The 60,948-nt window shown below is 44.3% G+C and overlaps 1 protein-coding gene and 1 long non-coding RNA gene across 3 annotated transcripts in view; both read right to left on the bottom strand.

Moving 5' to 3' along the window:
* Positions 1-461: 461 nt before the first annotated feature.
* On the bottom strand, positions 462-42,058 carry Gna13 (G protein subunit alpha 13). Of its 2 annotated transcripts, none has more exons than XM_036195783.1 (4): positions 41,606-42,058; positions 39,114-39,340; positions 9,409-9,459; positions 462-5,791 (listed from the first exon to the last, which is right to left on the bottom strand). In XM_036195783.1, exons 1-4 carry the CDS (start codon positions 41,886-41,888, stop codon positions 5,219-5,221), a joined length of 1,134 nt encoding a protein of 377 aa, XP_036051676.1. In that variant the 5' UTR covers positions 41,889-42,058; the 3' UTR covers positions 462-5,218. The 2 variants fall into 2 exon arrangements, with proteins under 2 accessions (XP_036051676.1, XP_036051675.1); XM_036195782.1 differs by lacking the exon at positions 41,606-42,058 and adding an exon at positions 40,079-40,190.
* Positions 42,059-59,162: 17,104 nt separating this feature from the next.
* Positions 59,163-60,948, bottom strand: part of LOC118589392 — a 23,666-nt gene continuing 21,880 nt past the window's right edge. Inside the window, exons 2-3 of the long non-coding RNA XR_004945667.1 lie at positions 59,665-59,949; positions 59,163-59,563 (exon numbers count right to left, since the gene is read on the bottom strand). This is a non-coding gene — a long non-coding RNA (uncharacterized LOC118589392). The remainder of the gene's footprint in view (positions 59,564-59,664; positions 59,950-60,948) is intronic.

Below are 60,948 nucleotides of genomic sequence, written 5' to 3'. Positions count from 1 at the left end.
TGTTTAAGAAGCAGGCAGAGTCATCTCCTCAGCCAGAGAATGCTTGTCTCCTATCATCTACTATGGCCTCTGGGCTGGCCATCTATTTTTATAAATAGATTTATGGAAATAGACAACACAAAAAGGAGACTTTGTGGTTCTAAACCTCATACTGCTGTCTAGTGAGAACGAGTCAGACCAGTCCTAAAAGCACATTCTACAAAAATCCCTGGCTGGCATTCCTCCAAACTGCCAGTATTGGCATAAACAAGAAAGGCTGGAGAACAAGGGGCGTCCACCAGCTGCTGGGAACTCAAGGAGATGTGATTAATGTAATGGAGGGTCCTGCATGGCCTGCAGATGAGAACTTCACGGGAAACGGCAATCACCTGAGGCTTTCATATATATTCTTTCTGTACTGGCTCTGTGAGTCTCGCTTCACACTCAAGTGTCAAGAGTTAAAACAACATCATGCTCTCAAATCATTTATAAATGTTTATTAAATGTCAGTAATTTTTACAAAGCAAATATTAATAGTAAAGAGACAAATTTTGCAAAATATGTACAAAAGTAAAAAGCCTTAATGAATAGCAACTCGTTTAATAAACTGAAACCATTCCTCCCATTCTTAGACCTCCTGTAGAAATAATTTACTGCTAGCCTGGAACCAAAGCACTGGCCAAGAAAAAATTTACAACAGTATCAGATAATGTGCTTAGTTCCTGGAAAGTTATAAAAAGATGTATGTAAAAAAAAAAAAAATCTAAGCCACAAATACTTATACAGGGTAATATAAACCATGTCTCATTAGGGACAGTATCTGTGAGGGTGCACTGAGTGCTTCGGATAAGGCTTCTTGTGCCCTGTGAGCTCACACCTAATAGAGAAAAGACATCTAGAATATTTTGCGATTCTGCTTTCAAGTAAAAGACGTAAAGAGAGGGTACACAGTACAGTCTGCTTCATTGCTATACGCACCCAACAAGACACATTGCCTCCTTCCTCCTTGTCACTCCTAGTACCATGCAACCGGCATGGTTAATATCAAAATCACCACCCATTTTAGCAGTGTTGTTTCTGTAAATCAGAATTACATACCAAGAGGGTGGTTTATTCCGATTAGTGATTGTCAAGGATTGAAAATTTATGCTTCCTGGATTCAGGTACATTCAATCCATCTGGAAATTCAACACTATTAACATAGCAAAGGTCACAAAAGTCACTTTACAGCCCACAAAACACCATTACAGGCAAGCGGCAGTGTCTGCAGTGGGGAAGCTGAGCCATGAGGATCTCAAATGCCAGAGGCCCAGGATCCACAGGGGGCCACATCTCAAAAGCACACAACTCTACAAACAAATGCAAAACAATGCTCTGTGCTATCCCTGGCACTCAAAGTGATGGTCAGACCTGAATGCTACATTCAGGGATGAACAGGTCCGTTCAAGTGCTCATCTGCATTCAGGCGGGCGGAAGAATGCTAGTGGACAAACACTGCTCTGATGAATCTGGCAAGCACCTGCCGGGCAAAGCTAGCAGTATCTAGCTGACGGTATCCGAAAAGCCATCATCAGGTTTTAATACGGAATTCCGTCTCTAGTGTAAACTGAGTAAGCCTTAACCTCGTACCATAAGAAAATAGGCATCTTGTGCCTCCTGCTTTCTAGACTGAAAAGCCACCCCAGCTTTAAAGAAAAAGACCAGAAAGTAGAAAGTGCTTTCATTTGAGCAGCGTAACACAAAGAACACTTGGCTCATGGAATTTAATGTGCTGAAACCACAGAAAGGAGACGTACAACCAGAGGCCGATTTCCAAATGAAAGGATCTGCAAAACTTTACTCTCTCTCTTTCAAAGAAAATCCAAAGAAATGAAAAGGTAACAGAGCGGCTTTCTCTAGGTTTATTTGGAAATTTGTTACAAATATTTGACTGGGCTTTACAGGTAGGGTGCGTGGGTTCATACAGGAAATTCAGATGAACACTGACACTTGGTCTTCTCAAATGAGAAAAATAACATCATTACAAATTGCAACTCAGAGTCACGTTTCAAATGGTTTGTTTGGGGTTTTGCCGAAATGTATCATTAAATAATGAAAGCACCAATTTGAGGGATTTCCAAATAGCTTGAGTTTCAGGATATAACCGCGTAACTTGGGCATTTTATTCTTCATATAAATGAGGTACAACCGGATGTGAATACCAATGCTGAGAAATACATCCTATCAGAACAGTAGCCCAAGCGTTTGGGCCTACACTGGAAGGTGGTTTACTTAGAGGGCACATTCTTTTTGCTGCATCTAACAACACTTCTTCTGGTCACTTCTGGCACCAATGTGGATACTTTCTCTAATTCAAAGCGGCCACCAACTGAACAAGCATTTATTTCCCTGTAGAGCCCAGGCTTGAGAACTTCCCAGAGGCCCCTCAGGGTGTGAAGTACCCACCAATTCGCTGCTGGGATAGGCTCCTCTTCAGGAGGCCCTGTCTGGTTTGGCTGCGGCTGCCCTCTGGCTATCAAGTACCCTTCCCAGACAGAAAAACTGAAACGGAGGTTTCAATTTAATACAGACAGCATTTGGCAGAAAGCAACATTTCAGGACATTAAAATATTTAAGTGGCAGAAACACACCTTGAAATAAGATCATAAGAAACCATGGAACAAAGCCCTTTCCTATTTAAAAAAAAAAAAAAAAATTAAGGTCTAAATTTGTGGTGTTCTTTCATTTAATAAGGCAACACTGTAAAATATAAAAAACTTCAAAGTCAACCAGGACACTTGTGTGATCATTTGTTGGTATGTAGCAAGGATGCAGGATTTCAGAACAGAGAAATCTGGAGTTAGGCACCGGTCATTCTACTCACCCCAAGACTCGCAAAGTCTGATGCCCCAGAGAGCCTCAACTCCAGTTACACTCTAGGGACTGGGGAGCCAGCACAGGCAGGGGAGAGCACCTTTGCAATTGATTCTGTGGGCTACATTTCACCTTCCTCTTCACACAACATTATTTCAATTCACAAAAGGACATGACTTTCAGGATGCAGGTGTAAGATTCCTTCCAAATATGGACTAGAACTTTTTGGCTGAGCCTCACAATTCTTTGAATTCTAACCAATCCTGTATAAACTGCAAGTAAATACTCCATCGCTTCAGAATATAACTAGACTGCATTTGTTTCTGAGATTCTGCAGGCATCAGAAGGAGCTGCAGATGCCCAGAAGGATGCTGTGTCTAGGTGGGTGCTCTTGTCATTTCTTGGTAATAGTCACAATGGAGGAAGTCAGGGATTCTGCTCCGCCAGGCAATGTTTCTGTTCTCACCACAGAGCTTAAGTGTAACTGGACATAAACTGCTTTCTCAAGGGACTGACTTCTATTTTCACTGTAGTCGGTTTTGGCCAATATACAGAAATGTTTGCTAAATGAACACAGAGCAAAACAAGTGTTACTGTGCACATGTTCAAATGCTCATCAGTACTGGAGTTATGCTAACCCCATACATTTGAACAACTTATTCTTTTTCACAAAAAGGACTAGATGTAGAACCATTCAAATATACATAAATTATGGTAACAACACCTGCACTGTGATACTGGACTACATGTCTTAAGCTCATATATTACCAAAGGCAAGAAAACACTGGAAAACACTGGAATTTAGAAACATAAAGACAATGAAAAGTCAAATCCAAGTCAGGTCTCTGAAGAACACACCTCTCGTGAGCATACTAAGAGGCTCAGCTATCATACCTGCCAGCAAGGAATAAGGAACACCACTGCCTGTGAGCCACAAAGCTGGCCCACCTTTTGGAGCCCAATTTCTTGCCTGAGAACAATCACACAGTAAAATGATAGGCATCACAGTCCTCATGCATTCTCCATGGAAAGCAGGGGAGTGCTCAGGCTCTGCAAACTCTCACAGGCCAGCGGGAACATGACAAATGTTTTAGTACACCAGTCACTATGGGTATAGCTAATCACAAAGCTACTTTATGGGCATGGATTAACCTAGCAGTGGTGTGTGTGTGTGTGTGTGTGTGTGTGTGTGTGTGTGTGTGTGTAAGGCAAACCTCCTAAGTATGGACCAAAAGAACGACTTATCCTTAGATGCATTCTTTAGACATTCAACTGTCCCTCAATAAAGCTGTCATCTCACACACAACTACAGCAACAACACATACAAACTGTGTCTGTGTCTACAGGGACACTAAGCATGAACAGGATACTCAAAGGATGCCTTTTTGAATATTTCACAGGAAAATACTGCCCGCCAAGCTCTTGGTGACAAAAGAGCCCCCTAAATGCTAGAGTTCAGAGTTGCTGAGATTAAGACAGGAGAGCAGAAGAAAGAATACTCAACAGTGACTCCCTCCAGGAGGCACGACACCAACTGAGACAGGACCAACAAGTCACACACGTGGCACTCAGGAACAGCCATGGTGACTGCTGTTACCACGGTGATCGCCCTTTCTAGCTGTTGTTATGGCCAAAATGTTTCTAACAGGGCACATTAAGTTCTGATGCTTAAATATGGAAAAAGCAAACTGTACACCACTGGGTATTTTAGATCAACACAGTACATGTACCATTTGTGAACACAGCAACATTAGGCCAAAATCCATACTGTAAACTTAAACACTAAGACATGATCTTCAGAAACTAAAGAAACTGAGAAGAAAACTACTCTGTGTGTGTAAGCAATTACAAACACAGGAAGGCTAAGCCTCTGAAGATCTAGACTGCTGATCCTTAGACTGAACTTTCTCTAACAGCCCTTTTAGAACAGGGGCTCACTCTAGCTAGGCATGACACTGCTGTGTAAGGCACTCTCTCTTGGGTCTCATCTTAGAGCTGAACATTCCTAATCTCGTCCCTACAAGTAGTTAAGGATACTGCCTATTCTTGGCACTGCAGGAGAATTCAGTTTGCAAGCAGGAGAATTCAAAGCCTGAAATATACCTAGTGTGAGGCTGGTCAGGAAATTACAACCGGACTTGAATGGAAGCCATGGTAAAACCGATCAAAGCCTGAATTCCAGCAGATATTGGCAATGTGTTAATTTGGCAGCTTTCAGCCACAAACTAAAGGCCATAGAAGGACTAAGATTTCCAAGAAGTTAGACAGAGAATTGAGATTTCTCTAACTGCTGTTGTAAACTGCTATTTTAAAAAAGAAACAAAAACCAAGACAAACAGAAAACAATCAAAACCACAACAAGGTATTAAAATAGCAAGTCTTGTCATCACTGGAGCATGAGCTGCTTGAGGTTGTCGTGGAGGATTGTGTCCTTCACGTCTCGGAACACGAGTCGGATGTTCTCTGTGTTGATGGCGGTGGTGAAGTGGTGGTACAATGGCCTCTGCTGCTGGTCCCGGCGTTTGCCCCGGAAGCATTCCACCAGAAACTTTTGGACGTCTCTTAAGCAGTGTGGGTCCCCTTCAAATTCTAGGAAGTAGTCTTTGATGCTCACAACTTGCACTTTCTCTTCAAGCAAGTCTGTCTTGTTTAAGAAGAGGATTATAGACACATTGCTGAAAACCCGGTTATTGACAATTGTTTCAAAAATGTTCAGAGATTCTGTAAGGCGATTGGTCAGGCGATCCTCCATAAGCACCTGGTCAAATTCACTTGAAGACACAAGGAAAAGTATTGATGTCACACTGTCAAAACATTCAAACCAACGTTTCCGTTCTGATCTCTGGCCGCCTACATCAACCATTTTGAAAGGAACATTTTTAATTTCAAAGTCATACTCATGGATGCCTTTGGTGGGTCTCCTGGCAAGCAGAATATCTTGTTGTGATGGAATGTAATCCTGGAAGAGAAAAGGGTTTATACTTAGGAGTCCACAAGTAGCAATAATGGATGTGCAAATCAAATGATTAAAAAAAAAATAAAAAAAAGACAAGTTCTCACTAGTAGCTCAGGCTGGCCTCTAGCTTGAGATCCTTCTATTCTCCTGCCCCAGCCTCCCAGGTGACAGAATTACAGGTGTGAGACTCTACAACTGGCACACTTCTCACATGTAAGTGGAACTCCCAGCTGACTTCACTCTCCTGCACTGCCAACTGGCACCTACTCCTAGGTCAAGCCAGAATAATTTCAATGCCCCATGCACCTCTATGCTATTCCTTACCCTCTAAAAATAGGAGGGTCTGAGAATGTAATTCATGAGGCTAACTTCCCAGGCTTGGTTCTGACATACTCTCATTACAAACACGCCTCCTTCATGATGCTGAATAAGCTCCATGATGCATGCATGTGGAAAAATACTTTACCTAGCACAAGTGATTAGCAGTCATATGCTCTACCACTGAACTATACCCCCAAGTGATTAACAATATGCATTTTGAACCATAGGCTAATTTGTTCAAGCAGCTCTTACTGATGAAGAATGAACTCTGAGCGTCAGTACCTCTACTGAGGAACAGGGCATTCACACCTGGAGGACATTCACACCTGGAGGACATTCACACCTGGAGGACATTCACACCTGGCACACTTGTCTTGGAAGAGCTTCACTGCCAAGCCTGTTAGCTCTTCCTGAACTCTTCACGTGGCCACTAAGTGACTAGGCTGGCGTTGTACTTGCAATGATCTTCCTGCTTCTGTCTCCTTAGTGCTAGGATTACACATTTACACACACTCTCATGTTTAAGGCAGAGTCTTGCTATGTTGTCCTGGCTGATCTGGAATTTGTTGACAACTCTTCTGCCTTAGTCTTACAAATGCTGGGACTGCAGGTCCTGCCACCATGGAGGGCTTTCCAGACCTCGTGAGCATGGAAACAAGATCTTGAACAAAGGCAGCTGCTAGCTGAGAGCAACTGCACCCAGTGGCACACTTCCTTACATGCCCTGGGTGGTTCTTCTCTCAGGCTAGTACTTTTCCACAAGTCATGTGCCTTTTTGGCAATACTCAAACAGGAGCAGGTTTAATACCTATCTTCATGGTCAAAACATTTCAAAGTCAAGGAGGATGGAAAACTGTGACTTTACAAGCTGAATGAATTTTATGCCTTTCCAAGGACTCAACACAGAGTAGGGTTTCTGCAGCTTTAACAGGAGAGAAGCGAATGGGATTCTATGACTTGTCCTAAGTTCACAGAACGGGATAAAATGCAGCACAGCCAGCTTTATCTCCTCCTTTCCTTCACAACAATGTGCTGACTACATAGCTCTCCTCTGTACTCTAGACGGCTGCAGAACTCCTCTTAGCCCAGCTGTTTCAACACCTGCGATACACAGCCAGGCCTGGCTAGACTATTATTTACAAGCTATTTGTTGGTTGCATACTTGGTGGAGCACTGCCACTAGGACCAGGGACTTAACTCTTACAATCAAGACAGGAAGACCTGGTCCCCATGACAGAACAGAAAAAGACAAAGTAACTCTCAACTGTGACACATGTAATGAAGAGGCAAGACCTGATAGAGACAGGAAGAGGATGACAGCTGGGCTAGCCAAGCCTGCAGAACCAGCACTGAGGCCAAGGTCAGGAAGAGTTCAAGGTTATCTTTGATTACATAGTAAGTTCACATCTAGCCTCAGCTACAAGAGATCTTGTCTCAAAATACCACCCAACAAACAACAACAAAGCCCCAGCAACCATGAAATGAGGATGTGTATGAATGGTGTGCTTAGAGAAAAACTTAACTGAAAAACAGAAAAAAGCAGATCAAATTAGCTCTGTTTAGAATGTAAGAAAGCACTCTTAAAAAAAAAAAAAAATCATTTGCCAGGCGTGTTAGTGCATGCCTTTAATTCCAGTGGGAGGCAGACCCAGGCAGATCTCAGTGAGTTTGAGGCCAGTCTGGTCTACAAATCAGGTTCCAGGGCTACATAATGAGACCTAGTCTCAAAAAAAACAAACAACAACAAATCAGAGCCTGGTCTAGGGTCTGGAGAGGCTGCTCTTGAAGAGGACATGGCTTTAGTGTCCAACATCCACATAGCAGATGCAACTCCAGTTCCAGGGAAACTAACATCCTTTTCTGGGCTCCTGGGGCACCAGGTAGGCCTGGTAGTGCACATACATACCCACGTGCAGATAAGCACTCATACACAAAAAAATAAAAATAAATCAATTTTTAAAGAAATGTTTAGGGCTGAGGAGGTGAGCTCAGTTGGTAAAATGTATGCATGCAGCACATGCCTAAGGTCCTGAGTTTGGATCCCTAGCACCTACATCAAAAAGGTGGGTGTTAGCAGAGCACCACCTATATCTTAGAGCTGGAGAGGTAGAGACAGGATGATCCCTGGGCTGTTCATCAGCCAGTCTAGACAAATGGAGAGACCGTGTCTCAAACAAGGTAAGAAACAACCAAGGAAGACACATAGCACCAAGCTCAGGCACCCCACTAGCATACATACACGTGGGTATGTATCCCCGCTTACATACACTATTCCCTAATGCTTCTCTCCAGTTATATGCATTATGTGTACAAAGTAAGTTATAAAGAACTCAAGTTCTGGGAGATACTATGGGGGAAAGCAGGTAAAAAAAAAAAAAAATACTCCTTTAAAGGCAAACAAATGCAATTAAAAATTTAGTTTTGTTTTTTAAAATGGGCTGGCCTTAAACTCATGATCCTCCTGCCTCAGCTTCCTGAGTGCTAGAATTATAGATGTGTGCCATCACACCCAGCAGGCACATTCAACTAGAAAAATATAAGGGAAATGTGAAAATGAACCTTCTAGGGGAAAAACCACAGTCCTCTGTGCCCTAAGTACTCGGAATGTTACTTTCCTACTCCAGCAGGTCAGTTCTGTGCTTTTCATTAGCATCTAACATGAAGCCTCAGAACCCAGAAGCTCATTCAACATACCAGAAATCTAAGAGGAAGAAAGGCCAGCTGCCCTAGATTTGGTGACTAACAAACTACCCCTAGGGCAATAGCTCTAAGCACTGCAAACCTTAATTCCAACGATTCTTGGGTGTTTGCCAATACAGGGAGCCGACAGTAGCGTCCTCTGCCTGCCTTGGGTACAGGAAAGCCATGAGTAGGCCTCAACCCAGCTGAGTCACAGGCTCTGGGGTAACCACTGGGAAGATACCAGACAGAGTCTCCTTCCAAGGGTGACACTCTCACCTCAGTCTTTTCAGCAGGCCTCAAGAAGAGAGCCCCATTTCCCTGACTCCAATACAAAAGAGCCCTGCTCTCTTTCTGTTACAGAAACCCAACAAGACTGAAAATTAACAGATAATGTGTAATCTCATTTTCAAACACCAATCTCTTCCATGTTGAAAAAAAATTCAGAAATGTGTCAGTGTCTGTAGCTATTCATCAGGCCACTGCCACTAGAAGAAAAGGAAAAGGCAGGCTTAGTATTTTCTCTAACTTTCCTAACAAGCTGCCCCCAGATAAAAGCAATGCTATCCCCATTACTGTTTCCAAGTATCAATGACCAGAAATGTAGCTTTGAAACTTACTGGTACTCCAAGTTTATCCAAGTTGTCCAGGAAATACTTCACAGACTCACCCTGAAAACAAGAAGAAAACAAAGTTACAAGGGCTTAGGTGCTGCTCCACAGCTGGTGTTGTGTTGTGGGGCTGTGCACTTGGTCCAAACGTCCTTTGTCTGGTCACCCCGGAAGCTGAAACAGGAGGACTAGCAAGTGTAGGGCCAGGCCAGGCTACATGAGGGAGACTTTGGTCTCCAACAAAAAAAAGGACAGCAAACACGAAACGAAGAAACTTTGGTAAATACTAACTGTAAAGCACTTCTAATGGGCTGAAGGTAGAGCTGAGTCAGCACAAGGCCCTGGGTCAGTCCTCAGCACTACGGTAAAGAATGCACAAACAGCTGATAAGAAGCCCACCAGAGGCTACTTACTACATGTGGTATTGCTTAGTGGATGACAGCAAGACATGTGCTCCTGTGCTTGACCTGTGGCAATGGATTAGCCTGACTGAAGGAAAGGAAAACAATGTTTAGCACTACAAAAACTGTCATTGCGTAAGTTTTCAGGTCACTGTAGGGACTTTTGTTATGACACCAAATTTGGTAGGCCTGGATTTTTGAAGGCTGGGTCCCTGTGGGCCTGGAAACCCTACCAAAGAGCTTCTCAGTCCTGCACTCTGAATAGGTCTTCACCTGACCACAGTTCAGTAGCACCTGACACTGGACATTTGGAACACAACAGATCACTAAGCTATGCAAAGCTATCAAACATTGGCATGTTTTATTATATAGTATTTAAAACCATATTTGCCAACAACTGCATCAATCCTACCACAAGTTTATGGGAGGCTGTTGCACTCACAGTGGTGGACAGATTCGGGCTTCCTATATTCTTATACTCAGCTTAATGCTTGAGCTTTGTACGACTAGCAACAAAAACCCATTTTCCTGAAATGGTGGGGTGGCCAGGTATCCAAATGCCAGTCACTCCTTTAGGCAAAAGTAGCATGGTCTGAGATGGGTGGCTGGAGCAGCTCGGAAGAAGCCTGGTCGTCCTTGAGTTTCTTCAGACATATTCATCAGAAGGACACTCCAAGTGAAGACTGAGCACAAGTCTTTTGACTGTTCAACCTAGGGTGGTCTTCAGGGAAACTAGTCATGGTTTGGGGGCTGTGTGTCACATCCACAAACACTTCTGGCCACAAAAACAGGCTGATGAAGACCACGACCAGTATGGATTGGGGCTTACACACTGATCTGCTGCTCTTTCCCTGAGGTACAGATGGTTGTGAGCTGCCTGATGGGGTGCCAGCAATTGAGCCTGGGTCCTCTGGAAGAGCAGCCAGTGTTGAGCCATCTCTTTAGCCCCAGGTTTTCCCTTTTCAAACTGGGTAGCATCTGTCCCCTCGAGCAACCTGTGTTGTTTGCAGGGTCAGAATCCACTCCACCCCTCAAAACACACAGCAAAGCAACTAAGCATCACTGTAGGTGGAGCAGTTGGAAGTGCCTGAATTATTTGCTTCAAGACAGAATCCTCCAGAAGGTACCTTTCAGTTTTAAGGAAATTTCTACAGATGAACTGAACACAAGTGTGGGGAATTGAACATACATATAGATGTGTCATTTGTAACTGTTATTTACTGTTTCTTCTATTTCTAAATGGGAACACATAGCAACTTGTATTCAAGGACCTAGGAAGGGTAAAACGGAAGGGCTATAAAACTGATACTTCAGAGTATAAATGAGGACTGTGCCACTGGCTCCTGACCTGCAGGAACTAAGCACACCTACAGATATAATACACAACACACACACACACACACACACACACACACACACACACACACACACACACACTATATATGTATCACACTCACACATACATATATGCACTAAATAGAAAAAAGTTTGTATAGTCTATGTGAGTGTATGTGCACATGTGTGTACAGGTGCTTATGCTGTGCCCCGTGCTGGTGTCCTCTATCACTCTATCTAGTCCTTTCTAAGGCTTGAATTTTCTAAGCTAGCGTGGAAGCCAGCAAGCCTCAGAGATCCTCCTGTCTCTGCCCTGCTCAGAGCTGGGACACCTTGTCACACGGGTGCTGGAAAACAAACTGCTCCCTGTGACTGTGCAGTGAGCACCTTAACTGCTGAGCCAGCTCTCCAGCCCTGAGAACTTTTTTCTTCTTTTTCTTTTGTTTTTTTGTTTTTGTTTTTGATACAGGGTTTCTCTGTGTAGCCCTGGCTGTCCTCAAACTCAGAGGTCCACTGGCTCTGCCTAGTGCTGGGATTAAGGTGTGTGCACCACCGTCTGGTGGCGCAGACAGTACTTCTAAGTGCTATCTTTTAACCAATAGTTCTCGTCTTCCTTCCTTCTTTCCTCCCTCCCGCTCTACCCCCTCCTTCCACCCTTCCTCTTCTTGAGGCGGGGCTTCACTTTTTCGAGGCGGGGCTTCACTTTTTAACCAAGTTTTCATATTCCCTCCCCCCCCTCTCCCCTCTCTCCCTCTCCCCACCCCCCCCTCAGGCAGAATTTCACTGAGGTTCGTTCACTGGCTTTGAAGTCACAGCAGAACTTCTCAGCCTCCTGACTTCTGACATCACAGGGATGGCTACTGGCTGGCAGTTTTAGTAACAATGTTAGATAAACATCTCTCTGGACCTTTGCAATGATATCCACGGTCACCTTTTGGGCAGAGTTAAACATTTTTACTGCTAAGTTCTCCTGGTTTCCCACAGGTGAGAAACACTGCGTTCATTCTTCAGCAGAGAATCTGGACAAAGATCAAAGCACAGCCTGTGATCCTGGCCCTTGGGGATGGAGGCAGCCTGAGGACCAGTTCAAGGTGATCCTCAGTCACATCACAGTTCAAGGTCAGCCTGGGTTATGTGAGCCCTGCCCCAAAGAACAAATAAAACCAAACAAAGAAAGAAAAAGAAAAGATCTCCACACCCAACAGTGAAAACTCACCTACATAAAAAGCATTAGGGCTACTAATCTTTCGGAGGTAAGACACATGAAAGTCAGAATACCCTCCCCACAAGTACTTGAGTATTATCTGAAGCAGCATCCTTCCTGCCCTTCCAAGTAAATACTCACACCACTCTATTGTTTGAGAGGGTTTACAGAAAACAGTACACATCCTAGTGGCATTACAAATCCATACAAAACTCTTAGAAAGTCAGGAACATTTTGCCCCATAAAACCTTTAATGGCCTTTGGTCTGTCCCCAGGAATTTACTCAGCACAGACAAAAAGACGCACATAAAGGACACTTAAGCTGGGATGATGGCCCACACTGGAGAGTCGGCAGTCCACAATAGCCAACGGCTTTGGAGTCAGTTTGATGCAAGTCCGGGATACTTGAGACCCTGTCTCAAACACCCAAAAGGAATAAATTATTGTAAAATGTCATTTATTCAGTGACAATTACAACAATAAAACTGGAACATTATCTTTCCACAGAGAATTAGGAAAGAAACGTAATGGATCTAGGTATACGTAAACCTAAAATGTTGCGTTATCAAATATAATTATTTGCTATCACTGCCACATAGGAAATACTTGTGCTAGTAAATGCTGAACTGAAGCAGCAGACTATAAAGTCAAAGCCTACAACCTTGAGCTTCAAGGCATTCTTTAACTTTTGGTCTTCCAAATGTGGTACTATACTCACACAGTGGCAAAGCCCAACCCCTGTTAATGTCAGGGTTTTGAGTCACTTATCATCTATGGTTAAATTATTTAAATGTTTTCATAAACAAAAGCTGTCGTTGTTATCAGTATCTTGGTCTTACCTTGCTGTCACTGAAAAGATCTGAATTCTCTAGCACATCTTGATTCAAAGGTCCAGGAGACTTAGCTCAGCTGTATATTACCTCCTTAAAATGGGCAAAGGTGATGGCAGCAGTGAGGGTCTAGAGCCTATAACCTACCGCTAGGAAGGCCGAGGCTGGAGAAGTTCCGAGCAAGCAGGGATATCCAGTGAGACCCAGAGGAAGAAGAGAAGGGGAGAAGGAAGGAGGGAAGAGGAGGAGGAGGAGGAGGAAGAGGAGGAGGAAGAAGAGGAAGAGAAGAAATAATCATGCTATTTTTAGAACTACAAATACTTTAAACAGTTCAGAGTGCATACTGCTCTTCCAGAGGCCTACACTTGATTCCCAGCACCTATGTGCAACAGTCAACAGCCACATCCAGTGGCTCACACCACTTGTAACTCCAGCTTCAGGGGATCTGACACCCTCTTCTAGCCTCTTGCTGTATTCATATGCATATACCCACACGCATAATTAAAAATAAATCTTACAAAAGATTTATCTTTATTTTCTGTGTACAAGTGTTTGCCTGGTATGTTAGTGCACCATGTGCACGCAGTACCCACAGAAGTCAGAAGTGTCAAATGCCCTGGAACTGGAATCATATATGGTTGTCAGCTATCATGTGAGTGCTGGAAACTGACTATGTGGGTACTGGTAACTGAACCTGGGTCCTCTGAAAAGCAGCAAGGGCTCTTAACCTGTGAGACATCTGTCTAGCCCCAATGAAAAGAAATCTTAAAAACAACTACACACACACTTTCCACCACCTTCCCACCTCTGTCTCAGTGCGGGGATTTCAGTAGAGTGCTTCCACATCTGACTAAAGAGACTCATCTGAAATCTTGTGGGTCAAATTAGTTTAGAATATTAGAAATTCAAAATCCCATGAAAACCAAGTGATAACCATCACAGAAAAGGCAGGTACCACAGACAAAACCAGGTCAGCCAGGGCTATGTAGTGAGATCCTATTTCAAAACTAAGAAGGGAAAAGAAAAGTCATGTGCACTGTTATCAAACCTCAGCTTCTCCAGGTTCTATTTCCACTCTTCCCATCTCAGCCACATCTACTCAAGGACATAATACACTCGCTGTGATTCCTGTGGAAAGCGTATTTTGGCTAAAATTGTCTCCAATCAAAAAGAATATGCTGGGGCTGGAGAGGTGGGGCAGTTTGCCCTCCACTCTTCCTTGACAAGGTCTTGCCACTGAATTCAAGATACTTTTGTTGACACCTCTTGAGTTGTAGAAATTTTTATCAGTAGCTTTTAAATTTTGAGGAGAAAAACCACAGAGAAAACCCTTCTTATGATCTCAAAAATAAACGAAAACAAAAATAAAATAAAACATAAAACTAAAGAATATGCAATGGTCATCGTTGGCAGTTTATCCATGAAGGCCATGGACACACAGCAGTGGCTGTGTACCGGGGCCCGGGGCTTCTGATGGTCCCTGCTGTTTGTGTCCAGTGCTGGGGGCCTGACATCTGGCACCCTCCCCTTCAAGAACATGTGTGAACCAAGAATAAAGGGCTGGGAGAAGGCTGCCCCTAACTACTTTTTCTTAACAACCTCAGAAGTGCTCATGTCTTCTAGTTTCTAATGCTGGTGTGAAGGAAAAGAAGGGAATCGGAGTTCTTTCTTTACCCCTGAGTGAGTGATCTGGCCAAGTTTCCAAACTTCCCTAGGTCCCTATTTCCCCAGTAGTGGAAAGAGTTCAGTGGCTCAATAATCATTCCTTTGCTGCACAAAGTACACTTCAAGTTAGATTCTCATGCCAGGCTGTGGTGGCCACCACCTTCAATCCCAGCATGTGGGAGGCAGAGGCAGGCGACTCTCTGTAAGCTCAAGGCCAGCCTGGTCTATAGATAAAGTCCCAAGACAGCCAGGACTACACAAAGAAACCTTGTCTTGAACACCCTCACCCCTTTCAAAAAAGGAGGAGGAGGAAGATGAAGAAGAGGAAGAGGAGGAGGAGGAGGAAGAAGAAGAAAATGACGACAAAGAAAGAAACAGAAGCAGGCAGGCAGATCTCTATGAGTTCAAGGGCAGCCTGATCTACACACAGAGAGTTCCAGGCTAGCCAGAGAAACAATGAGAGCAGTCTTAAAGTTAGACTCTCCTTCCAGTACAGGTCCTGTTATTAACCTGAACTTTGCTTCTATGTCTCATTACCTGAGTCACACAGCTTAGTCTCTCTACAAATACAATATAGGATTTCATGGAATACACAAAAAACACTACAAGTTAAGACTTGTTGGTCCTAACCTGAAATTGGGTTAGCTTCTCTTGGTCCATTCTCTACTACTGAAAGAAATAAAATCAAAATTCACATAGAAATCAATTTCCTCGTTCAGACTTGAATCTCACAGTGTCACCTCAAATTCTTTTTCCTCTGCAGAGCAGTGAGGTAACTTTCTGTGGTAGACTCTTCAGTCCAAAGCAGCACGGCATGCAAGTCTAGTATTTTTTGGCTTGTGAACATTTAGGATCCATGTAAAACAATGGCACTGTGGCTTGTAGACCTGATTCTAACCCCACACATCCTGTTGGCAAATTCAATGTACATCAGTGAGCTTCAGTTACATTTTGAAATCTCAAATCCTGAGAGGCGCTACAAACTTTATTTTGTATCAGTTTTATCAAGTTGTACCTAAGCTGGAAATAGCTACACTGTTTCCCATTCCCAAGAATCATTTGTTATAAATGTACTGTCTTTGCTTGTAAAGACATTATGGGCCAGGAGTCCTAGGTTTAAAGTTAATTCAAAAGCTGAGAGCCTAAGTTAGAAAGTAATTTCTATAAAGCAAATATACTGAGAGACCCAGTTCACTTGACACCTACTGCCCAAGAGAAAGATGTTAATTCCAAGTGCTCTTCTACACACATGAAACAGCCAAAGGACAAGCCTTAGTGTGTGCTGTTCTCTGAAGACACCAATTTCAGCTGGAGAAGAAATCATCTATTCTTTGAGAAAAACATACTAAAATTACTGACAGCTTTATTCCAATAGGGAAAAGACAACTTTACTTAAAGTAGTTGAGAGATAGAGGGTTTAAAGCCTTAGCCAGGGTTCAGTGGTTCAGAGCACTTGTTGCTCTTCCAGGGACCCAAGTTTGGATCCCAGAACCCAAGTTAGGAGGTTCACAACCACCTTTAATTCTAGCTTCAGGGAATCCAATGCCTCTTCCGGCTCTTCCACATACATGATGCCAGTACACACAAATATTTGACTCTAGAATGCATTTGGCAATATGTAGCAAGGCCTTTAGCAAAGACTCATTAGAGTAATACTACAAAGAACGTGGAGCCGGGAGGTGGTGGCGCACGCCTGTAATCCCAGTACTCGGGAGGCAGAGCCTGGCGGATCTCTGTGAGTTCAAGGCCAGCCTGGTCTACCAAGTGAGTTCCAGGAAAGGCGCAAAGCTACATAGAGAAATCCTGTCTCGACTTAAAAAAAAAAAAAAAAAAAAGAATGTGTGCAACAACTCAGCCACAATAGCTTTTGATAGAGAACTATTGGATTATTTTTATTTTTCTAGACTGAAGATCAGATGTCTACTCACAAACGATTGTAGCCCACAGGCCAAATCCAGCCCATTGCTTGTTTTAGGGTTCATTTCTAAATGATTGGGGAAAACATGAAGAGTATTTTTAACATGTGGAATGGTATGAAATCAAATTTCAGGGTCTAAAAATAAAACTACAGTGGTGCACAGCCACACTCATTACTCATCTAGCATCTCTGTTTGTTTCCACACCCTGCAGCAGCGGAGGCAGCCTATGTGCAACACTCTCATATCTTTGTACCACTGCGCAGGGCGCTGCAGGTTACAGTGAGCAAGTCTGAAGTTGAGAATGCTTCAAATGGCACCAATATTGCCCCTCTACTCCACCTCCCCTTTTCCTCTCGCACAAACACACTAGTAAGTTCATATGCACCATAAAAAGAAAAACGAGGATTTTGAATGCCATGCTTTAATATACATCAAAATATCAGTATTTGTGCTGTTATTACGTTAGATGATGAAGTACTGTGTTTACTATGTAATGACACTGTAGCTAACTAAAAGAATACACGTATTCTTTATGCACTTGCAGACTAAACACTCCTCCTATTTCCAAAGTTTCCATGTGGCTGGCTCACTGTTATTCAAGCAAGGAATGTCATCTACTGCTAGAGAGTTGATTAAGTCATGTTTGATTGCAGCAGCCAACAAGACTGTCCAGAGAAGACAGACTGCTATCCTTTCTGTGAGAACAGTCGCTCAGAGTTGAATCAGAACAACCTAAACACTAGATGGGTCTCTGTGAATTCAAGGCCATTCTGGTCTATATATCAAGTTCCACACCAGCCAGGGCTACATAGCAGGACCCTGCCTCAAAAGAAAATTAATAACAGACAGACTAATGATTTCTAGGACTTTCCTCCATTCTTGCTGAATTTACTACCAATAGTGCTCAGTCAGCTGTCTGTCAAGTTTCAGTACCCAAAGAACTGAGACAACACTCAATCAGTGCAACTGCCAGTGGACCCTGATGGTGGGAAAAGTCTGAGTGGGACAGCAAAGGGGTAAATACACAAAGCCACGGAACAGTTAGCACTGAATTCCTTGTCAACAGGTACCTTGTGGGAAACACATTAACAGTGCCAACGAGGAATTTAATTTAGTCCTATGAACTTGGCCATCACTGTGCCTGGGAATTTTGTCAGAAATAAGAGTCAGTATTCATCTGGGACTGTAGCTCCGTTGGTAGAATACTGCCTAGCATGCATGAAACCATGGGTCTGACCCTCAGCACCAAGATACAGTAGCACACACCTGTAATCTCAGCACTTGGAAGGAGGCAGGAGAATCAGGAGTTCAAGATCATCCTCTGCAGGTTTGAGGCCAAAATGAACAAATGAGACCCAGTGTCAACAAAGAAAGGATGGATGGATGGATGGATGGATGGATGGATGGATGGATGGATGGATGGAGAAGGAAATGAGTATTCTGATGTGCCCTTTAAAAGTTCAGTGCCTTGGGCTGAGAGATGGCTCAGCCACTAAGGGCTAGGCTCACAACCAAAATACAAGTTCAGTGGCTCAAGAGTTTCGCTAAATTTTCTGAGCATGGGGATGGTATGGACTTTCTTCTTCTACACAAGAACTACCCTTTAACCACGGCTGTTGAACACTGGTTTTGAAATTAGCTTTGGGAAGAGTAGATTCTATTCTTGAAGGAGTTCAACCTAAAATTATAAGGCAAAACAGCCTATTTTGGAGACACTTACACTCTGGTAAATGCATCTCAACAACTGGCACTATGACTGAATCTCTAGCAACGTCAAACTGTTTTTATACACTCTCCTGTGGCCAAAAGGAAGTAAGTCCTCATTTCCACATATATTTGCAATGCACATCCAGTTCCAAATTCCAACTACAATTCCCAAAGCATCCTTCAGCTCCTAATACATGCACAAAATCCATTTAACTGCAAATTAAAGCTTCTCCCAGCCTTCCAGCAGAAATGGTCAGTGTGAGACAATGGCATGCTAAGAAGCACAGTGGGAAAACCTAGACTTTTTCTGAAGAATAAGTGCACTCAATGAGCTTACACACTCATGTGGCAATGTCTATCTGCATTTTGCTGCTCTAAGGATGGAGCCTGGCCCCTCCCCAATGCTAGGTAAATACTCTACAACTGAGCTACATCCCTAACCAAAGACATTTTCAAGGAGCAGGTGTGTAAAATGTTTTTTCACATCATCATTAATGGGCGAATATTTACAACGGATTTTGTAGGCAATAGTAGCATTGAACCTGAATAGGCAAAATAATCCAATTCTTCTGGCCAGTAAAGCCTCTTACAAAAAGCTATACATAATTTTATTGCATTTGGAATTGTACTGTTAAAAAGGTTTGTAGAAACTTGTATTCTCTTATAATACTTACATATGAGTTGTACAGTAATGCTCTTCACCTTATGTCTAGGCATGAGAAGTCTCAACTATGTTATCTTATCTTTTAGAAAATGTGTTCGCCGGGCAGTGGTGGCGCATGCCTTTAATCCCAGCACTCAGGAGGCAGAGCCAGGTGGATCTCTGTGAGTTTGAGGCCAGCCTAGGCTACCAAGTGAGTCCCAGGAAAGGCGCAAAGCAACACAGAGAAACCCAAAGCTACACAGAGAAACCCTGTCTCAAAAAACAAAACAAAAAAAGAAAATGTGTTCTAAAAATTTTAGTTTGTTTATTTTGAGACACGGTATGTACATATGTAACCCTGACTGTCCCAGAACTCACTATGTAGATCAGGTTGGCTTCAAATTCACAGAGACCTGCTTGCCTCTGCCTCAGAAATGCTAGGATTAAAGGTGTGTGGTAGCATGTTAAACACTTACATTTGTTTTGAGGTAAGTCATGCTATGTTGCCCAGGCACACAAATACCTGAGCTTAAGTGATCCCTCTGCCTCAGCCTCCAAAGTATTACACACCTTGTAAACCACACCCAGCTTAGATCAATGGTTCTTAACTGGTACAGACCAGAACTGTTTGATATGCATATTAAAATATTACAAATTCTCAGGTCTACTAAAACCTGTCATGCCAAAATCTTAGCAAGTTGCAAGAGAAGAGATTCTGATGCAGTCTTCCTTGGCATCACTTCATATTTCAATATGCATTTTAAAAGTAACTTCATTGTTTGTGATTATACAAAGTTAACTTTTTAAAAGCCTGGTAAAGGTTAGAGAGAGGGTTCAGGGGTTAAGAGCACTATCTTCCAGAACACCCAGGTTCAATTCCCAGCATCCACGTGGCAGTTCACAACCATCTGTAATTCTAGTTCCAAGGGATCAAAGCCCTTTCAGTCTCCAAGTACACCAGGCACACATGTGATATTCAGGCATACAAGCAGGCAAAATACACATACACATAAAATTAAATAATAAAAAGTAAGTGTGATTAAAAATGCCAAGCTACTAAGAAACTGGGTTAGAAATTTAATTTACTTTTATTTTACTGCAAGAGTAGGTTTTAAGCAACACTGCATATTCTTTACAATTCAAATAAATCACACATGTACGTACATTCACACACAAATCAAGACTCCATTTGAGTTTAGGGACAGCCTGGTATAAATGAAAGAAAGAATGAATGTAAAATGAACGGAGAGCTGGAGGACAGGGTTAGACACGGGCTTCATATTGAGAAGCTTATCTGACTGGGATCGTAAGGTAAGGATTTTGAAGAAAATGCTGGGAATAATGAAGGATCACAGATCCAATTTACTTGTGTTGCTTGGTTAAAATCTACCAGACAGCTGTGGTGAGCCATCCCTGTCATCTCCAAAGTCTGAAGCAGGAGGATCTATGGGTTCAGAGCCAGCTGGCAAGCTGGAACTATATACACCAAGACCTTGTTGACATCATAAAAACAAACCCAAACCTAACCAAATCCCTGCTTACTAAGACTCACCTAGAACGGGAGGAAGATATCATTTTCAGTGATAAATACTGAAACAGTGAACCAGAATTTCTTGTTTGAATACTTAGCTGGTCCCAAGTGATTATACTGTCCCCTATTTTTCTCTTAAAAATGAGCCCCAAAGTCAGGAATGGTGGCAAATGCCTGAAAACCTCAGCACTTGAGGCTGAGACAGAAAGGATGTCATGAGTTCAAGGACAGCCCAGACTACACTACACACTAACAGGCCAACTTAAGAAAAAGAAAAGCTTGACTTCAAAACAGAGGCACCTTCCTGGGCTTTTGCAAGTGCTGAGCACCTTCCTTCCTTCCTCCTGTACCTGACCCCAGTGCCTGACACAACTCCTTCCACTCTTCATCTGAGGACCTTACTTTTCACAGGCAGAGACGAGACCCAAGTTGAACAGTCTGCAGAACAGCTAGTCTTGCCCATTTTACAGATTTTGAAAAGTCTGAAGGACAGAAGTTATATGGTTTATCAAGACTAATCCAGGGGGGTAGAAATTGAAAGAAAACTATTTTAGGGGCAAGAATTCAAATTCTTGGCTTTTTTCCCCAGTAAGATCAGTACTGAAGAAACATGAATTTAAGATATACTCATTTTCACTCTTGTGTGTAGCTTTGCGCCTTTCCTGGAACTTGCTCTGTAGACCAGGCTGGCCTCGAACTCACAGAGATCCGCCTGGCTCTGCCTCCCGAGTGCTGGGATTGAAGGCGCGCGCCGCCACCACCACCCCGCTCAGCTTCACTCTTTTTTCCCCACGGACTACAGTTTCTCCTAGCTACCCCAGCCCTCAGGAATCACATCCTTCTGCTGTTTGCACTGAGGGCTTGTGCCTCTCAAAGCTCCTTACTTTGATATATGGTCTTGTACAGAAACACCCAGCTAGACTCAAACTTTTGCTCTCTGTATCGCAGAACAGGATTGTTATCTTGTACACAGTAACAGCCATGGCAACATCTGCTGGACGCTTTGTATTGTAACTTCCCCTTTCCGACATCCTGTTTCCATCAGTCACTGAGGGTGTAACATATGGAATGATGGTTTTTAGAGGAATGAATTGAGTATATAGCTTAGTAAGTCATATCTGCTTATAAAGATGTGAGCACAAGCAACAGAAAAACAAGACATGAACTTAAGTGACTATGGCTAAGTTCTTCCAAGGTATAAAGTCCATTTATTTTTTCAGCCTGTCTGGATATCATGAAAAGCACTATGGAAAGTTACAGTATCAAGATGATATGAAAACAAAATTCAAAGCCCTTCAGAGTGAGGACAATCATTAAATGTTACCACCAATCAAAAAGGCATGCAAGAAAAGTGATAAGGACTGAAAAAGCGGATATACATGTCAAATTTTAACATCACATTTATTCACGTGTGTGAGTGTATGCGTGTGCACACAAAGAACAACTCCTTCCACAACACGAGTCCCCGGACTAAAGTCATGCTGTCAGACTTGGCAGCCAGCACTTCCTTTACCCACTGAGCCAGCTCACTGGCCCTCAAACAGGACTGAAGGGACTGGGTGATGGCGAAGCTTCAGAATTGCTTTTTTCTCTAAGTAGATTTAGGTTTCTGAATATTTGTCTTCTAACCAACAGCCGAGCAGGGTGGGGCCTAGCCCAGGTCTCCATCTGCAGAGATTAGGAGGAGCCACAGATCATACAGAATTTGAAAGGTTCCTAAATGCTCACACAAGGACACCTGACAAATGTCAAATTGTAGGTAGTATGTATGTCATAACTTCACCATCCTGAACTATTTTTATAGACTATGATCAGAGAAGACAAACGGAAATCTGCTTGTTTGTACACTAGGACTTAGCTCTGTGGTTCAGTGTTTAGTTAGCAAACCTGACCCCTAGCACTGGGGGAATAAAATGTTTTCTACTCAGATGAACCATCATTGCTTAATCTCATAAAATGTGAAAAACTTAAATGCAAAGCAATTAATATGTTTCTAGGTGAGAAATAGGTTTGCTTTAAAAATGTTAAAGAGATTTTTATTTATTTATTTATTTATTTATTTTTTAGGTTTTTCGAGACAGGGTTTCCCTGTGTAGCTTTGTGCCTGTCCTGGAACTCATTTGGTAGCCCAAGCTGGCCTCGAACTCACAGAGATCCACCTGGCTCTGCCTCCCAGTGCTGGGATTAAAGGCGTGTGCCACCACCGCCCGGCTTAAAGAGATTTTTAAAGGGTCACATTTTTATTTACTGAGCCTCTTTTAGTTGTTACTACTATCACCTAAAAGAATCTTTTGTTAAAAATAAAGTTAATCAAAAATATCAAAATTCAAAAGAAAAATCCATCTGTTATCAAAATTCACTTTGTGGGGTATGGCAGTATAGGTCTGTAATCAATCAATCAATCAATCAATCAATCAATTTTCACTTTGCAGGGCCTACTGGAATAGGCCTGTAATTGCAGCTTCTTAGAAGGTTGGGGAGGTGAGACTGGATGGTTCTAGGTTGAAGGCCAGTCTGGGCTACAGAGCGAAGATAGCCTGGGCTACAGAGCAAGCTCCCAACTCAAAAGAATAGACAGGTGGGAGGGCAGCACACACTGAACCCCTGCCTCTGTTTCATTTCTGCCCGTCTAACAGCCCTGGTTGCCTGGTTTCAAGGGATTTCTTTTGATGATTCTTATCTTTGACTTTTTTTTTCCCCTTTCATTTTTCTCTGGGGGAAAAAGTATTTGATGTTGTACATACACTATATTTCATAAAGGGCAGTATTGTCATCTTTGTAAAAAAACACACATATAAAGCACCTCACATCATTTTTTTGGTTTGGTTCACAGAAGCATAACAATATTTATTGATAGCAAAAGAAACTGCCATTTTTCCTTTGCTCTGTCAATATATCAAAGCCAACTCCACTCTAAGTTAATGAAATTTCAAATTTCTTATTAGTATTTTCCATGTCACACTTAACAATTCTAAGAGCCAAAATTAGTCAGTTTTATTAACTCTCAGTATTTGAAAATTATTTTTTCAAAATAAATCTCTCTACACCAATCTAAGATAGTTTATGATAATCAAACTAAAAATTTCCTCAGGGATACTATCTTTGGCTTACTTAGACCAAAGTTCCATCCATTTCTTCTCCTCCACACACTGTAACAACAGACAGGCTCCCAGTGTAAAAGAAGAGACACCTGGGAAAGAACCAGGTCCTCAACTTTATTATGCAGGCTGCCTCCCTACCTGCCACAACTCTCAGCCAGTAAATGCTTCTTTATGTCAAGTGTTTATCACCGGAGTAATTTGTGGCTAGTAATCTTAACAATGTGGCGCATCTACTAAAAGTAATTCTCCTACTACAGAAGTCATAAAACAAGTACCTTATTTTATGAAAAAGCTTTATCCTGGAGGAACAGAGATCCAAGCCTCTCCTACTAAGCATTTGTAAATGTGCATCCTATAAAGGATTCTGTCAGTATCTCATGAAAGTAAACCACACTTTACATGGAGGACTTCCACGCTGCAGAAGTGGGACAGCTCTGACCAACGGGCAGCAATATGGCAGATTTATCCCAGATGGCACTGCTTAGAACCACTACTTTCGCTTCCTAAGAAAGCGGGAGCGCTTAAGTAAAAAGTTCACACCCATTTCTAAGGAATCTGTTGGTACTGAGAAAAATCACCTTCAGGAAATGCTAATGTTACAACCATAAAGGAGCCGGATATGAAGCTGGACAGAGAGTACAAAGGAGTTTATCTCAATACCCAACATGTATTCAAATACCAGAGGAAGATAACCAAAATGTCAACAAAGATGTCTCAGATGGTACAGAGCATCAATGTGAGATTTTTTTTTACCCACAGTGATGGCAGTTTCTTTTGCTATCAGTAAATATTGTTATGCTTCTGTGAACCAAACAAAAAAATGATGTGAGGTGCTTTATATGTGTGTTTTTTTACAAAGATGACAATACTGCCCTTTATGAAATATAGTGTATGTACAACATCAAATACTTTTTCCCCCAGAGAAAAATGAAAGGGGAAAAAAAAAGTCAAAGATAAGAAAACATGTATGGCTTAGAATGCCACACTGGGCAGCTCACCACTGCCTGTGATGACATTTCCAGGGTATCTCACACCCTGTTCTGGCCTCCTTAGGCACCTGTGCACACACGATGTACCATGTGTACATTCAGTCACACACAAATAAAAAATAATAAATAAACCTTAAAATACAATTGAAGTCATTCCCTTCCCTCCAAGAAGCTATCAATTTTCCTACTCTTCAGTTTTCTCATAATACATTTAATACAACAAAGGTTAAAGTTCTGAGCCTTGAAAAATGCTTCAATGTTAAACTTTTAAAAAGAGCCAATCAGGGTTGGGGATTTAGCTCAGTGGTAGAGTGCTTGCCTAGCAAGCACAAGGCCCTGGGTTTGATCCTCAGCTCAAAAAACAAACAAACAAACAAACAAACAAACAAACAAAAAGAGCTAATCATATACAATCTCAAAACAATCTAAAGAACATGAAAGGTCTGATAAGACAGCTCAGTGAGTGTGTTGGTTAGTGCTTTCTTTTGTCAACTTGGCACAGGCTGGAGCCACCTGGGAAGAGGAAGCCTGACCTGAGGAGTCACTGTCATCAGATGGCCTGTAAACAAGTGTGCAGAACCATTTCCTGATTGACCTAGGAGGGCCCAGCCCCCTCTAGGCAGAGCCACCCCAAGAAAGGTGGTCCCGAGTGGAAGAAGAAGAGCAAACCGAGCAAACCAGAGAGCAAGCCAGTAAGGAGCATTCCTTCATGGCCTGCTTCATTCAGCTCTTGCCTCCAGGTTCCTGCCTTGGCTTCCCTCAGTGATAAGCTATAACCTGCACACTAAAATAAACCCTTTCTTCCCCCAACCAGCCTTTGATCAGTATTTTATCACAACAGTAGACATGCAAAGAAGGGCAGTGGGTAAAAGCACGTGTGTGTGCACAGCCTGGAACCAGAGCTCAACCCCTGCGCCCACATGGGAGACAGATCAACTCCATTAAGTTGTCCTCTGACCTCCAACACAGCACATGTGCCCCTCCCCACAAATGCTCACACACCTTTTTCACAAACACTTTTGTGTACAAGCTCGCTCTCTAACACACACACACACACACACACACACACACACACACACACACACACACTCACATGCACACACAGAGTTAAAAGCAAAAGAAAATCATGCTTTGCCAAAACTAGAAATCTTCAGTAGTACATTGGCTTTACCTTTCTTTTTTCTTTTTCTTCATTTTCTAAAAACCAATGACCTCCACTGCAGGCAAGCAGGAAGAAAGGGGAGAAAGGGGAAACATATCCTCCCCTGGTTCAATCTCCCATGGTCTCCATGGGGAGTGTGGTCAGAGGCTTCCTGATACCACCCAGGCCCTATGGGTGCACAGCAGATGGAAGTTTGGCTCTACGATGATCTACTACAAACCCCCAAATCCAAACACTGCAGGATAATTAACATCAACTAATAAATGAGAAGCAGGTGACAAGGAAATCCAAATGGCTTCACTCCTACTTTAGTGTTGACTCCATATCCTAAGCTCTCTGGCCAACAGCGAAGTTCCCCCCAGTCAGTCATGTGCCTCATCCCTGAATCCTATCAGACAGCAAAGCAAGGCCATCTGAAAATAGTTCAAATACTGCCGAATGTGCAAATTAGCTCAAAAGGTATCTGGTCACATCAGTTTCTGTCTCCAAGTCACAATCTGGCTAATTCTGTTAGCATGAGAGGCAGAAAAGCATGGGCCTGAGTACCAGTCAGACATGGGTTACGGAGCCCAACAGCCTTGGGTTTGAATCATGAACAACTCCCTGCTTTCTCTGAGGTCCGTCCTTTCTAAGCTAAAAAGCAGCTGCTAACAGTGCAGAGGAGAAGAGTACAAACCCTGCCAATGGCCACTACCTGTTCTCCTCCCATATAGGACTGAGAACTACCAGGATGGCAAACCATCAGTCCAGTTGAGTTCCTCTGGGCCCGCAGCAAGTACTCAATGCAAGCCTGATGAAGAACTGAAGGGCATCAGGTATATACACACTGATCACATTACTGCCTTCTCACTTCTCTAAATGGGAAGTGATCACATGTAAGACACTCAAGTACAGTCTGTATTCACAGGTTCCACATCTCCAGCTCCAACCAACCTCAGTCTGAAAATACCAGGAACAAACTTTCCATCTGGAGCCATGCACAATGGCACACAGAGTACTACAAATTAGAGGTCAGCCTAGACTACACGGCAAAGTAAGAACTGCATGTGCACTGAACACATACTCTTTTCTTCTTGTCATTATTTCTGAACCAATAATGCACAACAGCTACTTACATAGCATGCCACTGTATGAGGCGCTATTAGTATGCCAGAGGTAACTTAAAGCACATGGCAGGTTGTACTTAGGTTAGATGCAAATATTACACCATTTTATAACAGAGACTGGCATTAAGATTATGCTATTCCAGGGGTTTACCAGACCCCTGAGGACATGAAGGGACAGCTGTAAAGAGAGAGAGAGAGAGAGAGAGAGAGAGAGAGAGAGAGAGAGAGAAACTCCTCTGTGTTTATTTAGCATAATAATTATTTTGAGACCTCATTCTCTCATGTGTCCCAAGCTGGCCTTGAACTTGTGGTTACATCTCTGAGGATGAGAACTGATCCTCCTGTCACTCACTACTCATAAGTGCTAAGATTACAGGTATTATATTACCAGGCCCAGTTTATGTGGTGCTAGCAATCAAAGCCTAGGCTGTGAGCATACTAGGCAAGCCCTCTACCAACTAAGCTATACCCACAGCCCTTATCTAGCCTATTAACTCATTTTTAACTCATAAGTGCAATGCAAAGATATTGGTTACTACAAATACAATGTGTTTGAACTGTAAAAAGGTCTGAAAAGCACAACTTGCTAAGGCAGGTGGTGGAAAGTGCTGCAGAAGGGAAACGAGAAGAGTCAGGCTGACTTCAGTGAGTCTTCTCCACCTCCTCACCGCTCTTCCCTCCTCAGGCACTTCCAGTCTGGCCTCTCCCTCCCATGCCACCTGCCAGCCAGAACCTTCCTGTTGCCAGCTCCTTGCTGACACGTGGCACTGTTCTGTCTTACAGCACATTACCATGTTCCTGCAGCATTTCTTCTCTTAAAAAATGTATTTAGCTTGTTTTCAGTCATGGTCTTACTATGTAACTAGGTGACTTCAAACAAGCAATCCTCCTGCCTCGATCTCCCAAGTGCTGTGCCAATACATTCCAGGGCACTTCTCCTTTTCATGGTGATTTCTGCCTCTGAACATTCTCCAAAGATGCCAAGGTTCCTTAAGACTCTACTATGAGCAGCCCTCTGTTTGTATACCTTATACTCTGAGAACTCACGTACAGTGCAAACCAGGAGTTCACACACTTCTCCTCCAGCTCCACACTCTACCCTGGATCCAGACTCCGCAGTGTCTCACCCACCTGGAGGCACTGCTCCTCCTGCAGCTCTCCCAGCCAGACTGCTGCACTCAGGACAGACCCACTAGCAAGGCTCTCCATACAACAGCCCCCGAGTCTTGCCCAAAGTCCTCTGGTGGCTTCTCACTGTATTCAGAACCCCCCCAACTCCTCAGTATGGACTACAGGCCGGATAGCAACTAGCTGTCACCAGCCTCCTCCATCTGGTCAGGCCCACTGCATGCTCTGCCCTCAACATCAATGAACAAGTTTTCGGATAAGCAACAAGCTTTTCAGCTTCACACATAGGCTCCTTCTGCCTGGTGAACTCTTCCCCCTTCTCCCCTGCCTGGCTGACACTTTCTCATCCAGTATGTCTTAAATAAATGATACCTCCTTAAACCAAATTCTTGGTGTCTCGATTCTTCTTAATCATTTCATTTGGAGCACCAATCATATGTATATGCCCGCCTATTTACTATGTACCATAGTTAACTCCAATTAACATCTATGACCAACACAGATTATTTCTATTTGGTTCCCTAGCACACAAGTCTGCAAAAAGATACCTGCCTCAACAATGGGTGTGCAATGGCATGTGACTGATACCTGCCCCATCAATGAGTGTGCAACGGCATGTGACCGCATGGCTGCCAGGTGTGCCCACAGAACTGTTAGGAACCTGAACCCTGCTTTCCTGTTACCCAGGGCTTTCCTATCCTCATCATTTTTTTCACATTTGCTTTTTATTTTCCACATCTGAGGAGAGGAAAAAAAACAGATTATAATGAAACTAGACAATTAAAAGTAATAACTCCCTATCTTAATACCTGTGTACACACAACACACATAAAAAAATCAGACATAAACATATTCCTATAAAAATTTAGTTGCTATAAAATAAAACTTTTAAATCAGATTAAGATATCATATATTAAAGTTAAAGCCAAAGGAAATAAAGAGTTTTACTGTGAACATGGCAAATTAGTAATAGTTAAAGGTAGCAAGTCATTTGTGTAGCAAGATTTCTAACTGAATAGGCTAAATTCCATCATCCACTTCAGACTTGCATAAGTATGTGGCTTTGAACTCAGGGCCTTCCACATACCAGACAAACGCCCATCTTTCAACATTTTTATTAGGATAACTAGTATTTTGCACCTTTATAGAGAATTTAATTACTTGGGTTTATCAAAATCAATAAAAAATGAAATGTGGAAAGCACCATGCCCATGACCTCATTATCAGATCTACCTCAGCAGTTAGCAGGGCAATCACAAGCAAACCACCAGCAATGTGGAAAACGTGGGCAGCTGCTGTCCCTAGTAACGTCCACAAATCTTTTACTTAACAGCAAATGGACAACAAACTACACTTCCTTCAGTCTGAAGGCTAAGCAAAAATCACATGATAATAGAAGATGACAAATTCTCTGGGTAATTTCTACCCTACTTAAAACAAAAACTTTTAAGTTGGGAGAACACACCTGCAGGTCCAGTTCCTAGACACTGACGCAGGAGGATTCTAAGTTCAAGACTGTTCAAACTTAGAAACAATTTAAGTACCATGAGTGGCGACCTGCATCTGTAATCCAGTACCGGGGAGACTGAGGATAGCTGTGAATCTAAGGCCAATCTGGGCTACATAGTGAGCTCCAGTTGAGTCTGTACTACAGAGGAAGACCCTGTTTCAAAAGGAAATGTAGTGAGATTCTGTCTCAAAGTAGAATAAAAAGCACTTGGGAGCCAGGCACAGTAGCTGAGGGAGGTTTACAAGTTCTAGGCCAGGCTGAGCCAGAGTAAGACCCTCTCTCAAAAAGCAGAACAAACAAACAAAAAAGCACTGGGCATGTAGTTCGGGGTAGAGCACTTAGTCCACTGTGCTCAATGCTTAGGTTCAAGTCTTAGTACCACGACAGATAGATAATGGATGGATGGTTGGATGGAGGTAGGTAGGTAGATAAGACAGAGACAGACAGACAGACAGGTGAGGGCTGGAGAGACGGCTCAGCAATCAGGAACACTGGCTGCTCTTCCGAAAGATCCAAGTTTGATTCCCATCAACACAAGTTGGCTCACAACCACCTGTAACTCCAGTTTTAGAAGATCCAATACCCTTTTCTGGCCTCCAAGGGCACCAGGCAAGCATGTTACAAAGGCATGCAGGTAAACCCCCCATATGAATGAATGAATAAATATCAGGTGTAGTGGTACATGTCTATATTCCCATCACTTGAGACACAGAGTCAGGAGGATTAGTTCAAGAACATCCTTGGCTACACAGTTCAAGGTCCTACGTGAAAACAAACAGAGCAGGGAGGTAGAGATGGAAGGAATTCACAGAAGAAAAAATGTAGTTACTTGGGGCTGGAAAGATAGCTAAGTGGTTAAAAGCACTCTCTGTTTTCCTAGGTTCAATTCTCAGCACCTACATGGTGACTAATAACCATCCAGAACTTGTGTCCCAGATCTGACACCCTATTTTAGCTTTCATGGACACTGCATATAAGTGGGCACAAACATACATGCAGGCAAGACACTCACACACACATTTTTGTTTTTGGTTTTGGTTTTTTTTTTTTTAAGTTATTCAGCCAGGCAGTGGTGGTGCACACCTTTAATCCCAGCACTCAGGAGGCAGAGCCAGGAGGATCTCTGTGAGTTTGAGGCCAGCCTGGGCTACAGAACGAGATACAGGAAGGCACCAAAACTACATGGAGAAAGCCTGTCTTGAAAAACAACAACAAGGACAACAAAAAACCCAGTTATTCAAAGACTAGAAAACAGTAGTACCCTAGGGTGTTAAAAAACAAAAGTCTCCTACTCTACTTATTCATTTCAGCTCTTTTAACAAATAAATGTTCTAACCAAATATAATTACAAACTAAACATAATTGCTCTGGTTCAAAGAATCCAAAGGCCTTTGGGGATGTAAAGACAGGATGAGTCTTGTTTATTAATACTGTTGAGGTGGTTTCTTTGTTGTTGTTGGGTTGTTTTTTTTTTTTTTTAAGATTTATTTATTTATTATGTATACAGCATTTCAGTCTGCATGTATACTTGCTTGCCAGAAGAGGGTGCCAGATCTCATTACAGATGGTTGTGAGCCACCATGTGGTTGCTGGGATTGAACTCAGGACCTCTGGAAGAGCAGTCTCTCCCGCCTGGGGTTTTGTTTTGTTTTGTTTTTTAACAAGGTTTTTCTTCATAGCCCTGGCTGTGCTGGAACTCACTCTGTAGACCAGGCTGGCCTTGAACTCAAAGATCCACCTGCCTCTGCCTTCTGAGTACTGGGATCAAAGGTGTGCACCACCACAGGCCAGCTATTAATACTATTTTTAAATGCTACAATCAATAGCTGTTTTCTTTTTCTTTAGGGAGAACAAATGTGAAATCTGTTTTTCTTTATCAAGACAAAGTAGAAATTCTCAATTAAACTAATTGGGTTTTTTTAGTTATTTTTGTACAAAACGCTAAGTTTATCTCACAAAAAGCAACATAAAACTATTTTTAACACTGAGTACTAAAAAATTAAGGATGCAAGATTTTTTTTTTTTTTTTAGCCTTGGAAATGAAGGCTAATTACCCTCTGTAACCTAGGAACTCAGGGACCTCTGCCAAGTCACAGGAGGGAAATGGCATGGCAGGAAGGGTACACTCTGTGTGTGGACGGGCCACAGAGAGAGGACAGGGACAAAGGGGAAGAGAGAGAAAGCATCCAGCGGGATGGCAAGCAGGCCACCTGCACCTGTGCCGAAGACCACCTCACACACTTCCAGCAGGGAACGGGGATTTGAGCCCTTCTCCTATACAGCTAAAGCTTTCAGGAACTCGGTTTCGAACTACATAACTCTGGCTAGAAATTCCACTGTGAAAATAGATCATGGTGTGTCAGTCCACCGAATATCTATACAATGCTTTATTATTTAAGTCATCTTTATTTTCAATACTGGTTGAGTATTGGTGAAATTATTAAGGCCACTCCGCGTAGTTAAAAGGAGGTTTATTTTGTGGGGTAACTTACAAATGAAGGGGTAGGTATGGCGCAGTGCAGTCCAGCGGTGTTCTCTGGAGAACTCTGCTTGGTCTACCTCCAGCGTCCAGGGTCCCAGAACAAAGAGAAGCCTCTCCTCTCAATCCTGGGTCTTCCGCTTCCTCCCTCAGCCCTGCCTTGTGGGTGTGACCATTACCGAAGCCTCAATGGGGGTTGGAACTTCCAGGCCAAGGCTGGGATGGCTACCCACTACAGTATCTAAAATGTGAAACCTTCCAAACACAAACTTTTAAAGCACTGACATGATGGCACAAGAGGAAAATTCCATGCCTGACATCATGTGACAAGCCTCAGTCAAAACACAGGCACACTGAAAAAACTATACAGTTACCTTCACTATATACGTAAACAAAGTGCTGTGCACACAAAGTGTGTATGCAGTACAGGTGACGTTCATGTGTAGGCTTGGGTTTCATCCCTTACTGTATGTATGCAAATATTTGAAAAGATGGAAAATCTGAAACACCAAACGTGTCTGATCCCAAGGATTTCAGACAAGGGACATTCAACCTGAATTACATTTGGTTCTTTAGGATTAAAGAGTTTATTTTTAAAACCATTCACAAATATGTACCCAATGGCAGTTCACAACTGCCTGTAACTTGAGTTTCAGGGGATCTATGTCCTCTTCTGATATCTGTGGGCGCCTATGTGTATGTTGTATATACAATTTGTACATAAACTCACACAGGCACACATAAATATTTTATCTGAAAATGAAGCAAAGTGCTATTAAAAGGCAGCAAGAGCCAATGTACCAAAGAGCACTTCAGTTCCTCTGGATATGTGATCCTCTTGGAAATTACACTGTGTACCAAGAATGTAAGTCAGACATCCTACTTTATTCAGAATTCAGGACTGTTATATTAGCAATCAAGTTCAGAAGAGTAAAACCAATCAAAGCTTACAGTACTTCTTTCGACAGCTACTTATGTGCACATGGCATATAAGGACTATTATATGTCTTATATGGATCATCCCATGTAATCCTCACAACAGACAATAGAGCCCATAGTCATCTGTATTTTATCATCACTGGAACCAATTGAGAGAGGCTGAGGGACTTGTCCTAGCTCACACCTAGACTGACAGACAGGGAAGACTCTGATTGACTAGCCACTTTGCTCTAATTTTAGTCCACCAGCCAGAAACCACCTCAAAAAGCAAGAGATCACATTAAAGGCTATGTAAAATGTCTCATTCTTTGAAGAGGTTAACTTTTTAACAGGTATGGGAAAGAAAAGCATAACCAAGTACACAGGCCTGACTACTTGAACCACAAAGCAAAATAAAACAACAGAGAAATTCTACCAAAGGGATCTACATCCATCAGAGCCACAATAAGGATGAAAAAGTTCACCCACTGCACTGATATTAAAATCTTGAATTGGGCATGGTGCAATAAAAGCCTGTACTCCCTGCACTCAGGAGTCTGAGCAAAGGGATCACAGGGAACCCCAAACAAACGAACCAAAATTTAGATGCAGTTTTCCAGAAGAAGAGTGATTAACTATGAAAAATTAACTACCATCACTATGATATAGCACCAACTTTAGCCAAGTCCACTAAAGTCCAGTTCTCAAAACTATTCCCTTGATCTCTATCAGCCCACTCTATCAGCTCTGCTCCTGTGGCTGTAACAATTCTTTTAAAAAGCAGTATCTTGTAAAAAAGATGGGCTCATAATACAGACAGAGATAAAAGGTACCACTGGCCAGAACTAAGAATGAAGTATGTTTGAACAAGGAAAAGAAAGTGACTATAAATAAACAGAAATACAATTTTTAAAATTAGGTCATTTCAGACCGATACACAAATTTGTAACAAGCAGCAATCTGGGATGCTCATACACACACAGTATGGGCACATAATGTCTTTACATGAGAAGCATGTCAGAAGTAAATAGCCCATTCTTATATTCCTCTCTCCAAAGCAAAAGCAAATCTGGGAAACAGACACAAGACAGGCAGTAAGTAATCTTCAGTGATGTTTCCAGAAAAGATAGCACCTTGGATAAGGATTCCTGTCACAGTGAGCTCTAAGGAAGGGAAGTCTGAAGCTGAGCCTGCCAAGATAAACTATGCACCCAATGAACCACTCAAAGTAGGCAAGCTTGCTATCAACATCAGGTAAGAGTACTTCTAGCCTAGCTGTAAGTTAGTTGACAAAGAAAAAAGAGTAAGCAGAACATTATGAACACTCAGAGTGCAAAAAAGGACATATGAAGATCACTTGCAATGCCAAACATTAACAAAACCTTTCACACACTCAAAGCAATGCACTAGAACTCAATAGAGGTATGCTGGTTATTTGGGGAAAAGGGAATCTAAAAAGGCTGGAAATGAGAGGAAAGACGATTGTTCCAGGGACATAATGCTTGAATGCTTGCAGAAGGGTTCAGTGGCAGGGCAAGGAGTGACGGGCCAGGGGTGAGCAGACAGGACTCCCACTCTGCAGTCTACTATCATTTACTAGGTCTGGGAACCAAGGTATCAAGGAGCCTGTGCCCAGGCCCCATTCTTTTTCCATCTATGAGCTGAGGACAACAGCAAGTAGCCTGTCACTGTTTGCTGCTGAGGAATCAGGGATAATATATGCAACAGTGACTGGAAAAATACCAATCACTTGTCCCAAACATTAAGGTACTAAACAGGGACTACAGTTATCAGCACTATTAACTCTCTAGAAAAATAACAGACACCCCCAACTTGTTTAAACTGCAGCCTATTTGTAAAGGGAGAATGGGAACAGTCCATCCAGGAAGTGCTTGGGCTGTTGTTTTCTTTAAAGTGGGCTCATAAACTTTGGTCCTGGATTAGGTCCACACACGAAGCAGAATTCTGAAACTAAAGCCCAATTATAACTAAACTAGTCATAGTGAGACTACTTCATTGCTCCATTGCTTTCCTATTGAATAAACACATTAGCAGCAGCACCAATCACTTCCCAGTAACTGTTTTCTGTCAGAGGTGATACTGATGGCACTGTACTACCCATTAAAGTGTCAAGGGCTCAGGCATCCCCTGGGGTCTCTGACTCTCTTCCTCTGACTCTGTCCAGAGTCTCAAATACAACCCTTGAACTCTCTATGCAGCCAAGCTGGTTTCTAATTCAAGATCCTCCTGCTTCAGCCTGGCCTCAATCACCTTTTAAAGCAAACCTAAATTTGTGTTAACGAATCATCAAGAGACTCAAATGGTATTCTATTTCCAATATGGGCTGCAGTGCAAACAAAAAACTTTACCATTCAAAACTGAAGTTCCCAGTTTTACTTAGCTGACACTCGGCTTCTTTTAAAACAGTTACTTTGCTACATGAGTTGCAGGAGAACCTGTCTCCACCAGTAGTCTATCAGCTCAGAGAAGTGAAGCTATCACCAAGCACAAACTGTACTAGCTGAGCAGGAAAACTCAAGTAGTACTGAAGGAACAATGAATGATTAACAAGAATCGTTTTGATTTCAAGAGCTGCAAAGGCAGACTGGCCATTACAGGAAGCTGTCCTAATGCTGACAAAGCTAAACTGTTTACAGAAACTAGGAAGCTGTCCTGTTCCTCCTGCCGTCACACACCGCGCTGTCCTGTCCTGTGGCCAGTCTTGCTTACACTGCTTAGCTGCAACTGTAAATTGAACTGAGACACTAGTAGGCGGTGACTCCCGGGCCTGTTGTTAGTCTGTGTTGCCAGCTGTGTCATATCCAGCCACCCTCACCTAGGCAGTCACCCACATTACCAGAGGCCCTAGCCACTGTCATCTTAAAGTTTTTCAAAGGACAAGATGTGTCACAAGCACAGTGGTAGGTGACCAGGAACTGACAGCCCAGGTAAAGTGTAAGTAGCTAAAGAGACCACTTCTTCCAACAAATCACCCTCCACATGCTAGCTTTCAACTGGACAGGCACCTGATATTTGGACAATATGATGCCGAGATGTTTCTTTTCCACATAAGCTATTTCTTTAACCCACAATGGAAACTAACCAGAAAAGGAAATATTTGATGTGAGAATTTTGAGAAAAGTCATTATCAGCACCTAAAATTAAGACATTGCTACCCTTTACCCCTAGTCTGAACATTAAGAGGCACTCGCTCATTTCAGGCAAACTGTAAGATATGAAAGCGTCTCTAAAAATGTCAGTCATTTTCCTCATTTTAATTTGCAGTAAGTCTAATATTATCAACCACTGCTTGAAATTAAAAACTTTTAAAAGCATTTATTTAGTTATTCATTGAAGAGAGGGATGCATGTCACAGTTCAAGTGTGGCGGGTCATAATCATCCATAACTCCAGTTCTAGGAAATCCAATATCCTCTTCTGACCTCCTCAGGCACTAAGCATACATGCAGGCAAAATACACATAAAATGTTTTTTAATTAATTAAAAAACATTTAAAATCTGATTATACCATTAGTTCCAAATGAAGGAAAAACCCTGGGAGAAGAATTATATAGAAAGCTAAGGAAGTGGAAAATCAGGACACTTGGGAATTAAGAGGTTATAGGGTATGTCCAGCTGCCTATCAATTATACCGTTGAAATCACGAGTAAGCTAGCTGGAGCCTTTCCCCACAAGAAGTAAAGCCAGAGGAAACTAGCAGGTCTCCCTGAGTAAACTCAGGCTGTTCCAACAAGATTTCTTCTGGAGGCTAAGGGGAACAGCGAACAATGCAGAAAGAAAGAAGGAGTCAAATGCATCAAAGTCACAGAAGAGAAAGGACAGCACCTGGGTCTGCTGTGTGTGGGTAAGGTGCTGACTGGGGAAGAGTTTAAATAAGTGGTGAGCTTTCTCAGCGCCAACCACCACAGCCCATTCAAAAACACAGTAACCATGGGCCTACCAAGTCCCCACCATGGGCCGGATACTACTGCCAGTGCTGGAAATACTCTCAGGGTGGAGAAATCCTTGCCTCTAGTTTACTAGCAGATCTCACTTGATTCTCTTTTCTTCATTTTTAATCAGAAAAAAAAAAAAAAAAGTTGTTTCTGGAACACGCCTCTCCCTGTCACTGATGGCGTTCTTCTACTGAAACACTAGCTGGCTCAAGTCAAGAATACACAGGTCTTCATCCTGTTTGCTCTTGGTTAAACAAAATATATACATGCACCTTTCTTAACAATGACATAGACCCCGATACGAGGACGATGTGAAAGTACAGATCAAAATCTGTCAGTGGCATCCTAGACAGGCCTAGGACAAATGGAGAAGTTTCCTTCCCACAGGGAACTTTCAGACACACTGCTGTTCATTTATTCATTCAGGGCGTACTGATTGCTGACTATGTAGTGGGTTGTTTTTTTGCTGGCCTTGGGAAGATACACATCTGAGAAGACAGTGGAAAGCGTGTCTACTGAGAAACTTAACCTGGAAGGAGAATAAGCTGCCCTTAACAGGAGGGTGGCAGAAGATAGCAATGAGAAGGGGTGTGTGGATCTCGGGCAAGTCTACAGAAAACCAATCACAACAGGGACCAAACGTCAAAGCTAACCAGAAATGTGGTGACTCGGGAATGTCATGTATCAAGTTAAATTCAGATGCTCAATACAAGAATCTGAAATGATGCATACATGAAAGAACTGTACTAGCCAGCATATAACATAGGATATACTAAGGACGTAAGACATGAGTTTTGTAAAAAGATATCATAAACCTTTCTTGTAACTTTTCTAGAACAGTCTAGACTGTTACTGACCACAGACTGTACCAAGGAAGACGGGTGGCTGGACATCCTTGTGTAGCCTCACCCATGGGGATCACTTGGACGTTAGTGACATCATCAAACAATTTCCTAAGCAGTTTTATTTGAACCGTCACTTTATTTCTATTCCAGAGAGGCACTTCAGATCTGAACTACCTCTAACTGCAAACCGGCCACATGGCCACTGCTGATGCACCCTTTCTGGAATTTGGCAAATAGAACCGAACATGATCGAAGTGCTCACAATTAAATTACAAAACATTAGGTTAAAACTCTGTCTCGATTCTTGGTTTTGTATCTGTTTTTTAAGTTAGGGCCTTGCTGTGTCACCCAGGCTGGCCTGGAACTTGTGATTCTTCTGCTGCTGGTTTACAAGGAACTAAGACTATAGGCATGAGCCACCAAGCCCCCCTCACGTTGTATCTTCATCCTCGGGTCCTTCTTTCCTACACTTCGAGGTGCATAAAAGCTATGAAGTATTTTATAATCTGTTTTAAGATAAAGGAGGAAAAACAAATGAAATGATTTCCCATATGAAACAAAAACAAAAATAGTATTTTGTTTCTTATAAAATATTTTATAGAGTATTTACTGCTAAAGAGTTTAGACTCTCGGCTGGGCATGGGGACTCATGCTTGTAATCCTAGCACTTAGGAGGCAGAGAAATGAGGGTCACTCTAAGTTTAAGGCCAGCCTGGTCTACAAAGCAAGGAGAAAAAAAGGCTCTAATCTCTCTCTCTCAAACTCATCTCTGTCATAAAATAAGTGCCTCAAAGGCTAACTGGCACATATGAACCACCAGACTCACTGGATTCTTATTCTAAAAAGAGAAAGGCCATTAGAAAGTCATTACGACCTTCCTTTCTAACCAGTAAAATAGCTTCATTCAATCTATGGAGTTGACCTTGTTTTCTAATCTTGGTTAGTAAAAAGCACACACAGCAAACCAAGTATCTGAGGCTATGATTTGAACTAACAGACTACACTGTGGAAGTCTGTAAGAGTGTGTTAGACCAGACATTACAAAAAGTCATTTAATAAAAGTACCCTTCGGAGCTAGGGTGGCTCAGAAGGTAAAGGCACCTGCCACCAAGCCTGAGGACCTGCCTTTTATGCCCATAACCCACACGCTAGAGGACAGCCAACTCCCACAGGCTGTCCTCTGACATCCACATATGTGTTACAGCATGCAGATGCTCCCCTCACATAAATAAAAACACAAAAAACAAACAAAAATAAATAACATTTTAGAGAAGCGAACGTCTTACCAGTTGGAATTCCCGGCGCCTGTCGTAGGCATTCTGTATACCACTGTCGTCCCACAAGGCTTTTATAGCAGGAAGATACTGCAGAAACACTCGAGTTTCCACCATCCCCTGGGCAGCCATGGGGGCGCGGGTATCAAATGCCATCAGCTTGTCTCCATGGAGCTGGTTCTTGTTATCTCCCCAGGGGATATGAAGCTTCTCGCGGGCATCTACCAGTACTCTCATACCTTTGATGAAAAAGAAAAAAATGTGACGAAGAGTCATTAATATACCATCAGAATCTTTCACCCCAGTGTCATTCAGTATTGGTTCCTTAATTTTTTTTTTAACTATTACAGAACCCCTACTTCCAAAATAGAGACATGAATCAAAACAGAACCATTATCTTCTCAGAGGTTTAAAAAACGATTGTTCAGTTTTAAAAACTTGGAAAGTAAATATCAGTAGCAAAAATCACTCTTTCAGAAGGATTTTAATATGCTGCGATTCATAAAAGTATTTCTGGAGTGGAAGCAGGTCAAAACCAGAGATGGAAAAAAGAATTAATGCTGCCCAGCCTGAAGTCCAGGCTGGACACAGCCTGGTACGCTCATCTGCTGTGTTCAGAGTCCTTCAGCTCCTACCAACACTGTCTTAGGACACACTTGGACTCAAAGCTTCCCGAGCCCATGCCACAAATCAGTGCAGTCACCTGCTGGCTTTACGGTGACCTAAAGGAGAACCAAGTGCAAAAGGATACCCAGAGGCTTCAGCTGACACAGGTCAGTTCAAACGCAATACTGTCACTAACCTGTTACTCTGTCTTAGTGTATTAGCAAGTCAATTCTTTAGATACATGAAAAAACCGTTTTGCTTTCAATATTCGGGCACACCAATTCAAGAGAAGACGCCTAGTTAGACCTGATCACACAATAAAGCTCAAAGTAATTCCTAGGCCGAGTGTACATCAAAAACCAGGTGTTTACCTTCAGTGAATACTTGAGTCTATTCATTAACATAATTCTTTAAGTTCATCTGCATCAGGATACAAAGGTACCTTCAATTATGGACTAGCAAGGTACAGTTTACAGCCTTCGAAGAGACCTTAATTAGTTTTGTGCTAAACATTAAGGCAGACTAAATACAACCATCTTTTACAGTTTCACTACAGAGGTACAAGGCTGAGAGCCATGGACTGTGAGCTATTGGCCTAGCCTTCTCCCCTCACTGCCCTACCATACGCCCCTCTCCAGTTTTCCCATCTGAAATCCTGAGAGGAGGAGGGGAGACATGAAGGGGTTTGTTTTATGTACTTCCTGAACAACAACAAAACCCACTTAAAAAAAAAAAGCCACACAACAACCTGAAAAGACCTACAATCTTAAAAGTCCGAAATAAAACAGGGTGACTCCTTAATCACTCAAAACATCAGGCACTGTGCCTTAATCCTGACAATGTTTTTTATGTAGAAGACACTTGACACTAAAGAAAAAACACGAAAGGTGACATTTTAAATGACAAAGTAAAAGCCACCTCCACGACTTCTTTGAATGCTAAGAAAAAAGACTTCATGTATTTTTCACTGAGGAACAATATTTTAATTTTAAAATACTGTCAAACAGAATTTGTAAAGTCCATGATCCAACCCAACACATACTATCACTAACTTCCTTACGGTTTCCTATGACTTTTAAGCCAGAGTCTTGGTAGTTAAACATACATTCATTTAAGTATTAGAAATGATGCCTTTTTTCCCTCCTATCTCCAGTTATTAAACAAAAAGGAAAGAAAGAAAGAAAAAGAAGAAAGAAAGAAAGAAAGAAAGAAAGAAAGAAAGCAACATGTTGAACTGTGATTACAAACATCCTGTAGCACTGAGGCGATAAAACCACTCGCGTTAGTACTTTTTAAAATGGGCTTTCCTGATGCCAGTTCAGTAAACGCGACACCCTTGAGTTTCAGACTCTTGTCCCCAAAGGCCTCAGAGGCTGTCACTACTCTATGCCCTTGACAAGAGTCTCAGGAAAAAAAAAAAAGTTTCCTCATTGCGACGGTTCCAGAACTTGCTTTACTCAAGAGGTGGCCTAGGAAGGCAAGAGCTGGAAGGGCAACCGACCCGGTTGCTAGGCTCACCCACCAGGGGCTGGAAGATGGACCTGGGGCTGCTGATGGGTGGTCTGTCTGCTGTGCAGGGAGGGCACAAGTCGCCCCGCTGCCCGGGGTCACCCTGCTCGCCGCACTTCCCTCTCGGAGGGGGCGAGGCCAGCGGCGGGTCGGGGCCGACCGTGACCCTCACTGGGGTAGCACGGGGGACAGCGGGGCGTCCCGGATCTGAGGGACCAGGGCACAGCGGCGCACAGGACGGTGCCCGAGGCGCGCCCACCCGCTCGCTCGCCCGTCCGATCTGGTCCGGTCCGGTCTCTTCAGACCTGGGACCGGCGGGTGAGGGCGGTGCCCGGCTCCGCTCCCCTGGGGTCCCCGGGGTCCCCGAGCCCCCCGGCCGCGCTCCGCACCTTTGATCACGTTGCTGTAGATGGTGGGGCGGAACTCCTCGCGCGCGCGCTGGTCGAAGTCCTGGCCGTGGATGATCCGCATCTGCTTCAGGAAGGTGGACTTGCCGCTCTCGCCCGCACCCAGGAGCAGGATCTTCACCAGCCGCTTCACGTAGGTCTTCTCCCGCGACAGGCATTTGTCGATCTCCTTGGACTTGCGCTGCTGCTCGGCCTCGCCGTTCGTCAACACGCAGCCCGGGAAGCACACGGACAGCACGGAGCGCGACGGCAGGAAGTCCGCCATCTTGCCGCCGCCGCCGCCTCGGCGGGCCCCTGCGGCTCCTCCACCTCCTCCTCCGGCAGCGAGTGGCTCCGGCAAGGCGGCTGGAGGGCGGGGAACGCAGCGGCGGCCCGAGCGCGCCCGGGGAGGGAGGGAACCCGAGGACTGACTCGCCAGGGCGGGCCGCGCTGGCCGGGGGAGGGTGGGTGGGAGGGAGGGAGGGAGGGGGGGGAGGGCGGGCCCAGGGAGGGGCGGCGGCCCTCTGGGCATGCGCGCGCCCGCTGCCCGCCGGGCGCGCGCACGCAGGCACGCCGCGCTGGGGAGGCTGCGGCCGGGAGCGCGCGCGGAGAGCGGCGGGGCCCGGGGTCACGTGGGCCGGGCTGGGCGCGCGCCTGCGGGTCCAGAGTTTCTGTTTCCCTTTAGTGCGGCGGCTTCCCGGATCCCCGAGGCGAGTAACCCCATCCCGACACCATTCTCTTCACCGGCTCCTTCTCTCTACAGTTGCCACTGCCCTTTCCATAGTTACTCGCCCGCCGCCTGTTGTCACCTCTAGGCGCCCTATTTTGGGACCATTGGCTGGGACATTACCGCACCGACCAGCGCAAGCCTGACGGTTCCTCAGTGCCTTCTCCTGCTCTTCCTTCGTTACATTTTGCCTATTTTTTTTTTAAACTCCTGAGACAAGATCTCACCCTATAACAAAGGCTAGTTTCAACTTGTGGCCATCCTCCCTCTCCACTGCTGGGATTCCAGGCAAACGCTTTAATCCAAGCTCACGCATTTAATTAGAAGCGACTCCCTTGCCATTCTATCATACTAAGTCTAGAAGGATAGCTAGATGTCAAATGTCTTACGCATCAACACCCCCTCTGTAGCAATTCAGAGCACTTTTGATACCTGCCCAGGTTTGAGGAGAGTTGCAGCTCATGTGAGATATGCTAGGAAGGTCGCTGGTGGCTGGCTCACTAATAGGGATCCCACCCGAGCTCCATTTATGACTTGGGTAATGCCCTCTGAGGTCAGTGAGTGGTGGAGAGGGTGAGGTCATGGTGAAAATCCCCCTAAACCGGACACTGTGATGCACATTCTTCCCAAGGAAGCAGATAAGCGAACAGCCTAGGACTCCGGCAGGCACATTTTAGGTTTCCTGCCAGATTACAGAGGATATGACTGGCAAGAAACCTTTTTTTTTCTGTCATAACAGCAGATCAGGCCAGGACACCTGAAAAGACTCCTGAAGACCCACGTGACAAATGACAGCTGGGTTGCCTGAGTGACTGTGTAGCAAGGACCTCAGAAGCCAACTTCTTCATTCTTTGTCAGTTTCAAAAGGGAAAGGCGGTTGTTGATGCCTGTCTGGTTTTGTCTCAGTGTTTTGCTCCTGGTTTTGGGCTCAAGCAACTTGAGAACTTCCTGTGTGTTAGGGAGCCGGGGGTAAGAGGTCAGCCCAGTGAGAGGCCTGTGCACAAATTTAAATTTAAAAACCAACACTAAGTCAGTTACTGTCATTTGGATTGGTGACTGAGAAGCCCATGACTCAATACACTGGCTGTGGTAAACAAATACCTGTAGTGGAATTATCTCCTATTACGCCCACCAAAACTATAGAGTGGACCTGAGTCTACAGAGCAGGCTCAGTTCACATCGAGCGTCCATGAATTCCTAGTGTAAGGACTAATGTGAGACAAAAGCCTGCCAGGAATGGGTGATCTCTGTATAGCCTTGACCACTGTTAGGGACACCCTGTTCTAGAACCAGGGGAAAAATTAGCTTCCACCCAGGACAGGCAGGTAGTACAACGCCACTAAGTTACCTCCAGGTTCTAATGAACTCTTTAGCAAAAACTGAAGCGGGGAATACATACATTGGATTAACCATCTTCATTTTCCTGAGGTACGCACATAATGGAAAAGCAAGGATGCCTAGGAGGCAGGAAGGGATTCCTGCCTGGCCAGTTCTTGTTGGGACATGTAGTACAGCAGAGAGGCTCTTCAAAGTCCTGAGTGGAACCTTGTCTTGGAACAAATTTGACTTGGGTTAAGCCTGGCTGCTCTAATCAGGGTTTCTGAAAAGAAACGTTTCAAGCCTCACCTGGGGTTTGGCGGCTGCTGCTCGGAACCAGCGATCAAGACACTTTGTAAGTCATAAGCATAAAAGTGAGTCCGAGTAGTGGTTCTTCAAAAGTTAAACATAGAATTGCCTTTCCACTCCTAGGTATGTATCCCGGAGAACTTAGAACACTGCTTAGTCGACAACTTGGACACCCATGTTCACAGCAGCGCTGTTAAAAATAAATGACAGAATAAATGAATAAAAGTGAAAACGACCCAAATGATCATTGGTGAATAAGTGGATAAACACAATGTGATTCATCCAAGCATTAGATTGTGCAGTGATAAGAAGGGTAAAAGTACTGATTTAAGTGGCCGGGAGGCAGCTCGGTGTTTAAAGTGCCTGTTGTACAAGCCTAAGGACTGTAGTTCCAATCCCTCAGAGCCCATGAAAATGCGAGGTGGGCATGGTGGCTTGGAAGACAGACAGGATTCCAGAGCAAGGTGGCTAGCCAAATCAGCAAGCTCTGGGTCCAAGCGAAGAGAACCTGCCTCAGTGAATAAGGTACATTCACATGCATATACATGTGCTGGTATACACATGGTGTGTGTTGGAGGCGGGGCGTGGTGCAGGAACAACACTGATACGTGTTACAAGAGTCAGTTATGCAAACATTAACCTTAGCGTGGGAGGCACATAGTTTATGGTTTGATTTCTGTGAAATGTCCAGACTAGGTAAACCTAAGGAAACAGCCTAGTAGTAGCTGCCAGGGGGTGAGAGGCAGGGGAGAAAGGGGAGGGAGTGCTTAATGGGTTGTTTCCTTTGAGGGTGATGAAGGTGTTTGAAAACCAGATAATGGTGACAACACAGTGAATGTCCCCACTGCTGGATTGCATATGTGAAAATGGACAAATGATGGCTTTGTATGTTGGGATAACCTTACTTACTACAGGAGGGGGGGAGCAAATTAAGGAAGAGCTCTTTTACATAAATGATATTTGGCATCATTTGACATTGAAGTTACGAAAGTGCCACATTAGTGAATGGAATGAATGAAAGGGCCATTGTGTAGCATCTAATGAATGAAAATGCTACGGTGTGCAACCTGTCATGAATGGAAGTGCCACTGTGTCTGAACTAATACAGTTTAAGTGATTTACAACAGAGGCAGCCAGCTACTCTAGCAGCTGCCTCTGCTTACACTGCCATGGCATTGGTGATATGTTCAGTTATGATATTTTTCTTAGAGAAAAAGAAAATAGCCCAACTTCTCAGGGAGGGCAGAGTCTACCTGTTAGAACTGAACCTGCTAGATGCTGTTTCTAACAGGTCCAAATGTTAATTCGTTGGCAAGCTCCTTATCATGGCCAGCCAGTTAATCCGTATGCAAAAGAGTGGTTTAGGCCTGCCCTGCCCCCTCCCCCACCACCTCTGGAGCTGGGTTACAATGATAGGAACACTTGGGAGCAATTGCAGTGTTCTTTCTGGAAGGTCAAAGTTTAGTGGCAAGATGGAGGAAGGAGCCCTTCCCGATCTGCTGTCATCCTTGAAATCGATTTGTAGTCCTTCTTTGGAGTGGAAAGACTTCTGTTTTGTAGTCCTGGTTTATTTTTGGTTTTTAAAAAACGGTATTACTTAGCTTATTTACCAGCCTTTGTGCCAAATAACTTTGGCCTGTTTACAAAAATCAGGATTATCCACAAAGGACAAAAATGTGTCACCCTCAGACATATTCAAAAGAATGTGCCAGAGGCTCCAGGACCAGTTCCAAAGAGGAGTTTTGTTTTTGTTTTTTGTTTTTTGTTTTTTTAAAAAAGTCTTTCATTTGAATGATGGGAAAAATAATTTAAATAAATGCTTTGCTTGCCAAGGTGACTACTTACCAGTCAGGGTGGGGTAACACCCACTTAGAAGTATTTATTTAAAAATCAGTCACATCACTTGGTAGTTAAACCTTGAGTTAATTTTCAAATGGGGACAATGACATACCCAGCATTCGCCTTGCATAACTCTGCCATCTCACCATCAGTCAAAAATAGATGGATTCTAATCCTTTCTTACAGATAAAGAGGCTTGCATTCTCTTATGTATCCTTTTCCCTCCAGAACAGGGAATTCCTAAGTGTGCTCCCCTCCCACAGCCCAATAACACAAGCCTTGCTGTGTGTAATCTTTAAAATGCCTGCGAGCACTCTGACCTACTTTATCTCATTCACTACTCACAATAGCCTGACTAGGAACACCCGGCCCTAGCCTCCTACTCTTTGGCCACTGCAAGGAGCTGCCAGGAGGAAAAACTTAAAGGACTTTCTCCAAGTTTTGCTTACTGTGGCCAGCTGCAGAGCCTGCCAGAACTGGAAGCACCCTGTTTTGATTGGAGGGGGAAGGGAGGACGCGAGGCAGGGTCTCTTGTAGCACATGCTGATCTTGAGCTTTTTTGTTATTGTTTTAATTAATTGATTAAAATAAATTTTTAATTGATTTTATGTATATGAGTGTTTTGCCTACATGTGCTGCATATGCATGCCTGGTGTTGCTGAGGTCAGAAGAAGTCATTGGATCCTCTGGAACCGGAGATATAAATAGTTGTGAACCACCATGCCAGTGCTAGGAACTGAACCTGGATCCTCTCCAAGAGCAAGAGGTGCTCTTAACTGCTGAACCATCTCTCCAGCCCCTCCTCACCTCCTTATATATATATTTTTGAGACAGGTTTCATGCAATGCAGCACAGGCTGGTTTTGAACTCTGTATGTAGCTGAGGATGATTTTTAATTTCTTTCATTGTCTGTATTGCATGCACACACAGGCAGAGGAGGGCTTTGGCTATTTTATTTCATGGCTTTCCACCTTATTCCCTTGATCCCTTGAGACAGGGTCTCTCACTGAGCCTGGAGCTAGGCTAGCAGCTGGCAAACCCCAACAATCCTCCTGTCTCAATCCCCCACAGCAATGGGGTTATAGGCCCAGGAGACCACAACCTCCTTTTTAACATGGGGGTACTGGTGATTCACGCTCAGGTCCTCATGCTTATATAATGAGGGCTTTTACCCACTGAGCTGTCTCCCCAGCCTCTGGCCTTGAACTCTTCACCCCGAATGCTGGGATTACAGACATGAGCTACAATGTGTAGGTCCTGTTCTGACTCTTATCACAGTGCTCTCTCTGGTACACCCAAACAACCCTAGTGCTCAGAATCCCTGCGTGTGTGAAGCTAAAACCCAAGACAAGAAGTTGACTGTATTTAGCTGTGGGCACCGTAGTGTTCTGTAGTTTTGTTTGTGGGTTAGTCTGTCTGTTTTCCCAGCCCCTTCCAGGCTGGCTGCCATCCTGAAGTTCTCCAGCTGTTAGACTGAGTCTAGTAAAACGTTCCCTACTTTGAGCTCGGGCTCTGGTTGTAAAATGTTCCAGGTGGCTGATGGGGGGGTGGGGGGTGGGAAGAAGAGGAGCAGAGCTTATGGCAATATTTACCTGGGATGTAAACCCCATATGTTATTCGCTTAGCGTGAGTTAGGTCTCAAAAGGCAATGTTTCTGTTTCAGTAATGCAATTTGATGTGGCCCTTCCCAGAATAAGCTTCTCATGTGGAAAGATTCATATGAAACGAGACATGTGGAATTGAATGGTGGGTGATTTTGTTTGTTGTTGTTAATAACGGAAAACATGACTTTAATTCTTGGTTGTATTTTTCTCAGCCTCCAGAAAACATCCATGAGCTGCTGATGACCAGCTGAAACCTCAGCTCATCCTCAATCAGTAGCCTGTACTGTTCAAAGCCATGCATCAGTGCCCACAGACACACCTTGCTGTGAAGCGTTGGACACATGGACAAGCTATCGGTTTATACAGCACTACACACAGCCCTGGGAGCACATCTGATGCTCTTTCTGGAATCCCCAAACATGCTGCTCTGCTTGGTTGATCTCATTTATTTTCCCCTACCACTGTGTGTGTGTGTGTGTGTGTGTGTGTGTGTGTGTGTGTGTGTGTGTGTGTGTGTTGGGGCAAGGAAGGATGCAGGTGCATACACCCCTGGGTGAGCATACAGAGGCCAGAGAAGGATGTTAAGACAATGTCTCATTGAAGCAGCAGTTCCCTATTTCAGCTAGACTGAGACCTGGATATCCACCCTTTGTCCCCTGGGTGCTGTAGACTTAAACTCATTCTTGCAGAGCAAACACTCTTTACTCACTGGGCCATCTCCCCAGCCGTCCCCCACTTTCCCCTCCTTGAAATAGGGTCTCACTGTGGAGCCCAGGCTGGTCTCATACTTGAAATTCTCAGCTACCTGAGTGTGTTACTGGGATTATAGGTGTATGCCACCATCCCCATTTCACTTGTCACTTTGAAAGATGAGAGGTTCTTGTTTTCTTGACAGAATCCTTTAAACACCAGTTCTGCTTCCCCGGGGAAATTCAAATGTGCTCCCAATCTGATGGCAGCAGCTTTCCCATGGAACACCAGGTTAGCAGGCTTGGACCTGCAACTTCTGGCAACTGCTCCCCTGTGGCTGGCTGGCAGGCTCAGTTTTCAGGTATTGTCACATGTCACAGCCTGCTAAGCTGGCCTTTGCCTCACTGAAATTTGCCGAGATGGAAGACGTCAGCTGGTTGTGTCTGTCACACAGCCGTAAAGGCTCATCCAGGGGTGCTGAGAAATGGTCCACGTGGCTTTTGTCCGTCTGTGACAAGGATCCTGGAGCAAATAATGTCATCAGCTCATCCTTCAGACACCGGTGTCAGCTGCTAAGGGAACCGGTGAGGAAGGACGGATTCAGGGAAAGGCAGAAGCTGCTGAGTCAGAATGATGGTATTGGAAGGCTTACAGGAGAGGCTTTCAGGCCAGGTTCCTTCTGCTTCAGGGTTAGCCTTCTGAGGCCCTGCCAGAATCCAATGGGGAGAGGAGAGGAGGGGAAGGGAAGGGAGGGGAGGGGAGAGGAGGGGAGAGGAGAGGGAGCAGAAGCCAGGGGAAGTGGCTCAAGATGTGCCCAGGAATTGTGTGCTTGTGACTGCTCAAGCTGAAATAGGAAAAACTCCTTTAGGGAGAGAGGCCAGCCACTGTTCCATCCGAACCAGTGTGACTCATAGATCAAGGGCTATTCATTTTCTAATTCAGAGAAGGGATGAACTACAATGGGGGAACTTGGTAAGAACTTGGTTGATGGATCCCTTCTTGCCTTTCTTACCTGTAAAGAGTGGTGAAGATTCAATTATAGACATATGTGTTCAATGTCTGTTCTGTAAACGGGTGCTATGACTTCAGACTATTAAAGGAAGAAGTAAGTCAATGGTTTTGAAACCCTTAGGAAACTTAGCAGTATTACTTACCATTGTCAGAATGTTCTTCTTGGGGGCCAGAGAGATGGCTCAGTGGCTAAAGGCAGCTACCACCAAGCCGGATGACCTGCATTTGATCTCAGGAACCCACATAGTAGAAGGAGAGAACTCAAAGGTTGTCCTTTTACCTCCACAGTTGCACTGTGGTACACATGCACACCCACCTAGGAACACGCAAGTAAATAAATGTAATAAAAAGTTAAAAGAACAAGAATGTTCTTGGATCCTCCCTAACTAAGCCTTCCTATCGGTGGTTTAAACATGTTTGTTTCCTCTTTCCCATGCTCAAGTTTACTCACAGCTGCTGATGTGTTCACAGTAGGATCCATTTTTGGTTGCAAGGAGGCATATGAAGGTTGTCTCCTCAAATCTCAACATAGTGGTTCCATCAGGAGCCTAAGGGATTGCCTCATCAACCAGAGCAGAGGTGTAAGTGGAGATTTTGGAATGGTACATTAAGAGCATGGGCTTTTGCTGGCATGGTGGCACTCATCTATAAAGAAGAAGGGTCGCCACAAGTTTGAGGCGCAGTCTACTTAGCTAGCAAGACTTTGTCTCAAAAGAAAGGAAGAGAGGGAAGGAGGGATGAAGAGGGAAAGGAGGGAGGGAATTTTTTCATCCTTTATGCATGTCAGTAACCTCCCAAAGCTTTTTAGCAGATTTAGAAGATGGCAGAGCAGACATTTCATTCTGTGGGAACTGTCTAGCTGATGAACTGGCATTTGTCATCAAGGTCATGGGTAATAAGGACACATGTTTCTTCATCCCACATCCACATGTTCAACCACCACCATTAGACAGCCCTCAGCCTAGAGCTGAGTGCATTGAGGTCCCCCTCTAGCAGACTCCTACCCAGGGAAGTGGTCAAGGCCTGATTGAAGAAGGAAGTTTGGTTAGAAGGAAGCATAGGTCCTGATGGGTCTCTTCACCGTGGCTAGAGTGGACCCTTGGAGTCAAGACCAAATGGAGTCCTCTCTTGCCTGGAGTGAAGGGTGCTGCTGGCTGGACCAGAGGCCAGACTAGACTGCCGCAGCTTCCAAGTTCCCAGGCTCTCGAGGTGAATCTCAGCCCAGTCACTCCATCTCAGTCATTCACTAGCTGGTCCTCAGCTAGGGGCTGTTAGTGCCCTTCCCACCAGAGCCTGGCAAGGCTCTAGTTATCCTTGCCCTTCCCAAGGTCACCCTGGCAGTGAGCCAAAAAACAATTTATGGAAAAAGCAGGGCCATAATATAAATTATTTTTTAACTAACCTTTAGTTATCTGATCACCCTGGGTTTCTGCTCAGGAAAGAAATCCCAAAAGTTAAATACACTTCAAGAAGAGGTAGCTTTGCTTCTTCTTGGGGGGGGGGGGTGCAGCCAGAGGCAGAGCGTGACACTCTCCCCCCTCTGTGCAGTGGAAAGGGTGGAGGCGCTAAGGATATACAGCTCAGTGGTAGAGCACTTGCCTAGCATGTGGCAGACCTTGGATTTGATCTCCAGCGAAGGAACAGATCAAGAGGTGAGGATAAAAAGAACAAAGTGCTCAGAGTTAAAAAGGAATAAGAAAAAATACTGCCCTGGTTTCCTTTCTAAGAAATGAGCAGAATCGCCAAGACTCCTGACTCATTTGTTTGAACAGTTGAGTGACTGGGATTGGGGATGCCATTTAACTCCTCTTGGGACAGACAGATGTCATGATAAATTTGCCAGGGGAATCACAGCAACTTCCAGAGGCAAGGCTAAAACCATGTGCCTTCAACTTAGACCTGTTTCCCAAAAGATTTGCTCCTCCATGCCCTATTGAGAATGACAAAATCCTAATGAATGGGAAACTTTGTTAATAACCAGGAGCTATGTGGTGTTTCCAACAAGCTATCCTGAAAGGGCCTTGTGAAGTCTTCTGAGAAAGTAGCATCATGTCCTAAGAAAGCCTAGGTCCTGATGGGTCTCTTCACGGTGGCTAGAGTGGACCCTCTGAATTAATCTTTTTCCCTTTTCAGTGATTCCAGCCATTTGTGTGTGTGTGTGTGTGTGTGTGTTTTGCTTTAATATATATAGTATATGTTATATATGTTGCAATAATATATTAATATATATTGTTTGGTTTTTAAAAAGATTTACTTATTATATTTACGTGTGTGTGTGTGTGTGTGTGTGTGTGTGTGTGTGTGTATGTGACTTTATGTGCCCACAAGTCTATAAGTACCTGTAGAAGCCAGAGAGTACCAGATCCCCTGAAGCTGGAATTACAAGTTGTCTTAGTTACGGTTTCTATCGTTGTGATGAAACACCATGACCAAAAAGCAAGTTAAGGAAGAAAGAGTTTATTTGGCTTACTCTTCCATATCACTATTCATCATTGAAGGAAGTCAGGACAGGAACTCAAACAGGGCAGGATCCTGGAGGCAGGAACTACAGGAGCTGATGCAGAGGCCATGGAGGAGTGCTGCTTACTGGCTTGCTCCTCATGGCTTGCTCAGCCTGCTTTCTTATAGAACCCAGGACCACCAGGCCAGAGATGGCACCACCCACACTGGGCAGGGCCCTCCCACATCAATCACTAATTAAGAAAATGCCCTACAGCCAGATCTTATGGAGTCATTTTTCTCAATTGAGGTCCCCTCCTTTCAGATGACTCTAGCTTGGATCATGACGCAAACTATCTAGCGCATAAGTAGTTGTGAGCCTCCTAATGTGGATGCTGGGAACTGAATCCAGGCCCTCTGCAAGAGCAGCAAGCTCTCCTAACCCCTGAGCCATTCCTCCAGCCTTTGGTTTTGTTTCTGAGACAGGGTTTCACTATGGTAACTCCAGTTGGCTAGGAGTCCTCTTGCCTTAGCTCCCTTCCGGGCCCCCAACCCCCTGGGATTATAGGAATGTATCATCAAGTCTGTCTTGGCCATTCCACTAGTACTACATTAGCACTGGAAAATAACCAAACTTCACCCTGTTTTTGTTTCCATCCTACCGCAGAATGAACAAGGTGCCTGAGATTCTACGGTATCTTTGTTTCTCTTCGTCGTAGCACTCATCACACTCTGTCATACCTGTGTCCTCCCTTTACTTCTGTGCCAGAAGGTGCCCTCTTGGGGGCGGGGACAGAGTCAGCAGATGCTGAGAACAGGCATATGATAAAGTCTCAGTAGGTGAGCATGCATCCAGGTAGCCTACGCCATTGTTTGGAGTCTGCCCTTGGCTTGCCCTTCAGAAGGTTTCTAGCTGCATTTGGAGAGCACCAGGTGTGTGAAAAGAAGGACAAGACTGGCTGCAGAGGAGGATTTTATTGTAGATAAGAGAGAGAACAGCCTGAGGCATCATCTGAGTTCAGACTGAACTGGGGCATGAGGGGAAGCAGGGAGAAAGAGGAAGAGAAGAGGGAGGGGAAAGAGAGGGGACCAGGAGCCAAGGGCAGAAGATCAAGAGAGTGCCCGACCAAAATGGCAGGTTTATATAGGAATGAGGGGCTGGGGAAAGGGAAGGGAAGCCAAGCCCCTGGGCTGGTGAAGTTTAGAGTGGGGGCAGGGTGAGAAGTGCTGGGAGGAGCCACAGGTACCGAGTGAGCATTGTCCTTGGTTTCTCTGGGACCTGACACCGGGAATATGGAGTCCCAGGAAACGACTCAGGATGGAGTAGCTTTTGGCTCAGACTCATTTGTCAAACCCAGGGTCCCGATCTTGCTGTATGTATGCCATTCCAGTTTGGGATGGCTATATAATTTCTGTTGTGGGTACTCAGGTAATGAAAGGTACATGCATTTTGCGATGAGATTGGGGGGCGGGTATTGGGATACAGCAGTAGCGTGCCTTGTTTAGACACTGTAAAACTTAGAGTTGGCAAAGTTGAGTCACAAAAACCAAGTTCCAAGCAAATGTATTTAAGTGTTTCCTAGTAACTGTGGGGAGTGTCTTTACATTAAAACTTTATCACCTTGAATAACATTGAAAGTTCAGTACTCCTTGCCACATTTCAGGCTGTCAGTAGCTACATTGAGCTGGTGGCTATTTCCCAGGCCAGTGTATAGAAAGTGGGCAACAAGCACTTGCAAGTGACTGGGTACAGGGCAGGGTATCTCGGGCAGGTGGACTAGCCCGGGAGCCAGCCTGTGCCAAGCAGAGCAGTTTGCTCAAACGTAACTGAGGCTGGAGAGGTAGGATTTTGTTCCAGTGAGAAGTGTTTGGATCTCAAATCATGACATCAGGATCCTTCGTTGTTACTGTCTTGTTGGAGCAAGAATCACCTATACACCATATGAAAGCATATGGCCAGTGCCTGAGAGACAGTGGAGAGCCGGAAGACACCAGCCAGAGGGAGAGCTGAGGTAGCGCCTGACTATGGATAAGAGACTAGAAGGCTTTGAGGTCTTTACAAAGCCACAGTCAACAGGACATAGAAACCAGCTTGACTTTTTAGGGAGGGTGAGGAAAGAGGTGGGCATGGCTTTGGGGACTTTGCCCGGGAGGTGGCCCGAGAGGACTGAAACCGTCACCACGGTAGTTCTGGCAACTCCCAGGGACAGACAGCTGAACTGCAGCCTTCTCTGGAGTCTGGATTTTTTTTTTTTTTTCTAATTTAAAACAAAGGTGCAATTTCTAACTCCAGCTCCACCCTCTGAATCACAAGGGTGACCCTGGACTTTACCCTGAGTCTGAGATTGTGAGAGACACTCCTTAGTCCTTGGGAACTTGGAGTGCTGGGTCCAGACTGGAACAGAAGTAAGAGCCCTTTGTTCTCAGAAGCCAGGGCAGCAAAAAGCCCCCTGCTTCCTTCCTGGCTGGCCCTTCTCCCTTTCTCCCCGGGGAGAAGATTCACTCCTCGGATGAGTTCAAGTTTTGTTCCAGAGAAAGCTCTGCTCCCTTCGCTGGGTTCCCCTCAACCTCCCCGTTTCTCCTTCTGCCCTGAGTTCCTGTGGTCCCATCTTCGTGCGTGTGTGGTCCAGAGCAGAGGCAAGTGCCTGGGGCTGCTGGCACAGTTGGGGACCAACCCCTCGGACTGTGCTTCCTGTTCCCCCACTTAAGTGTAAACTTCAATGTGGCGATGTCCAGAACTGTGAGGCGTGCCTGCCCTGGGTGAGGTGTTGTACCAGCGGGGAGGAGTTTATAGTATGCATGGCACACAGGCCAACCTTCCATTACTGTGCTCACTGCTCTGTGCCACAGTGGCAGCAGGGACAACTGCCCAGGCCGTGAGAGTTAGAAAATCTGAACCATCTAGGAGGTGGAAATGCATTTCCTGGGTTGTGGAGCAGCATGGGGTGAAGGCATGGAATGATCTTGGGCTGATTGCATTAGTTCATGATAGCCCTGTTAGTATTTAAGAGGCGCTAGGAACACGTCCCGAACACGACAAGACCACAGAAGAGTTTTATTAAAGAGGATAGAGGTGACAGGCCTGTGTGAAACACACGTGGGGTGGGAGAGAGACTGAGAGGCTGAGAGGCTCATGCAAGATGGCACCGGCTTTTTAAAGGTTGGGCCGCGCATGCGTACAGGGACTCCTGTGGGTACTCCACGCATGTGCATAAATTACATGGCTGCGGCGCGCTTTACGCAACCATGTAAAGCCACAGAGTCCTGGTCCCCCAAGATGTCTGACCTGGAGATGGCTATTCTGAACCGGAAATAGTTAGGCTTTCCGCCGGGCAAGCCCTACTGTGTGGACATGTAATCTCTATCAACCAAGCCCCCCCTTTTTTTTGGTCTTTGAGGGTTCTTTTTTTATTTCAGAAGGGTTTTTGTTGTTGTTGTTGTTATGTTTTTTGTTTGTTTGTTTTTGTTTTTTAATTTCTATTTCTCTGTGTGCAAAGTAAGCTCCCATGATTCTCTTGTCTTCATCTCCTACAGCGCTGGGGTTATAGGCACGTGTAGTATAGTCACCTTGCTTTTACCCCTGGGTGCTGGGGTTCAACCTCAGTTCTTCACACTTGTATAACAAGTGCTCTTACCCATTAAGCATCTCTACAGCCTCCTCCCTTTAAAATCCATTAGCAATTTTTAAAATATTTTTTTCATGAAAAAATGTTCATATTCCTTTTAGATGGTTTTGTTCGACTTCTGTCTCCAAGACGTTCACTCTTTGTTATTGTAGCTGCTAAATCTTCCTTGTGGAATAGTTCACTTCACATATGTTTTATCCCTTTTGTGTTCACCCTCTGAGATAGTTGACTCCCACCATTCAGTCTCCTAGGGGTTCCACTATGGGTCACGTAATAAACTACTTGAAAAGTTTGTCTCTTTCAAAGCTGTAGTGTTCTCTCCACTATGAGATCATTTCTCATGGTGTTCTCTTAATTTAGAACTCCATTAAAATGTTATGTCAGTTTTCAGTTCAAGGATATAGTCCATCATGGAGGGAAGGCAGGAGGCAGCAGGTCACAGTGCATTTGAAGTCAGGAAGCCTGGCTTGATTTCAGAGACAGGCTGTGACTATTTATTTAGCCCAAGCTGGTCTAGAACTCACTGGTCTAGCCCAGTCTGGGCTTGAATGGTTCTTCTCATCAGCCTCCCGAATGTGGGGTTTACAGGCCACCATGCCAGCTCCGGTAGGTCCTGTTTTTCTGCCTTCTTGCTATCTGCTAGGCACTGTCCAACGGTCTCTCATCTGTTCAGTCTTCTCACATCCTACACAGGAAAACAGGCTCCCAGCCCCACCAAGCAGCTGTCCAAGGTCAGCTTCAAGGGACCGTGCAATTCAAATCAGGAAACTAACTCACCATCTTCTCTTTGAACAAACCCACCGATCTGCAAACCATGACGGTCCTTTTGGGAATGCTCCGAACATCCCATTGGGAACATTTAGATAAATCACATTAATCTTCATTAAGTTTTATTGTTGGATGGTGGACAGGCGCCATACATCAGGGATTTGTCGTACCATTCCCTGTTGCTAACAGAAATGACCTAGAAGAGTCTCCCTCCCTCCCATTCACTGTTTTAGTGGGGCTGGGCCTTGAACCTAGAACTTCTAGTGTGCTCTGCAAGCATGATGCTACCACTGAGCTACATCCCTAGCCTGGATAAGAAGAGTTGACAAGGTGGTTCTCCAAGCCATTGTCATGGCTTTGCTTAGCTCCTGAGTACATCCAGTGTAGGGTCTACAGTGTACAGGGAATCCCCCACCCCCACTCTGAGCCCCTGGGCTGGGTGGGGCTGGGCAGAAGTTCCCTTCCAGTGCTGGTTGGGCGCTGTGCCCAGACTTAGGCTTTTCTGGGTCAGGCGGTTCTATCTTCGGCCTGGCCCTAGGATACAGCTTGTGTAAACTGCAGACATCGAAGGCATGCTGTGTAAACACAGACTATCTCCTTCTCCAAAGTTTCCTTTTGGGGAAGCTCCTCCAACTGGGAGACTCTATTCCAACTCCTTATCAACTTCAGTTTCCTACCCTGATATAAGGAAGCTATTAAAATCCGTTTCCTGGTATTGCCTTGACCCTACTGGGACAAGCTCCTGAAATGTCCCTTGGAGGAGAATTTTTTTTCACACTCCTCACATCCATTACTTAGCCTCCAATCCCCACATCAAACAAGCCTGTAGGAACGTTGAACATGTTTTAGCCAAACCCTATGCCCTACTGCTTACTGTTTTACTCCAGCTGGCTTAAATGTGTTTGCTTGGCTCTTCTTAAACAGTCTCTCTGCCTCTTTCACTCATATTTGTAAACATTTTCCCTTCTCAGTGTCTGCCGATCCTTTCTCAATTCCTCATATAGTTGTTTTAAAGTAAAAATGGTGTGTGTGTGTGTGTGTGTGTGTGTGTGTGTTTAGATGTGAAACATCCTCCACTGGTTCCAGTGTTTGAACACTTGGTCCCTATGGTGATATTTTATTTGTGTTGAAATGTGATTTTATTTGTATGTTAATAAAGTTGCCCAGAGATCAGAGCTAAAAGCAAGCCATTAAGCAGAAGTCCAGCGGTGGTGGTACAAGCCCTTAATCCAATCACGTGGTAGTCAGAGTCTCTGTGTGGTCAAGGACACAGCCAAGAGTGGTGACCCGAACCTTTAATCCCAGTACCAACCATAGAGACCTGGAGGTCCGTATAGACGGGCAGTGATGAGAAAGTCATGTGATTGGGTTTAGAGCCAATGAGAAGGCAGAACAGAAAGGCAATAAAAAGAGACGTCACCCAAGAAGCTCTCTCTTTCTTTTTCTCTCTCTCTCAGAGGCTCTGGGTTTCTTCTTTATTAAGACCGTTTAGAATTTCATCTACAGGTCCCAGCTGGTGGTGCTGTTGGGGAAGGCTGTGGGACCCTCAGTGGGTGGAGCCTCCTTGGAGGAAGTAGGTCACCGGGGCTGACTTTGAGTTTCTGTAGCCTGGCAGCCCCACTTTCAGTCTGCTCTCTGCTTCCTCATGACAGACTGAGTGTAACCAGCTGCTTCACGTTCTTGCCACTGTGTCTTCTCCTCCATGATGGGCTGAACACCTCAAAGTACAAGCCAGAATAACCCTTCCTTTTAAGTGGCCCTCCTCCTTTTCTTCCTTCTCCTTCTTGAGATCTCCTGTATCCCAGGCTGTCCTCAACTGTGCTACATACCAGAGGAAGCCCATGAACTGTTAATCGCCGTACGTGTTGAGGTTGCAGGCACACACCACCATGCTCCTTTTATGTAGGAACTGAAGCCTGTGCTCTACCATAATACACCCCAAGGCCTTAAGTTATTCCTTGTCAGATGTTTGGTCAGCAACAAGAAAAACCTAATAAAGCCAGTCCTTCTATAGCCCTTCCCCAAATGGACAGGACCATTCTGGGTCAACGTGGCATGGTGGTACAGTGTGAGTTCTGAGGGTAGATCTTAAAAGACACTGTGGCTTCTGCTGAATTCTCTTGTATTCACCTGAGAAGCTGGCTGTCATATTGAGGATACTCAAGTGGCCCTCTGAAGGAGACCATGAAGTGGAGAGTCGAGGCCCCTTGCTAACACTAACACAGAGGCCACATGAATGACCTGCCTCAGAAACAGACCCCAGTCCAGTGGTTCTCAACCTGTGGGTCATGAACCACCTGGGGGTCTCATATCGGACATCCTGCATTTCAGATATTTACATTGTGATACACTATAGTAACAAAATTACAGTTATGAAGTAGCAATGCAAATAATTTTCTGGTTGGGGGTCACCACAACATGAGGAACCGAATTACAGGGTCACAGGATTAAGAAGGTTGAGAACCACTGCAGACAATCTCTAGGCAATGTCTGTAACCCCATAAGAGACCCTGAGTGGAACCATGAATCTGAATTGCTTCCAAATTCGAGAGCTGTTAGAACTATGTAAAATAATGTTTATTGGTATGTTAAAACCATTAAGTTTCTGAGAAGTCTGATTAGAATATAACAGATAACCGATTTGAAGGCTAGAGGTGTAGCTCAGTTGGTAACCATGTTTGCCTCGCTTGCAGGAAGCCCTTGGTTCCATCCTCAGCACCACACAGACCTGAGTGTGGTGGTGTACCCATGTGATCTCAGCACTTGGGATGTGGAGGCAAGAGAATCAGAAGTTCAAGGTCAACTTGGCTGCACAGAGCCAGCCTGGGAGATAGGAGCATGAGACCCTATCTCACAACAAAACTAAATAAAGCAACAAAACCCCATCAGCCAAGACTGGAGAGATGGTTCCGTGGTTAGGATTACATACTACCCTTGCAAAGGACCTGAGTTCAGTTCCCAGCACACAGTCAGGTGTTATGTCCCATGACACAGGTGCTGAGGCTGCCATCATTCCCATTTTATGTACAGTGACCCTCTCTTCTCCAGGGAGACCTGTGCCAGGATACTCCAAAGCTGCCTGAAACTGTAGTCAGTTTTGAATTCCACAGGTACAGTGTTTATTTCCCAGTATGGACACTGAAACAGTAAGGTTTGATTCATAAATTAAGCATAGAAAGAGATTAGCAATAGCTAATAATACACAGAACAATTATAATCATATACATTAGTCAACGAAGACACTAATGAATTTTTTATTTTTGGAAATTTAATATCAGACAGTGCTAACTTCAGGGAGCTGAATGAAGAAGGTATAAGAGCAGGCGGTGATATAACCTCCCCAAACAGCACCACCAAGTGGGAACCACACTAAGTGTTCTAATGCCAGAGCTGGTGGGGGACATTTCTCACACAAACCACTACAGATTGTAACACGTTATTCTGATCATTTGAGGGCCAAGAAAGGGGAGAATGAAGACAATGTGAGGGCCTAGCTGGAAGCTGCTGGACTCGGACTTTCAAATCGGAACCTTGAGCTCCTTGCTCGCAGCTGCCTCAGAGTCTTGCATCTGGAAGCAGGATGTCAGGCTGGGTGGAAAGTGCTGCTGTTATATCCTGTTCCAAGTGCTTCCTGGAAAGACAGAAGAGAAAAGAAACAGAGGCTGTGGAATCCCAGCTTGCTTCTCCTCATGGAGCAGTGAGTCACTGCTGGGAAACAGACAGAGAACCTACCAGGGTGTCCTGACCATGTATGAGACCGCAGATGTCCCAGGAGCTAGTCCGCGTGAATGTGTACAGAAACCATGCCAGGTTCATAGACTCGCCCAGAACCCCAAACTCTCTGTGGACACTCAGTGCCTTAGCTGAATTCTCCAATTGGTTGTCCAGCACTGGAAGCCAGTGGGTTGTGAGAGCTGGAGACAGGAGCTGGAGGTTTGAGCATGCTTTATGGTATGTCCTCAGGGTGTCTCAGGTTTACAAGCCATCACACGTCACAAACGCCTGGAGTGATGCGATCTAGATGGGAAGACAAGTTTGAATCAAGGAGGGTCACTATCTACTCAGCATTCCCAACAGAGCCCCTGGGGACTAGCAATTCACTTAGTATTCCAAGGCACCTTTGTCCCAGGAAGGAGGTATTTAAGTCATTGTCAGGGTCAGCACCCTCAGCTGCCTGTGATTCCCAGGGCTGCCATAACAGAGTACCCAAACCTGAGAAGTGCGGAACAACAGTAACACATTTTAAAAGATTTATTTTTTTTTAAAATTTTTATTTATGTGTGCATGTCTGTGTGTGTGTATGTGGGTGTCTTTGGAGGCCAGAAGAGGTCACTGGATCTCTTGGAACTGGAGGTGGGCATTTGTGAGCTGCCCAATGAAGAGAGAAGTTGAGTAAATGTGGACTCTTTACAAGATGTATACACTTACTGGACAGCTTGCCGACCTAGCAAAGAAAACCAAGAAGTAGGCCTGAGATAGAGGATAAGTATCAGAATAGTGCCATGACCCAGAAAGCAAGGAGGGGACTCAAGAAGGGAGAGAGGAGGTATGAAAGATGGAAAATGATCAGGAGATGGGGCTGGGGAGCTGGAGATGAGGCTCAGTTGGCAAAGAGCTTGCTTGGTGTGTATGAGGCCCTGGGTTCAATCCCAGCACTACATAAAGCAGGCATGGTGCTGTATGCCCAGGACACCCACACTCAGGAGGTAAAGGCAGGAGAATTAGGAGTTCAAGATCCTTCTTAGCTGCATGGTGAGTTTAAGGCTAGCCTGGGGTACATGAGACCAGCAGAGAGAGAGAGAGAGAGAGAGAGAGAGAGAGAGAGAGAGAGAGAACATATCGCTTGGAATTAGCATTAAGCAGTTGGAGCTCAGGACATACTCATATAACAGGAAGTTGTGAGAAGATGGGTGGGGACTGGGAATTATGGCAGGATAGCAGTTGAACAGTTTTTAAAAAGATAGAAATGGGGTCAAGAGGGATAGAGGGAAGGAAAGGAGGAAGGTGAGAGAGGTA

The sequence above is a fragment of the Onychomys torridus genome, chromosome 8 (assembly GCF_903995425.1).
Source record: "Onychomys torridus chromosome 8, mOncTor1.1, whole genome shotgun sequence".
NCBI classification, from domain to species: Eukaryota; Metazoa; Chordata; class Mammalia; order Rodentia; family Cricetidae; genus Onychomys; species Onychomys torridus.
The sequence above is the reverse complement of the archived record's forward strand: the minus strand, read 5'-3'. Positions and strand labels throughout refer to the sequence as shown.

Coding starts and splice junctions, on each gene's coding strand:
- Gna13 (XM_036195783.1), bottom strand. CDS start 41,888: ATGGCGGACTTCCTGCCGTCGCGCTCCGTGCTGTCCGTGTGCTTCCCG. Junction 39,341..41,605: donor CTACAGCAACGTGATCAAAG/GTGCGGAGCGCG, acceptor TTTTCATCAAAG/GTATGAGAGTACTGGTAGAT. Junction 5,792..9,408: donor TGGATAAACTTGGAGTACCA/GTAAGTTTCAAA, acceptor TTTCTCTTCCAG/GATTACATTCCATCACAACA.